This window comes from Ranitomeya variabilis, chromosome 4, assembly GCF_051348905.1.
Source record: "Ranitomeya variabilis isolate aRanVar5 chromosome 4, aRanVar5.hap1, whole genome shotgun sequence".
Lineage (NCBI taxonomy): Eukaryota > Metazoa > Chordata > Amphibia > Anura > Dendrobatidae > Ranitomeya > Ranitomeya variabilis.
Window position 1 is genome coordinate 111841483 of NC_135235.1, and position 60948 is coordinate 111902430.

General features: G+C 43.8%; 1 long non-coding RNA gene across 1 annotated transcript; it reads left to right on the plus strand.

Moving 5' to 3' along the window:
- Window positions 1–23797: 23797 nt before the first annotated feature.
- LOC143769994 (uncharacterized) lies at window positions 23798–60506 on the plus strand. Its single transcript, XR_013214516.1, has 4 exons — window positions 23798–23949; window positions 24127–24163; window positions 58248–58313; window positions 60194–60506. It is a non-coding gene; the product is annotated as an uncharacterized LOC143769994 (long non-coding RNA).
- The last annotated feature ends 442 nt before the right edge of the window (window positions 60507–60948 follow it).

Genomic DNA, 60948 nt, shown 5'->3' on the forward strand with positions numbered 1-60948 from the left:
TTATAAACATTGGGCGTATAGTTTTTCCAATATAAAAATACTGACAAGGACAAAAAACTGCACAACAAACTTACTCTTAGGCCGGCGTCACACTCAGCGTAAGACAATACGGTCCGTTTTTTATGGCCGTAATACGGAGAAATGTTCCCAAAATAGTGATCCGTATGTCATCCGTAGGCAGGGTGTGGCAGCGTATTTTGCGCATGGCATCCTCCGTATGAAATCCGTATGGCATCCGTACTGCGATATTTTCTCGCAGGCTTGCAAAACCGACATCTAATGGATTTATGTGCTCAAATGTTCGTTAAAACATATCTACAGTATGTATATATATATATATATATATATGTCATTGAGACATATATATATATTTGCCAAAAAGAAGAAAAGAAAGAAAATGAGCACCGCTGTAGTGCACGTACCCCTCGTGTGTGGAATTTATCCAAGTAGCTGAGACTCCATCGTCTCATATAGTCGGCTCTTTGAAGGTGCTGCAGTCTGTGAGATCCAACATAATCAAGCCCAAAGAAAAAGAATGTAGCGCACTCCTCAAACCGGACAAAAAAATCGTTTTCTTTATTCTTTAAAAGGACATTTTACAGAGTCAAGCGGGCGGGAGGGAACGTGCTGGAGGAAAAAAGGACTACAGCTGTTTCGCGCGGAAGGCGCTTCTACAGGTCCCGGGACCTGTAGAAGCGCCTTCCGCGCGAAACAGCTGTAGTCCTTTTTTCCTCCAGCACGTTCCCTCCCGCCCGCTTGACTCTGTAAAATGTCCTTTTAAAGAATAAAGAAAACGATTTTTTTGTCCGGTTTGAGGAGTGCGCTACATTCTTTTTCTTTGGACATATATATATATATTCTGTATTTATATTTAATTCAGCGCGAGATATGTGAAAAGCCGGTAATTCAATTGCCGGCTTTTTCTTTCTCCTTCACAAACCCGACAGGATATGAGACATGGTTTACATACAGTAAATCATCTCATATCCCTTTTTTTTTGCATATTCCACACTACTAATGTTAGTAGTGTGTATGTGCAAAATTTGGCCGCTGTAGCTGCTAAAATAAAGGGTTAAATCGCGGAAAAAATTGGCGTGGGCTCCCGCACAATTTTCTCCGCCAGAGTGGTAAAGCCAGTGACTGAGGGCAGATATTAACAGCCTAGAGAGGGTCCATGGTTTTTGACCCCCCCCCCTGGCTACAAACATCTGCCCCCAGCCACCCCAGAAAAGGCACATCTGGAAGATGCGCCTATTCTGGCACTTGGCCACTCTCTTCCCACTCCCGTGTAGCGGTGGGATATGGGGTAATGAAGGGTTAATGTCACCTTGCTATTGTAAGGTGACATTAAGCCAGATTAATAATGGAGAGGCATCAATTATGACACATATCCATTATTAATCCAATAGTACGAAATGGTTAAGAAAACACACACATTATTACAAAGTATTTTAATGAAATAAAGACACATGTTGTTGTAATATTTTATTAGACTCTTAATCCACCTGAAGACCCTTGTCCTGAAACAAAGTTAAAAAAACAAACAACAATATTCCATACCTTCCATCATTATGTCCCACGATGTAAATCCATCTGAAGGGGTTAAATCATTTTACAGCCAGGAGCTGTGCTAATGCAGCCGCCCCTGCCTGTAAAACCCCGGGTCATATGAACTCGAGCCTGGGAAAAATTCCCACGCTCGAGTTCATGAGGACTTCCAGCAGGGGGCGCATCACTGCAACTCAAGGTAACTACAGATCACCCAGCTTTCCATTCAGTACCTGGGGTTATGTAATATTAGTGACATATTTTTCCTCTATACCCTTTAACGCTAACAAAAAATCTCCCGAATCCTTTATGAATGAGGGTATTTTTAACAACAAAGGTTTTAATAACCAATCCAGGAATTGGGACAATGGCTCAGTCTATCCCCAATATTATCGGGCGCCCTGGAGGTTTATCAGCACTTTTATGGATTTTCGGTATACTATACCAATGAGGGATGTTTGGGCATTCAGGTAGCAATTATTCTGCTTTACTTTTTGTCAAGGTTCCCTTTTCTACAGATTTCCTTAATAACGTTCTTAGTTTTTCTTTAAATTTGGCTGTAGGGTTATTATCCAATAATAAATATGTTTCTGGGTCATTGAGTTGTGACATTGCTGCATCAACATAATACATTCTATCTATAATTACCAAATTTTCACCCTTGTCGGCTTTTCTAAAGATTACATCATCCCACCTTTGCATTTCCCCAAGTGCTTTTTGTTCATTGACTGAGAGATTTTTATTAGGTTCTCGGTATAGAATAGCTTCAATATCCTTTATCACTAAATCATTAAATAAATCCACCACATTGCCTGGTGATATTGGTGGCATGAAATTTGAGCGAACCCCTCCTTTAAACGGTGCAGTCACTGGCTTATCCTTATTGTCATTTGGAGATATTTCCATATCACTAGCATTCTCACTTAGATTAGCTAATAGAACGGTATCTTCTATATCTCTTATATCGGTCGGTGGATATATCATGAATCCCAGCATTCCTATGGAAGCCTGACTGTCAGTAGTAAAAATGTTCAGATCAAAAGTGTTCACATCTTTATTTCTAGTACTAGCAAAATGTTTATGCAAATGTAGCTTTCTTATACATTTAAAGAAGTCAATTTTAAAGTCAGTAAGATCGAATTTTTCTGGCAAGCAAAAGTTCAACCCTCGTGATAATACTCCAATTTGATCAGTTGTTAATATTTTCTTGGACAAGTTGACAATCTGCAATGTGTCCTCAGCCGATCTTATTTCATCCAGGAAACTTGCTTGCTTTTTTTCTTTGCACTTCTGTTTTCGGCAGCCACGTCTGGTTTTTCTCTTAAAGGGACGTCTGATCTTATAGAGGTAGAAGCAATTTCTCTAACTTCCAAATGCTCTTCCGTTGCACTGGAATCTGAACGTCTTTATAAGGTTTTCGTTTTCTCATTGTCTTGTTGGCCCGAATTTTATAGAATTTTTTTCTTTTATTACTTTTATTCCAAGAGAAGATCTGGCCGGTTTCAAAATCATTCTTATCTCTGAGAAATTTTTCTTTTTTCTTTTGTTTTATTTCCATTTGTATTAAGATTATTTTTTTCTCAAGTTTTTTTAAAAAGTTTTTATTTTGGATGTCTGTAGTGCTAGAGGACAGTTCTTTCTTGGATTTCTCTAATTGTTCGCATAATATACCATACTCCTCATTTTGCGTTGTAAGCAATTGTAACTAGTTTTGTGAGCATTGTAAATGTATCTGTTCCCATGCTTTTTGGAAGGCTGGATCTTCTTTAAATTGCGATATATTTCTTTAAAAACTCGAAGACCTCTAGGTACCAGATTACAGTCAATGTAAGATTTCAGCAATTTTATGGTCCAAAACAGTCTGATTTCTCTCTCTGCCAGAGAATAAGTTTTAGATTCTAAAGTCTTGGTGCTGATTAGTTCTAATTCATCCTTGTAGTTGCAGTCTTGCCAGAAAATTCGATCTTACTGACTTTATGCTTTCAAATTTATGAATAGGTGGTACCTACAAAGAACGCCAATGGGTACACCAGTGGCATGCGTTTTCACAAACCTGTTTTTAGCAGCGTTTGAGGAAAAATATGTCACTAATATTACAAATCCTTATTTAAAGCATATACGGATGTACCTGCATTTTGCAGATGACATTTTTATTATTTGGGATGGATCACAGCAAGATTTCAATAATTTTGTAACCTACTTAAATGACACTAATGACGAAAAGATGCATTTCACATCATGTTTCGGAAAAGACACTTTGGATTTTCTTGATGTAAAAGTAGACATTCTGGATGGTAGAATTAGTACAAAAGTTCACAGAAAATTTACAGCAACCAACAACTTATTACATTTTAAAAGTGCACATCCTATGCACACTAAAAAGAGTATTCCCTACAGTCAAATGGTGAGACTTAGGAAAATCAATAGTAATGAGGATAACTATAAAGCACAAATAGCGGATCTGAAAACACGGTTTGTAAATCGGGGATATCCAATGCCCATATTAGAGGAGGCTGAGACTTGTGCAGTAAAACTTACACAAACGAATCTCCTTAAAAAAAGTAAAAAAGTAAAAGAGAAAGATATAAGGAATGTCACCTTACCCAGAATAACAATCAAAGATTCACTTTTAGTTTTAAGCACAGTTCAATCGATCAGGAAATTTATACAGCCATTCGAAAAAGTTGGCATGTGCTACAAAGGAATGGGGATTTATCTAAAATAACTACAAATTCTCCGCAGTTCGCATATAAACGAACAAGAAATTTTGGGGACCTATTGGTTCGCAATCGCCTTTTACCAGTGGAAAATTGGCTGAAAAAAGCCTTACCACAGGGCAATTTTAAATACGGGAGTTGTTTTTTTTGTCATCTGCATAAATTAGAATATCCTTTACAGATTGGTTCCATAAAACATAGTCAGAGATTTTATTTCATGTAAGAGTAAGTTTGTTGTGCAGTTTTTTGTCCTTGTCAGTATTTTTATATTGGAAAAACTATACGTCCAATGTTTATAAGATTCCGGGAACATTATAACTCTGTATTGTCAGGCAAAGGATGTTTACGTTTAATTAAACACATGCAAGAGAAACATAGCGCAAATCCCAATTTGTTGCGCTTTGCTGGTCTTGAAATAGTTAATTTCCCCCTCAGGGTGGCAATCACAACAAACTACTCCTAAAGCATGAAGCCAGATGGATAATGAAGGCAAATGCCCAAGGTCCTATTGGTTTAAACGATAAACTAGATATGGCGATATTTTTGTAATCCTGAAATTTTGCAGTCAGCATTTATGATAAAATTGTGTTGTACTTCTTGTAAAAACTATTTTGTACACATTTTAAGTAGAATTCTTTATGTCTGATAGTCGGTGTTCCCTATAAAGGAAATTACATCATTTTAATGTTTCACATGGACCCGCAGAAGCGCTGTGTGCGTGAAACGGCCGTCGTCCTGTTTTCATTCCCCGCACCCTCACTTTTTACCTGCTGCTTCCAAGTAAATGTCTGTAACCTCGATATGGTAAAATAAAAGACATCAACTTCACTGCAAACTGGGTGAGTGCCACATTTCTCTTGTTATTATCTATGGACTATCTTTTGGCTATTACATGTGAAGCACCATTTCCCAGTAGCAAAGAGCAACCGTTTTTTAAGTCCTTAAGGATCAAGTTTTGCATGTCTTGAAGTGCACCATAGCTCCTGGTGCCATTCAGTTCTTTTTTTCTGACAATTTTTGAGTCCAAACCCTTTACCTGAAAAATATATTTGGCCTCCACGGGTACCTAGTAGAGAATAATTCCCTTTTCCATATTAGAAACATGGATGCTCAGCAGTACATGGATGAATTACTGCACTATTATATGTCCTGTTGTGTTAACTATGTGACTCTTCAGATTGTGTTATGCCTGATGAAGAGACCTGAGTAGTCTCCAAAGCTTGATATTTATTACCATATTTTCAGTTCGCCAACTGAACAGGTATCAACTATTGAAGATTCTAAATTTGTAATTTTTTTTTACATTAAAATGGTATATCATATTTCTAGAATAATCCATAACACCTTAATGGAAAAACAGATATCGTGCTAAAGGTAAAGCCCAATGATAAAACAGTTGTTGTGCCATAAACCACACTTAAATATACAGTATGTCTCAATTATACTGCTTGCTGTGGCACAGCAATACAATGATAGCGTTAGATAATAAGACTGTTATTGGTAGGTACTACCAGTCTGGTACAGTATATGTGGGTGATATTTCCACTATATCCTGCTATTATCGCTTTTAATATATTGCAGAAACTAAATGCACTGAGTCACAATGCTAGCGTTGGTGTGTTGTGAGGCTGTTAGCCAGCTATTGTAAAGAAAACCGGGTTCTTACCTAGCTTTGGCTTCCTAGATATCCAGTCATCACAAATCCTCCCAAGAATACAGGTGGTTAGCAGGTGGTAGTACTTCACACTCCGGTGTCTACTGTATGTTTTTCCATTAAATTTTTATATTCTTGACAGAGTTGGCACAGTGCTTGTCTTGATATCAGCGGCTTCAGGGCTCTTTTTAGCGCCAGTGTGTTTCTTATTCTCTTTTAATCCATAACTCCTTGTTTTTTGGGGGGATTCTCTCCAAAGAACCCCTAGATATATCATTAGATGGCCAAGAGCAGGGCCTCCCTGGTTTTTTTTCTCCCTAGCTGTGTAGGGAACTGCAACATTGTCCCATTGACTGGCCTCATCCTTCTGAAAATCTGCAAAGTTCCTTGCAGTTTGAGTGTACAATAGGAAGAAAATACATATTTTAGGCAGTTTGTATTTTTGGCCAGTCATGTCTGCAAATTGTAGAATTGACTGTCTGAGAGTGCCGCTTCGTGTGCCTGTCTGTAGAGGACGAGCACAAGAGCTGCCTTTTTACCAGGGCCTCACAGGCACATAGGGTAACATTGGGTCCGTCCATGTGCTGTCTATTATTCACATACATGTCTCAAGTTATCTTTTTTTACCAAGTCATGTGGCAAGACTCATTATAGGGTGAATATTGGCTTTAAAGATTACTACATCTAATAGGTGGCACTAGAGTTCCGGTTCTCTACCTCACTGAAGAGCCAATTTGCATATTTAAATTCCCAAAGGAGCAATGCATGGCCTTTAAGTCTCCTTAGGGCTTGTTCACACGATCCTTTTTTCAGTGCGGATTTTTCAGGTCCTTTTTTGGGAAAATCCGCAGTGAAAACCCGCGGTGCTTTTCACCGCGGATTTGTGTCCTTTTTCTACTGCGGATTCCACTGCGGGTTTCCAACTGCAGTTTCCTATTGGTGCTGTTGGAAACCCGCAGCGGAATCCGTAGAAAGAATTGACATGGTACTTCTTTTTTTCTGCAGGCAAATCCGCGTGGATTTGCCTGCGAAAAAAAGGATCGTCGGCACAGCGGATTTTGTTTTCCATAGGGTAACATTGTACTGTACCCTGCATGGAAAACTGCTGCGGATCCGCAGCTGCAAATCCGCTGCGGATCCGCAGCAAAAACCGCATCGTGTGAACATAGCCTTATACTAGCTTGGACCTCTCCACAGGAAAAACTTTAGCCTTTAGGCTGCCGTCACACCTTCAGTATTTGGTCAGTATTTTACATCAGCCAAAACCAGGAGTGGAACAATTAGGGCTCTTTTCCATTTGCGAGAAACACGTCCGTGTCTCGCATGTGGAAACCAAGCTGTGGCGCCGGCACTTTGGAGCAGAGCTGTGCAGCTCCATGTGTTCATATGCGGCCGCACGCTCCGCTCTGGAGTGCCGGCGCCACAGCTTGGTTTCCACATGCGAGACACGGACGTGTTTCTCGCATGTGGAAATGAGCCCTTAGAGGAAAAGTATAATAGAAACATATGCACCACTTCTGTATTTATCACCCACTCCTGGTTTTGGCTTACAAATACTGATGTAAAATACTGACCAAATACTGCTAGTGTGACGGCAGCCTTAGATACCATGTCAGAGGCCTCTCATTCAGCCAAATCACACCCAGCTTTGAACTGATGAATGGCTGACACCCTGAAACACATGTCTGATATGACTTCTTATTCTTAGTCATGTGTCAAGTTCCATAAAAAGGGTTGAGATTTTTTTTTTTTATTGCTACATCCAATTCATGGCACTAGAGATCCTGTTCTCTCTCTCTCTAAACAAGCTATTTGCTTATTTAAACCTACCCTTGATATGCCAGTATTTGATATTGTGGAAAATCCCTTATAATGTGCGCTAAACTAAAACAAATCTATTCTTCTCTTTAAGGGGTTTTAGCGACCTTGAAAACTATAAAAGTCTCAGCACATAATTGGTGTTATGAAAAATAACATTATTGGAGGATATTCCTAGTAAATAATCTTAATAATAAAAAAAATTAGTTCCATCTCTTCAGTCTTGAATGTTGCATAACTTCCTCCAGTAAAAGATTTTGCTAGAAAACACTTCTCACATATCAAACCCCCTGGCAAAAATAGTGTCTAGGAAAATGGTTCATTGGCGATTTATGAAATCATGCTTATAGATCAGTGAAGGAAATAACATGTACCTCCCTCTCCAAATCTAGTATTTGCCCCATGTTACATGCCCATAGGCCGGGGATAACACAACAAGCTGAGCTGGAGAGTTGGGGTTGCACACGTATAGCACACAGATGTTCAACTTGAGCCATTGATGATAAAAGGTCTGTGAAAAAAGGCTTAACATTGAATAACTCACGGACATGAGGGAACACAGCAAGTTTTTCCTAAATCAGAAGGTATTCACATTTTTTTATCCATCACAGAGCTCCACAAAAAAGAAAATACGGACATGTAAATTGCTCCTGTCTGCCCCTAGTGGGCAACTTCAAATCCAGATATTATACAAAAATTGGACTGTTGATAACAAACAAAATAAGTCCTGCCCTCTCGCTATTTATTGTGGTGGTAAAATATTGCTGCCATATACAGCCAATATAATCCTACTTTTTAGCACACAAATAAATATATCTTCAAGGAGAGTCCATTATATCCTATAGTTCCTAACAAGTTAATCCAAATAAATTCCCAAATAATACTATTATGTGTCACAAAAATTACTGAATGATTTTAGTTTTTTCTTGGTCAATTGCATATTGTGGCACAGCTTCAAACTAGTCCTGTACACCCAGAACTGCAGAGGTAGAGCCAAAAGACCACCCAAAAAGTACAGAGAATCCATTACAACTGGTGTTCAACTCCAGCAATGGAGACCATGGAAATTGTTGTATTGAGAAAAGAAATGAAAAAAAACCAACAAAAAAAACCAACAAAAAAATAGAATTAGTCTTACCCGTAATTCGGTTTCTAGGAACCTTCCATGACAGCCACTTTGGAGGTTGTCTTCCCCGCTCTAATAGGGGACAGGAACACAAAGAGGTTAAATACCCCTCCCCTTCCTGCAGCCACCAGTGTTTTCCTGGACACACTAGCATGTATAGTTACCACAAAAGTGCAGGAATCATCCAATAAGAGCATCAGATAGGGAGGGAAATTAGTGCTGTCGTGGAAGGTTCCTAGAAACCGAATTACCAGTAAAACTAATTCTATTTTCTCCAGTCACCTTCCACGACAGCCACTTCTGAGTAGTACCAACAGCTAATTTCTCTAGGGAGGGATTCCGTCCTGCAGAATGTTAAATCCCTATTGATATTTAGCCTGTAATGTCTGGTGAACGTGTGAATGGACGACCAGGTGGCGGCTCTGCATATCTGCTCTGACGAAGCATTCCCCCTCTCTGCCATCGCCCGGGTAGAATGTGCCTTCAGTGAAGCAGGTGGATCCAGCTTCTAAGATGAGTAGGCCAGGCAAATAGACTGTCTGATCCAGTTTGCGATCGTGTTCTTCTTGCCTTCTTGCCTTTATTCCGTCCTGAGAACTGGATGAATAGATTTTGGTCAATTCCCCAGGCTTCAGTCTGTTGTAGGTAAAATAGGACCACCTTGCGGACATCGAGGGTGCGGAAGGTCTCTTCCTTAGGGCTGGAAGGGTTTGCGCAGAATGAGGGCAGCTCTATATCCTGATCCCTATGGAAGTTTGAGACCACTTTAGGTAGGAAAGAGTGATCTAATCTCAGGATAATACTATCTGCAGTGAGCACTAGATAAGGTTCCTGTATGGACAGGGCCTGCAACTCTCCTATACCTCTAGCAGTAGTGATTGCGACTAAGAAGAGTTATAAGGGTTAAGTTCTTTATGGTCATGGATTCTAAAGGCTCAAATGGATCCCTGCTTAGGCTGGTAAGCACAATATTGAGATCCCAAGGAGGCACCTGACTACGGAGTTTAGGACGAATCCTGGCTGCCGACGCCATAAAACGTTTGATACAGCGGTGGCTGGTCAAGTCAAGATAAAAAAAGGTGCTAAGGGCCGATACTTGCACTTTTAGTGTGCTAGGAGTGAGGCCCATTTCTAGACCTATTTGTAAAAAGACTTAAGACCTGTGCTATATTGGGGTGGAAAGGATCAGGGTTTTTTGGGGAGCACCAGGACGAAAACCTTTTCCAAACCTTGGCATAAATGGCATTGGTTATCGGCTTTCTGCTTTTCTGGAAGGTTTGGATTACCTCATCCGAGAGACCTTTGGCTCTCAGAATTTCAGCCTCAGTAACCATGCTGCAAGGTTCAGATTGTGTAGGTCCGCGTGTAGTATAGGACCTTGGTGAAGGAGGTTGACTTTTTGAGGTAGAAGACGGGTCTTCTTGTGCCATGTCCAGTAGGGCACTGTAACAGCTCCTCCCGGGCCACAGGGGGGCGACTAGGATTGTGGATACTCGGTCTGTCCGGATTTTTTGTAACGTCTTTGCCAGCATAGGTATGGGTGGAAAGGCAAATGTGAGGTTGAAATTCCACGGTGGTGCAAACGCATCTATTCCCTGCGCCCTGTCCGTGTGGTAGAGGGAGAAGAATGTCTCCGCTTTCGCATTTTGTCTGTTGGCAAATAGGTTCACCTCTGGAGTTCCCCATCTTGAGGTTAGGGACAAGAAAACTGCTTGGTTCAGACACCACTCCCCTGGATGTATATCTTTCCAGCTGAGGAAGTCTGCCTGGGTATTGTCTGACCCTCTCAGATGCACCGCTGTGATTGATAGTAGGTTTTCTCGGTCCAGGAAAAAATCCTGGCTGCTATTACCTTTAGACCGGCTTCGTGCCTCCCTGGTGCCGGAGGTAGGCCACTGTGGTCATGTTATCCGAGTAGACACGGATGTGGTGATTTTGGATCAGCGATGATGATGCTTTTAGGGACTCTTCTAAAGCCTTTAGTTCTTTCAGGTTTGAGGAACTGGTGCTGATGCTTGATGGCCATCGTCTCTGGAAGTAGAATCCCTCTACTACTGCACCCCAACCTCGTTGGCTGGCATCTGAGTGTTTTCAGGGGAAGCTGATCCCAGCTGACCCCCTTCTGAAGGTTTTGGTAGTTTAACCACCACTTCAGTGCCGATTTTACGTGGCCGGGAAGGGAAATCCTTTGGGTTAATGGAATCTGACGTCTCCTGGAATGTTGAAGCACGTGGGCCTGTAGGATTCATGTGTGAGCCTGGGCCCAGGAAACTGCTTGGATACATGCGGTCAGAGATCCTAGAACAGACATTGACTCTCTGAGGGTAGGTGCCCCCTGGTTCCTGAACCTGGTTATTCTGCGGGCAAGGTAGATCTGACTATCCTTGGGTAGAAAGGATGTCCTTTCCTTTGAGTCCAGAAGAACCCGCAGAAATTTTCTCCTTGTGGAGGGGTGGATCTCTGACTTCTCTAGGTTCAGGATCCAGCCCAGGGACCTTAATATCTCCAGGGTCTTTGTTATGTCCATCTTTAGACGGAGAATAGATGGTGCAGTGATGAGAAAGTCGTCCAGATAGGGAAAATGCATTTTCCCTGGCGATGGATGAAAATCACGGCTTCCGCCATAATTTTGGTAAAGACTCGCGGTGCTGATGAGATACCGAAGGGTAGTACGTTGAATTGGAAATGTTTGACTCGCTGTCCCTGAGAGACTGCGAATCTGAGGAATTTCCTGTGCTCTGGGTGGATTGGCACTTGGTAATATGCATCTCTCAGATCCACTGTTGCCATTACCCAATTCTGACCGATGAGCGGGATTACCGATCTGATTGTTTCCATTTTGAATCACCTGTACCGGACTTATTCGTTTAATGGCGTCAGGTTTATGATGATCCTGTTCTTCCCCGATGGTTTTGTTACCAGGAGGAGACGCAAATAATTGCCATGTCCTTGTTCCTGTTTTGGCACCTGTGAGATCACTTTTGACTGGTGCAGATTTTGTAGGTCCTTTAATAAGGCGTCTTGGAGATGTGGGGTTTGTAGGGAGGTCACTCTTAAGCACTGCGGGGGAGGGCTCTCGAATTCTATCTTTAGTCCCTCTCGTATGTTACAGAGGACCCACTGATTTGTGGAGATGGACTGCCACTGGGTGAGGAAGAATGAGCGTCGACCCCCGACCGGGGACCCGCATTGCTTGTCTGGGGTCTGCTGTGGTTGAGTGACAAGGATGTTCCTGCCCTTTCCTCCATTGGGATAGCCCCATCTCCCTGTTTTGCCTTTTCCCCCTATAGTCATGCGAGGGTTGGTCACGGGTTGGGGACGAAAAATCTCTTAGGATTTTTATGTTCGGAGGAGCAATTTTTTCTTGTTCGAAGCCTTGTCCAGGATATCATCTAGGACAGCCCTGAACACATGGTGGCTCTGGAAGGGGATGCTGCACAATTTAGACTTGGAAACAAAGTCGCCCCCCCAAGATTTTAGCCAGAGTGCTCTCCTGGATGAGTGAGAGGACGGCGGCTTTTGCGGTTACTCGGACAGACTCAGCAGAGGTGTCAGCTAGGACCCCCGTTGCTTTCTTTAGTAGGCGTAGGGAGTCTAAAGGTACCGTCACATTAAGCGACGCTGCAGCGATAGCGACAGCGATGCCGATCGCTGCAGCGTCGCTGTTTGGTCGCTGGAGAGCTGTCACACAGACCGCTCTCCAGCGACCAACGATGCCGAGGTCCCCGGGTAACCAGGGTAAGCATCGGGTTGCTAAGCGCAGGGCCGCGCTTAGTAACCCGATGTTTACCCTGGTTACCAGCGTAAAAGTTAAAAAAAACAAACAGTACATACTCACCTGCGCGTCCCCCAGCCTCTGCTTCCTGACACTGACTGAGCTCCGGCCCTAACAGCACAGCGGTGACGTCACCGCTGTGCTTTCACTTTCAGTTTAGGGCCGGCGCTCAGTCAGTGTCAGGAAGCAGAGGCTGGGGGACGCGCTGGTGAGTATGTGCTGTTTGTTTTTTTAACTTTTACGCTGGTAACCAGGGTAAACATCGGGTTACTAAGCGCGGCCCTGCGCTTAGTAACCCGATGTTTACCCTGGTTACCAGTGTAAAATATCGCTGGTATCCTTGCTTTTGCTGTCAAACACGGCGATACACGGCGACCTAGCGACCAAATAAAGTGCAGACCTTCTAGCAGCGACCAGCAATTTCACAGCGGGATCCAGATCGCTGCTGCATGTCAAATACAGCGATATCGCTATCCAGGTCGCTGCAACGTCACGGATCGCTGGCGATATCGCCTAGTGTGACGGTACCTTAAGATCTCCTCTCTTGAGGTGCCCTGTGTGAGATGATCCTCAAGTTTGCGTAACCAGATAAACAGAGATCTGGCCACGCATGTAGAGGCTATGTTGGTTTTCAGTAAATTTGTGGAGGTGTCCCAGGACTTCCTTAACAAGCTCTCTATTTTTCGATCAATTGGATCTTTGAGCTGGGAACAGTCTTCAAAGGGATGGGCTGTTTTTTTTAGTTACCCTGGACACTTGTACATCTACTTTTGGGGTCTCCCATAAAGAGTTATCCCCATCCAAGGGGAAACATTTTTTTAGTTCTGAGGGCATGCTAAGCCCTTTTTCAAGGAGGCCCCATTCATGTAGAATCAGATTCTGTACATTTTTGTGTACCGGAAAACCCTTTTGATCTCTAGACTTCAGACCCCCAAACTTTTCGTCCTGTACTGTGAGTTTAACTTCCTCCTCCTCCACCCCCCATGGAGCCTCTGACTATACTGATCAGCTCACCCATATCTTCGGAACTAAAATAGTATTTTTTGTTCTCTGATTTAGGGGTGTAAGTGGAAGTGGAACCCTCATTCTCCCAAACGTCCTGCGAGCCCGAGGATTGAATCTTGCCCGAATCCGAGTCAGATTCTACCGGAGCCCTTTTTCTCTTTTTAGGAGGTGGTTGGGGCACCGGGATCTGGGAGAGTAGCCATGGAGGTCTGGACCTCTTGTTTAATAAGGGATCTGATGCTATCCAGGAGGGAGGGCTGCTCAGAGCGTAAGACCTCATCTGTACAGGACTGGCAGAGCTTTTCCTCATATGTAGAGGGGAGCCTGGCAGCACACACACTTTACACTTGTGGCTTTTCCTCTTAGGGTCAGAGACCTTTTCTCCCTATAAGCGAGAGAAAAGGTTTTGCTAAGCCAACTGAGGGAATAAATACTGGATAGCCGGGGCCGACACCTGCTACTTACAGTAGGAGGGGGGTACGCTGGGCTCCGCAGACACGGAGAAAGGGGGCTTGTCACCGTCCAAGTCCATCAGTCCACAGTGAGTGTCAGACAGGATGTCTTACCTGGTGAGTCCCCACCCGGATCTTTAAAGGATCGATGGTCCAGTGTCATATGTGCTCCTCCCCCCAAATCCTGGCCCAATGGGGGAAAACCGCTTTGGAATGCCCCTTGTATTGCCGCCAGTTCCGTGAGAGGAAGCGCCAGCCGGCGCGCTCCACCGTGGAACGCATAGAGAGAGGACCGGAAGTGACGTGTTGTCCACCGGAAGTGACACAAACCACAGCATGGAACGCACAGATATGACCCGGAAATGGAGGCGCGCCACCCCCGGCCAACGCGCGGTCCCCGGGACGGCAGCACAGGGGAAGGAGGAAACTGGGGGAGCTGCAGGAGGCCCCCGGCACGCACATCACAACCCCGCTTAACCCCCAGAGGGAGTGCAGGAGAGGCTGGAGGGTACCAAGCCCCGCAAAGCGAGGAGACGGGAGCAGCCACGGGAGGAGGAGAGACCGAAGTCCCCGACCTCAGCTGCCCAGCTTCAAAGGTAATGTGGTGTGCTCTGATCGCCGGCCTTGGCAGCACCTTCAGAGATCCTCTTCATGCCCCATAGGGGACAGGAAAACACTGGTGGTTGCAGGAAGGGGAGGGGGGTATTTAACCTCTTTGTGTTCCTGTCCCCTATTAAGGCGGGGAAGACAACCTCCGAAGGGGCTGTCATTGAAGGTGACTGGAGAAATCCCTGTTACATTTTATGAATATACTGGATTTCTAATCTGGTATTCTGGCCAGCAGTATCTATCCAATTACTGATTGCTAATATTCTGGTGGGGATGTGTAACTTCAGGTCTCCAATTTTTCAAATTTTCATAGCAATTTTTGGAGGTGCACATGTTTTTTTTTCCAGGTGCAACCATGTTCAGTTTCTTTTTTTTATTTTTACTGTTCTGTGCATTGAAAGTGGTTGATCTAATAACCAAATACAGTTAAAGGGGTTGTCCGAATAGGATATATTGATGACCTATCTGAAAAATCATCAAGATCAGATTAGTGATGCCTCCATGTAAGCACATGCACTGCACAGCTCTATTAAACATAGTGGTCACTGATGGGATCTGCAGAACAGAACAGTGTCTATTAAAAAAAAATTAGAGTTGTTCTGCAGTTATATATACATGGTATTATGTTTAATGAGCTCCTAATCCCTAATGTACACTTTACTGAGCAAGGAGTGTGGAATTGTGGCTGCAGAAGGGATGAACTGTTTATTTAGGAACATTGTTTCCCTGGAGATCTACATTTGTTCCAACTTCCAAGACCACAGAAAAGATGGAAAAAAATACACCGCTTAGTGTAATTATTTCCTCTGTCAACCTCTGTACTCACCTGTACAAGTTTGGCATCTTCTCTTCTGGTAGGCAGGTAGCATCTTGTCCCTTGTGGCTAGGGAGCTGCCGAATTTCCCCAGAAGTGCATTGTGATCCGCTTCTACTGATTCCTCATCCCTTTTAAAAATGTCTGAAATGATGTGTTCCTACGTGCCAAGCCAACCAAATAAACACCTAAACATAGACATGATACATATGCCAGTATTTTATTCTATAAACAACAACACAAACAATAAAAAAAAAAGCATGGATAAAATGTGATTCCACACAGAGAACATAGAGAAGAGCCCACCTGCAGATCACAGTACAATCAAAGGAGAGTAAATTGAGTAGTTTTACTGTCATGATCTCTGCAGGCAGAGATCATAGCAAGCCTATAGAGGGACAAGCTCTCGGAAGATGGAACTATACTGACCATGAACTAAGCCTGCCGCGCAACTAGAAATAGCCAGGTAGCATTTCCTATTTATCGCTAGATGCCCAGCTCTGGCCTAAGACCTAAATAGCTAGCAGAGGGAAAAATAAGACCTGGCTACCCTCTAGAGAAATATTCCAAAGAAGACAGTGGCCCCCCACATATAATGACGGTGAGTTCAGATGAAACAACAAACGCAGCAGGAAAATAGTCTTAGCAAATTTGAGGTCCGCTTACTAGATAGCAGAAGACAGATAGTATACTTTCATGGTCAGCAGAAAAACACTAACAAAACACCATCCAGAGATTACCTTAAACTCTGGCATTAACTCATAACGCCAGAGTAGCAATCCCTGATCAACGAGAGCTTTCCAGACACAGTAACAAAACTTCAGCTGTGAACTGGAACAAATAGGCAAAACAAAACATGGACAAAAGTCCAACTTATCTAGTAGTAGTCTAGAAGCAGGAACAAGCACTGAGAGGCATCAGATAACATTGATGACCGGCAAGAAACCACCAGAGAAATGAGCTTAAATAGCGACACCCACTACTGATGGAATCAGGTGAAACAGGAAAGAGGATGACAAGTCCAATTCCACAAGCGGCCACCGGGGGAGCCCAGAATCCAAATTCACAACAGTACCCCCCCCTCAAGGAGGGGGCACCGAACCCTCACCAGATCCACCAGGGCGACCAGGATGAGCCCTATGGAAGGCACGAACAAGATCAGAAGCATGAACATCAGATGCATTGACCCAAGAATTATCCTCCTGGCCGTAACCCTTCCAGTTGACCAGATACTGGAGTTTCCGTCTGGAAACACGAGAGTCCAAAATTTTCTCCACAACGTACTCCAACTCACCCTCAACCAACACCGGAGCAGGAGGCTCAACTGAAGGTACAACAGGTACCTCATACCTGCGCAATAACGACCGATGAAAAACGTTATGAATGGAAAAGGACGCAGGGAGGTCCAAACGGAAAGAAACAGGATTAAGAATCTCCAATATTCTATAAGGGCCGATGAACCGAGGTTTAAACTTAGGAGAAGAGACCCTCATAGGGACAAAACGAGAAGACAACCACACTAAATCTCCAACACAAAGCCGAGAACCAACACGACGATGACGGTTGGCAAAACGCTGAGTCTTCTCCTGGGACAACTTCAAATTGTCCATAACCTGCCCCCAAATGTGATGCAATCTCTCTACCACCGCATCCACTCCAGGACAATCCGAGGATTCCACCTGACCGGAGGAAAATCGAGGGTGAAACCCCGAATTACAGAAAAACGGGGACACCAAGGTGGAAGAACTGGCCCGATTATTGAGGGCGAACTCTGCCAATGGCAAAAAAGCAACCCAATCATCCTGGTCAGCAGAGACAAAACACCTCAGATATGTCTCAAGGGTCTGATTAGTCCGCTCGGTCTGGCCATTAGTCTGAGGGTGAAAAGCAGACGAAAAAGACAAATCTATGCCCATCCTAGCACAGAATGCCCGCCAAAATCTAGACACAAATTGGGTACCTCTGTCAGAAACAATATTCTCAGGAATACCGTGCAATCGGACAACATTCTGAAAAAACAGAGGAACCAACTCAGAAGAAGAAGGCAACTTGGGCAGAGGAACCAAATGGACCATTTTAGAGAAACGGTCACAGACCACCCAGATGACAGACATCTTCTGGGAAACAGGCAGATCTGAAATAAAATCCATCGAGATGTGTGTCCAAGGCCTCTTAGGAATAGGCAAGGGCAACAGCAGTCCGCTAGCCCGAGAACTACAAGACTTGGCCCGAGCACAAACGTCACATGACTGCACAAAGACTCGCACATCTCGTGACAGAGAAGGCCACCAGAAGGATCTTGCCACCAAATCCCTGGTACCAAAAATTCCGGGATGACCTGCCAATGCAGAAGAATGTACCTCAGAGATGACTCTGCTGGTCCAATCATCCGGAACAAACAGTCTATCAGGCGGACAACGATCCGGTCTATCCGCCTGAAACTCTTGCAAGGACCGCCGCAGATCAGGAGAAACGGCCGACAAAATTACTCCCTCCCTAAGGATACCTGTGGGTTCAGAATTACCAGGAGAGTCCGGGTCAAAACTCCTAGAAAGGGCATCTGCCTTAACATTCTTAGAACCCGGTAGGTATGACACCACAAAATTAAAGCGAGAAAAAAACAAAGACCAGCGCGCCTGTCTAGGATTCAGGCGTCTGGCAGTCTCAAGATAAATCAAATTTTTGTGGTCAGTCAATACCACCACCTGATGTCTAGCCCCCTCGAGCCAATGGCGCCACTCCTCAAACGCCCACTTCATGGCCAAAAGCTCCCGATTCCCAACATCATAATTCCGCTCTGCGGGCGAAAACTTGCGAGAAAAGAAGGCACAAGGCCTAATGACGGAGCAGTCGGAACCTTTCTGCGACAACACTGCCCCAGCTCCGATCTCCGAAGCGTCAACCTCAACCTGAAAAGGCAGATTCACATCAGGCTGACGCAACACAGGGGCAGAGGCAAAACGGCGCTTAAGCTCCTGAAAGGCCTCTACAGCATGAGGGGACCAATTAGCAACATCAGCGCCTTGTCTGGTCAAATCAGTCAGTGGTTTAACGACATCCGAAAAACCAGCAATAAATCGGCGGTAAAAGTTGGCAAAGCCCAAAAATCTCTGAAGACCCTTAAGAGAGGAGGGCTGAGTCCAGTCACAAATAGCTTGCACCTTGACGGGATCCATCTCAATGGAAGAGGGAGAAAAAATATACCCCAAAAAGGAAATTTTCTGGACCCCAAAAACGCACTTAGACCCCTTCACACATAAAGAATTAGACCGCAGAACCTGAAAAACTCTCCTGACCTGCTGGACATGAGAGTCCCAGTCATCAGAAAAAATCAGAATATCATCCAGATATATTATCATAAATTTATCCAGAAAATCGCGGAAAATATCATGCATAAAAGACTGGAAAACTGAAGGGGCATTAGAAAGACCAAAAGGCATGACCAAATACTCAAAGTGGCCCTCGGGCGTATTAAATGCGGTCTTCCACTCATCCCCCTGCCTGATCCGCACCAAATTATACGCCCCACGAAGATCAATTTTAGAGAACCACTTAGCACCCTCTATACGAGCAAACAAATCAGTAAGCAATGGCAATGGGTATTGATACTTAACAGTGATCTTATTCAGAAGCCGATAATCAATACATGGTCTCAAAGAGCCGTCTTTTTTTGAGACAAAGAAAAACCCAGCTCCCAAGGGAGAAGAGGATGGACGAATATGTCCCTTTTCCAAAGACTCCTTTATATATTCCCGCATAGCAGCATGTTCCGGCACAGACAAATTAAACAAACGACCCTTTGGATATTTACAACCCGGTATCAAATCTATGGCACAATCGCACTCACGGTGCGGAGGTAACGACCCAAGCTTGGGTTCGTCAAAGACGTCTTGATAATCAGAGAGGAACTCAGGGACTTCAGAGGGAATGGACGACGAAATAGAAACCAAAGGTACGTCCCCATGAATACCCTTACATCCCCAGCTCAACACAGACATTGCTCTCCAGTCCAAGACTGGGTTGTGAGACTGCAACCATGGCAATCCCAGTACCAAATCGTCATGTAAATTATACAGCACCAGGAAACGAATAATCTCCTGGTGATCCGGATTGATACGCATGGTTACTTGTGTCCAGTATTGTGGTTTATTATTAGCCAATGGGGTGGAGTCAATCCCCTTCAGAGGAATAAGAGTCTCCAAAGGCTCTAAATCAAAACCACAACGATTGGCAAAGGACCAATCCATAAGACTCAGAGCGGCGCCAGAGTCAACATAGGCGTCCGTGGCAATGGATGACAAAGAGCAAATCAGGGTTACAGACAAAATAAACTTAGACTGAATGGTGCTAATGGAAACAGACTTATCAAGCTTCTTTGTACGCCTAGAGCATGCTGATATAACATGAGTAGAATCCCCACAATAGAAACACAATCCATTCTTCCGTCTAAAATTCTGTCGCTCGCTCCTGGACAGAATTCTATCACACTGCATACTTTCTGGCGTCTTTTCCATAGACACCGCCAGATGGTGCACCGGTTTGCGCTCCCGCAGACGCCTATCAATCTGAATAGCCATTGTCATGGACTCATTCAGACCTGCAGGCAAAGGGAACCCCACCATAACATCCTTAACGGCATCAGAGAGACCTTCTCTGAAAGTTGCCGCCAAGGCGCACTCATTCCACTGAGTAAGCACAGACCATTTACGGAATTTTTGGCAGAAAACTTCAGCTTCGTCTTGCCCCTGAGATAGTGCCATCAAAGTTTTTTCTGCCTGAAGTTCCAAATGAGGTTCCTCATAAAGCAAGCCCAAGGCCAGAAAAAACGCATCCACATCGCGTAACGCAGGATCCCCTGCTGGCAATGAGAAGGCCCAATCCTAACCTGCTGAGCAGGGTCTCCAGCTGAACGAGACTTCAGGGACAAATAAAGCTTACAATTATTTCGGAAATTCTGGAAGCTAGCTCTATTCCCTGTGAAGAACTCCGGCAAAGGAATTCTCGGCTCAGATACCGGAGCATGTACCACAAAATCTTGTAAATTTTGTACTTTCGTGATGAGATTATTCAAACCCGCAGTTACACTCTGGAGATCCATTATTGTCAGGTGCACACAGAGCATACAGAGATTAGGAGGAGAGAGAGAGAAAAGACTGCAGCAAGGCAGACTGGAGGAAAAAAAAAAAAAATTTCAGCAGACTTCTTATAACTCTCCTTTCTCAACCTGGGTCTTTAACACTTTACTGGCCGGTCAAACTGTCATGATCTCTGCAGGCAGAGATCATAGCAAGCCTATAGAGGGACAAGCTCTCGGAAGATGGAACTATACTGACCATGAACTAAGCCTGCCGCGCAACTAGAAATAGCCAGGTAGCATTTCCTATTTATCGCTAGATGCCCAGCTCTGGCCTAAGACCTAAATAGCTAGCAGAGGGAAAAATAAGACCTGGCTACCCTCTAGAGAAATATTCCAAAGAAGACAGTGGCCCCCCACATATAATGACGGTGAGTTCAGATGAAACAACAAACGCAGCAGGAAAATAGTCTTAGCAAATTTGAGGTCCGCTTACTAGATAGCAGAAGACAGATAGTATACTTTCATGGTCAGCAGAAAAACACTAACAAAACACCATCCAGAGATTACCTTAAACTCTGGCATTAACTCATAACGCCAGAGTAGCAATCCCTGATCAACGAGAGCTTTCCAGACACAGTAACAAAACTTCAGCTGTGAACTGGAACAAATAGGCAAAACAAAACATGGACAAAAGTCCAACTTATCTAGTAGTAGTCTAGAAGCAGGAACAAGCACTGAGAGGCATCAGATAACATTGATGACCGGCAAGAAACCACCAGAGAAATGAGCTTAAATAGCGACACCCACTACTGATGGAATCAGGTGAAACAGGAAAGAGGATGACAAGTCCAATTCCACAAGCGGCCACCGGGGGAGCCCAGAATCCAAATTCACAACATTTTACTCTGTGTTGGACTGGGTTGACAAGGGCAGGGTCAGCGTCAGCACCTGGCACACCAGGGCAAGTGCCAAGGCCTTGAGCAGGCGGCGGGCCCACTAGCCGTCGGGGTCACCAACACACTATGGGGGCCCAGTGCCAGCTCCTTGCTCAGGGTCCCAATTCTTGAAATACTTACCTCTCACCGTTCCTCCACTGTGGCGTCTTCCGCTTCTCCTGACTGGCGTCTCAGCTCAGAGGGCGCGATGATGTTACTGTAGCACACTCTCTGCTCTGAACAGTCTGTGTCGAAAGCCAGAAGATGTCCGCTTTGAGGAGTCCGGAGCAGAGCAGTAGCCAGCGAGGAGAGGTTAGTATTTTATTTTTTTTTAATTAATTTTCATCTTTGGAGCAATATATGGGGCTCATTGTGTATGGAGAATTATATGGAGCCCATCATATACTGAAGCATTTTATGGGGCCCATTATATATGGAGCAGTATATGCGGCCCATCATGTACTGTATGGAGCAGTATACGGGGCTCATTATGTATAAAGCATTATATGGGGCCCATTATACTGTATGGAGAAATATATAGTACTCATTCTGTATGGAGCAACATATGGGGCTTATTATTCTGTATGGAGCAATATATGGAGCTCATTATACTGTATGGAGCAATGTATAGGGTTCATTTTTCTGTATTTAGCAATATATGGAGCTCATTATACCGTTTGGACATTATATGGGTCCATTATTCTGTATGAAGCAATATATGGGGTTCACTATACTGTATGGAGCAATATATAGTGCTCATCATACTGTATGGAGCAATATATGGGGCCCATCATACTACAGTTTGTCCGTAAAGTCACGGTGCACTTTTGAGCAGTCACAGGATCTATTTATAGTTTACATTTTGGCGCCGTTTCTCTGGCCCAATCATATCAGACCTGTTCATGAGGAGAGATAACAAGAACCAATCAAACCACACAATTTCCAGAAGGTGTCATCTTTCAACAGGACGGCGTTCCTCCACACTTCATGAGTTTCTGAATCAAACATTCCCCCAGCGATGGATAGGCAGGGGTTCTGTCAAGCCATGCCCACCATGATCCCTGGTTCGGACGCCCTTAGACTTTTACTTTTGAGGTTATGTAAAGCAACATGTGTACATTGAACGTATCAACGACATTAATCACTTAAAACAGAGAATCACAGACGTTATTCACTCTGTTACATCAGATGTCCTTACCCGTGTGTGGCAAGAACTTCACTATTGTTTGGATGTGTGTAGGGCAACAAATGGAGCCCACATCAAACTGCACTGACTAGGTATGAAACTGGGAGAGTTTTTCTTTTATTTGGAGCAGATTTCACATTTCTATCACTTTTTGTTGCTTTCCAGTGACTGGTCAAAAGTGCACCATGACTTTACGGACACACTGTATATGGAGCACTATGTGATTCCCATAATACTATGTAGAGGACTATACTGCCCAGTTTCTGAGCTATTGCAGAATTTACATAGATATCACTCATGTAGCATAAGTAGTAAGTGAAATCTTTGGCATTGTACTATATCTATATTTCTCTGCCATATTTGTGCATCATGAATTCTCGTATATCTTAAAGGGGCCCACTGAGAGACTCTTTCCCAGGGGCCCATGAAAACCTGGAGCTGGCCCTGGGCAAGGGCCTCCAGTAAAATTGACTTAGGGGGCCACTATTCAGCTACATGCAAATATCACCCTCATTCACAAATGTACCTCTGCATCTATACAATAATAAACCGGGTAGTTTGTTAAAAGAATGAAGTTATACTTTGTGTGCACATAAGGAATCAAGAGCATTATGCCAACTACTGCTCATATAGGAATTGGGCAAAGGAAGGTTACCTGTTCCCCTGTGGGCCAGTCCAATCCTGGCTGTACTGATCAATTTGCTAGCAGTATAGTTGAATATAAGGACCCCAAACACACTAGACTAAAGACATGTGATCCCAACCAAAATTAACGCACAGTCTAATGTGTATGGGGGTCTACTGACCCTGTGCTGATTTTGGGGAACAATAGGATCAGAGACACAGCAGGGAAGCTACTGAGTCTGTGGGTCCACTGATGAAGGTAGAACTACACTCCCGTCACAGGAAACAGCATGAGACCCTGTGTGCAGATGAAAATGTGATGTGTTTGCAATTCACATTTATTACATAAAGTACGCAGTTCTGCAAATGGACTACTTTGCACATGCCCCATCCATACATTACAACTTTTGAAGAACAGAAAGAGGGAGAAACTATGAAAGTTTTGGCCACACCCCAATCCATGCCCATTTACCATTTCTTTATACCCTGGCAGGAGGAGTTGTCAGAGGGGCGGTGGTAGTGACAGAAATTCAGCAGATGCCCACAGCCCAAGACTGCAGGGCGTAGACCCAAATGCAGAAACAAAACACGGAACAATTGGGACTAGAGGTAAGCGGATTGATTCACGGGTCTCTAGTCCAGCATACATGTCAGTTGTACCCTGTGGCGTTCCTGGAGAGGCTTTTGATTAGCAGATTTATTTTTTGATCATTCATTATCGTAGCAGCCAGGACTTTCATCTTTCTGTAGCTTCACTATATGACATTTGTTTTTTGTTTTCTGCAGATGTCCACACCGAACTATGTAATAACAGTCTTCTCCGGTAATTGCATCTTTACTGCATTCTTTATACCCTTTCCCCACTTATTTGATACTTCTTTGGTGCAGATGTGAAGCTGCTTTTTTAAGTGTTTTTTATACTATTGGCAGCACGGTGGCTCAGTGGGTAGCACTGCAGCCTTGCAGCGCTGGGGTCCTGGGTTCGTATCCCACCAAGGACAACATCTGCAAGGAGTTTGCATGTTCTCCCCGTATTTGCGTGGGTTTCCTCCACGTTCTGCAGTTTCCTCCCACATTCCAAAGACATACTGATAAGGAATCTAGATTGCGAGCCCCCAATGGGGACAGTGATAATGTTTGAAAAAAATGTTGCGGAATTAATGGAGCTATATAAGTGAGTAAAATAAAAATAAATACCACAGAAAAGTTTTGATTCTGCTCTTCAAAAAGTAACTACAAGTTTTTACATGTGTTTTCTTAGCCTCCACATACAGGTGCTTCTCATAACATTAGAATATCATCAAATAGTTAATAGAAAAAGTGAAACTCATTTATTATCTAGAGTCATTACAAACAGAGTGATCTATTTCAAATGTTTATTTTTGTTAATGTTGATGATTATGGCTCACAGCCAATGAAAACCCAAAGTCATTATCTCCGTAAATTAGAATAATCAACAAAATACACCTGCATAGGCTTCCTAAAAAGGTCCCTTAGTCTGTTTCAGTAGGCTCCACAATCATAGGGAAGACTGCTGAATTGACAGATGTCCAGAAGGCAGTCATTGACGCACTCCACAAGGAGGGTAAAGGTACCGTCACACTAGGCGATATCGCCAGCGATCCGTGACGTTGCAGCGACCTGGATAGCGATATCGCTGTATTTGACATGCAGCAGCGATCTGGATCCCGCTGTGAAATTGCTGGTCGCTGCTAGAAGGTCTGCACTTTATTTGGTCGCTAGGTCGCCGTGTATCGCCGTGTTTGACAGCAAAAGCAAGGATACCAGCGATATTTTACACTGGTAACCAGGGTAAACATCGGGTTACTAAGCGCAGGGCCGCGCTTAGTAACCCGATGTTTACCCTGGTTACCAGCGTAAAAGTTAAAAAAACAAACAGCACATACTCACCAGCGCGTCCCCCAGCCTCTGCTTCCTGACACTTACTGAGCGCCGGCCCTAAACTGAAAGTGAAAGCACAGCGGTGACGTCACCGCTGTGCTGTTAGGGCCGGAGCTCAGTCAGTGTCAGGAAGCAGAGGCTGGGGGACGCGCAGGTGAGCATGTACTGTTTGTTTTTTTAACTTTTACGCTGGTAACCAGGGTAAACATCGGGTTACTAAGCGCAGCCCTGCGCTTAGCAACCCGATGCTTACCCTGGTTACCCGGGGACCTCGGCATCGTTGGTCGCTGGAGAGCGGTCTGTGTGACAGCTCTCCAGCGACCAAACAGCGACGCTGCAGCGATCGGCATCGCTGTCGCTATCGCTGCAGCGTCGCTTAATGTGACGGTACCTTTAGCCACAAAAGGTCATTGCTAAAGAAGCTGGCTGTTCACAGAGTGCTGTATCCAAACATATTAATGGAAAGTTGAGTGGAAGGAAAAAGTGTGGTAGAAAAAGGTGCACAAGCAACCGGGATAACCGCAGCCTTGAAAGGATTGTTAAGAAAAGGCCGTTCAAAATTTTGGTGGAGATTCACAAGGAGTGGACTGCTGCTGGAGCCATTGCTTCAAGAGCCACCACACACAGACTTATCCAGGACATGGGCTACAAGTGTCACATTCCTTTTGTCAAGCCACTCATGACCAATAGACAATGCTAGAAGCGTCTTACATGAGCCAAGAAGAAAAAGAACAGGACTGTTGCTCAGTGGTCCAAGGTGTTGTTTTCAGATGAAAGTAAATTTTGCATTTCATTTGGAAATCAAGGTCCCAGAGTCTGGAGGAAGAGTGGAGAGGCCACAATCCAAACTGCTTGAGGTCTAGTGTGATGTTTCCACAATCAGTGATGGTTTGGGGAGCCATGTCAGCTGTTGGTGTAGGTCCACTTTGTTTGATCAAGACCAAAGTCAGTGCAGTCGTCTACCAGGAAATGTTAGAGCACTTTATGCTTCCATCTGCCGACAAGCTTTTTGGAATTGGAAATTTCATTCTCCAGTAGGACTTGGCACCTGTCCACACTGCCAAAAGTACCAAAACATGGTTTAAAATCAACCGTATCACTGTGCTTGATTTGCCAGCAAACTCGTCTGACCTTAAACCCAGAGAGAATCTATGGGGTTTTGTCAAGAGGAAGATGAGACACCAGACCCAGCAATGCAGACGAGCTGGAGGCTGCTATCAAAGCAACCTGGGCTTCCATAACACCTCAGCAGTGCCACAGGCTGATCGCCTCCATGCCACGCCGCATTGATGCAGTAATTGCTGCAAAAGGAGCCCCGACCAAGTATTGAGTGCATTCACTGAACATACATTTCAGTAGGCCAACATTTTGGATTTTATATTTAATCTGTTTTTATTGAAAAGAACTTCAAAACAACAAGTAACAAAGGATTCAACAACATAAAAAGTATTGAGTACAAAAAGAAAACTCATTTACAACTGTATATCAAGATCTGTAACCAACAAGTCCTGAAATAGTATAACTTTCAGGTCAAAAGTTTCAATCAAGTCCGACAAAATCTGAAAAGAAAAAGAAAAAAAACATTTTGGATTTTAAAGTAATTTTTCAAGCTGGTGTTATAAAGTATTCCAATTTACTGAGATAATGACTTTTGGGTTTTCATTGGCTGTAAGCCATAATCATCAACAATAACAGAATCAAAAACTTGAAATAGATCGTCCTGTTTGTAATGACTCTATATAATATACGAGTTTTTTATTGAAGAACTGAAATAAATTAACTTTTTGATGATATTTTAATTTTGTGAGAAGCACTTGTATATCACGTATATGAATGTATACCACGAAAACCTCAATTTATCCTAGAAAAATGTTCGGTTGTTTGTGATTCCTCCTGCAAAATAAGCTGTTTGCTGGAGTTCCCCAGAGCTAGATTTTATCTTAAAAGGGCTGTCTGTTGTAAGAAACTACAGCCTCAGCACAGGTGAATAAATAAAATGCAGCAAATAATTGTGTTTTTTTATGGAAAATGCTGAATGTTGTACCGCAGTAAGGCCGGCCTCACACTCAGCGTATGTAAATACGGTCCGTTTTTTACGGCCGTAATACGCAGAAAAGTCCCCAAAATAGTGATCCGTATGTCATCTGTAGGCAGGGTGTGTCAGCATATTTTGCGCATGGCATCCTCCGTATGTAATCCGCATGGCATCCGTACTGCGATATTTTCTCGCAGGCTTGCAAAACCGACATCTAATGGATTTATGTGCTCAAATGTTAGGGAAAACATATATACAATATATATATATATATATACATATATATATATATATATGTCATTGAGATACATATATATATATTCTATATTTATATTTAATTCAGCGCGATATCTGTGAAAAGCCGGTAATTCAATTGCCGGCTTCTCATTTCTCCTTCCCAAACCCGATAGGATACAGTAAACCATCTCATATCCCCTTTGCATATTCCACACTACTAATGTTAGTAGTGTGTATGTGCAAAATTTGGGTGCTGTAGCTGCTAAAATAAAGGGTTAAATGGCGGAAAAAATTGGCGTGGGCTCTCGCGCAATTTTCTCCGCCAGAGTGGTAAAGCCAGTGACTGAGGGCAGATATTAATAGCCAGGAGAGGGTCCATGGTTATTGGCCCCCCAAGGCTACAAACATCTGCCCCCAGCCACCCCAGAAAAGGCACATCTGGAAGATGCGCCTATTCTGGCACTTGGCCACTCTTCCCACTCCCGTGTAGCGGTGGGATATGGGGTAATGAAGGGTTAATGTCACCTTGCTATTGTAAGGTGACATTAAGCCAGATTAATAATGGAGAGGCGTCAATTATGTCACCTATCCATTATTAATCCAATTGTATGAAAGGGTTAAAAAAACACACACACATTATTAAAAAGTATTTTAATTAAATAAACACACAGGTTGTTTTAATATTTTATTGCTCTCTCAATCCACCTGAAGACCCTCGCTCTGAAAAATAATAAACCAACAATATACATACCTTCTGATGATCTGTCACGTCCCACGAAGTAAATCCATCTGAAGGGGTTAAATCATTTTACAGGCAGGAGGTGTGCTAAAGCACTCGCTCGTGCCTGTAAACCCCGGGTACTGAAAGGAAAGCTGGGTGATCTGTACTTACATTGAGTTGCGGTGAGGCGCCCTCTGCTGGATGAACTCATATGAACTCGAGCGTGGGAACTTTTCCAAGGCTCCAGTTCATGAGTTCATCCAGCAGAGGGCCGTACGGAAGCCATACAGATGACACACGGATATATTTGTGCGTAAAAATCGCATCCTCGCATTGAATACGGAACAGTGTTTTGGGTCAATTACTGCGTATTACGTCCGTAAAAAAACGGACCTTTTTACTTACGCCTAGTGTGACGCCGGCCAAAAAAGCAGGTTTCTGTGGTTCTTCTTGTGCTTTTGTGGTGGTTTTGACATGGTAGATTTGTCTCTTGTGCATGCTGATCAAGTCAGGTTTTGGCATAAAAAACGCAACAAATCCTGATACCTGCGTTTTTTGGTGCATTTTTTCACCACCTATTCAAGTCAATGGGTGAAAATTGATGAAAAACCGCTGGAGGAATTGACATGTTAAAAAAAAACAAAAAAAACATGCAAGGCACAAAATAATGATGACAAAAAAAACCAGTGTGCATTAGTTTTCTGAAATCTCATAGGCTTTGCTGGTACTGTAAAACACAGCTGAAAGTTAGCATAAAAAAGCATAAAAAAAACGCAGCAAAAACGTCCAGTGTGAACTTAGCCTTAGTCTATGTTCCCATAGCGAGCGTTTGGTGCTTTTGTGACTCATATATTTATATTACATATTTATGCTGCATCAAAAATGCTGCTTCTAAGGGTATGTGCACACGTATTCCTGGCCACTGCGGATTTTTCCGCAGCAGTTTTGATAAATCTGCAGGGCAAAAATGCTGCGTTTTTGCTGCAGATTTATTGCGGATTTACCGCGGATTTACCATGGTTTTTCTGCGGTTTTCACTGTGGTTTTACAACTGCGGTTTTCCATAGGGGCAGCTGTAAAACCGCTGTGGAATCCACAGAAAGAAGTGACATACTGCGGAATGTAAACCGCTGCGTTTCCGCGCGTTTTTTTCCGCAGCATGTGTACAGCGTTTTTGGTTTCCCATAGCTTTACATTGAACTGTAAACTCATGGGAAACTGCTGCGGACCCGCAGCTGCAGAAACGCTGCAGATCCGCAGCAAAATCCACATCGTGTGCACATAGCCTTACAGTTCCAGCAGAGTGGATGGGATAGAGATCTCTTGCCCACTGGGCTTCTTTTTAACACAGCGTAAACTGACCTGCGGTGCGTGTTTCAATTCCACAGCATGTCAATTTCTCTTGCAGGTACGCTGAATTTTTGGACTGGAATTTCCCCATAGACTTACATTAGGTGTGGAAATTCCACAGATAAAATAACGCATATGCATTTTACATGTTTCGGCAGTGTAATTGCATAAAAAAAAAATCATGTAATCCGCACCTAACTATGTCAATAAAGTTTTGTCAAAGTCAAATACAAGGAAGTATCAGAAACAAAGCAGCTTTGGAATCATAGAATGGTAGCGTTGGAAGGGACCTCCTGGGTCTTCTGGTCCAACCCCCTGCTCAAAGCAGGATTCACGAAATCATCCCAGGCAGATGTCTGTTCAGCCTCTGTTTGAAGACTTCCATTGAAGCAGACCTCACCACCTCTCGTGGCAGCCTGTTCTACTCATTGATCACCCTCACTGTCAAAAAGTTTTTTCTAATATCTAATCTGTCTCCTCCCATTCAGTTTCATCCCATTGCTTCTAGTATTTCCTTGTGCAAATGAGAATAAAGATGATCCTTCTACACTGTGACAGCCCTTGAGATATTTGTAGACAGCTATTAAGTCTCCTCTCAGTCTTCTTTTTTGCAAGCTAAACATTCCCAAATCCTGTAACCGTTCCTCTTAGGACATGGTTTGCAGACCTGTCACCATTCTGGTCGCTCTTCTCTGAACTTTCTCCAGTTTGTTGATGTCTTTTTTTTAAATGTGGTGCCCAAAACAGGACACAGTATTCCAGGTGAGGTCTGACCAAAGAGGAGTAGAGGGCAATAATGACTTCACATGAACTAGACTGTATGCTTCTGGTGATACATCCCAGATTTGCATTTGCCTTTTTTGCTGCTGCATCACACTGTTGACTCATGTGCAGTCTGTGATCTATTAGTATACCCAAGTATTTTTCACATGTGCTGTTGCTTAGCCCTATTCCTCCCATTCTGTATATGCCTTTTCATTTTTATTGCCCAGATGTAGTACTTTGCATTTTTCCGTTAAAAATCAATCTGTTAGTTGCTGCCCACTGCTCCAGTTTATTTATATCTTTTTGAATCCTCTCTCTCTTCTCTAGTATTAGCTATCCCTCCTAGCTTTGTGTCATCAGCAAATTTAGTCAGTGTACCCTCAATTTCTTCATCTAAATCATTGATAAAGATGTTGAACAATACAATCAAATTAATTAAAGCATGACACACAAAAAAGAGACAAAAAAATGCAGCAGTGTTTAAGTTTTTGAAGGGAATATGTCACCAGGTTTTTGCTACCTCATCTGAGAGCAGCATGATGTAGGCACAGAGACCCTAAATTTAATAATGTATCACTTAGATTACTGGGCGCAGCTGTTCTGACACAATCAGATTTTAGATTTAGCAATGCAGCAGAGCTGAGAAATATAACTCTGCCCACACAATGGCTAGCCCCGCCTACACCAGGTTCTGTAAGTACATGGTCTATAGAGCTGCTTATCAGAAGAGGGGGCGAAGTCAGACTGGCATGCAAGAGCTGCTGTAGTGAAAAATGATAATCACCAGGTGATAAAATCTTCAGTTTAAGTAAATTACATCACACTGCCAGAATTGTGACACATCTGTAATGCAGGTGTCTGGATGCAAGCAACAGAGATCATGAGGCGGGAACAGTCAGGAATTGACATGTCTATTTATATACAGCAGTAACAGTCATGGGAGTCACATGTAAGATCTGACCCTAGCTGGGGTCACTTTTTGCCCAATATGCTCAAGTCACTTCCTGACATAGTCTATCAAAGCCCGCTAAGCCTCCCACACACCAACCAGCAACATCCCTACCTGTAATCCTAGTCCCAACCAGCCTCGGTTGGTGATAGCTAGAAGTGACAGCCCTGCTCACTTGCACTGTTCCTCCGCAATTGCAGGCATGCCTTTCCTGTCGCAGTCTCCACATGGCTCTTCTCGGCTTCACCGTCAGCGGAAGTGTCTTAGGCTTGGGGCAGAGAGGACTCGTGTCAGGTGACGACGGTCCTCGTAGGTTTGACCAGGGCAGAGCGCAGATCCTGGCTCTGATCAGCGTAGCCAGTACTTGGAGATCTTCGGGGGATCCGGACGTTGCCAGGTGATGACCAGCACCTGGGTGGCTCAGACTTCCCACTGAGGCCTTTCACGTTGGTCTCAGCAGTGTCTCTGGAGCATGTCTCTCTCTCTTCGCCTTGTGGTTTGGCGCGCAGGGCTTTTATATCAGGGAAGTCCTTCCTGTGGTCACCTGATCCAGTCCAGCACATGAAGTCGCTCCCCATGCAAATCTTCCAGCACACTTTGGTTCCACTTGATTTCAGCTGGCCAGCAGATGGCAGTCTCTCCTCATTAGTTGCACATCCTGCAAGAGTTCTTCAGAGATATCACAGGGTCTTACTACATGTCATTGAAATCTGTGTTTTAACCCCTAACTCATGCTGTCCTCAGATTACATAACAAAAACCTGCTGACATTAACTTTAAACTTGTTCCATTTGACTAAGGCTATGTGCACGTTGCGGATTTTGCTGCGGATCCGCAGCGTATTTCATGCTGCGGATCTGCAGCTGTTTTCCATGCGGTGTACAGTACCATGTAAATGTATGGAAAACAAAATCCGCAGTGCACATGCTGCGGAAAAAACGGGCGGAAACGCAGCGGCGTGTTTTCCGCAGCATTTCAATTCTTTGTGCGGATTCCTCAACAATTTACATCTGTTCTTGTATAGAAATCCGCAGGTGGAACCCGCACAAAAAACACACAAAACTGCGGTAAATCCACGGGTAATCCACAGTGCGGTTTACGTGCGGATTTTGCAAAAACAGTGCGGAAAAATCTGCACACCAATCCGCAACATGTGCACATAGCCTAAATCTGTCTTACTCAGTGATCCTTAGAGAAATATTTAGAATTGAGAGTCCTCAGTAGTTGATACCTTTTAATGGCTAACTGAAAAGATGGTAACAAACTGCAAGCTTTCGAGACTACACAGGTCTCTTCATCAGGCATAGACTAAAAGAAATTCTGGAGAATCACATATTTATGCACAACACATCGCAGAAAAAAAAAATAGAAAACGCAACATGTTGCATTTAGTTACGGTCGGTGCAGCTTCAATACGACACATGTGGAGGCATCCGCATACATCCGCATGGCCTGCGTACCCAATGTTAAAGATAGGTACGCAGGCCGCATGCAGATGTAGGCGGAGCTGAAGAGGCGCGGCAGTGGGCGGGGCTTCACGGAGGAAGAAGGCTTTCATCTGCAGCCCTGCTGAACGCTAGTGTGAAACTAGCCTTAGTTGATTGGTGCGGGTACAGGGAGTCAGACCACTACTCATCTGATATTGGTAGTGCTGAAATGAAATTGAAACATTATTGCTAAATTTTCTCACAGATCCCAATAAATTAATGGTTTTCCAATAAATACTGTGGCCTATTACAATTATGTGATGAATATGTGGACCACAAGAGGACACATACAGGAGAAGACCCCTGTGCAAGAAGAATGAGACCTCATTCACTGCGATGTTACAGCGACACATGGCAAACTCTGGTTGTGTTCACCATGTAACCCCAGCCTAAATAACAACTGACTGCTATGATGATCAGGTGATTGTCCGAGGGTATACAGGGGGTACAATCCCTTTAATATGCACAGAATTATGCACTTCTTATTCTTCTTGTAAATTCTTGATTTATTTTTTTGCCAGAAATGAAGATTTATTATGAAAAAGCTGTAGTAGGAAGCAAGATTCAAATGAATAACTAAACAAGATTCACACAAAAACAAGGTCCTAAATACATTTAGGTTAAATTCACACATTTTACATCCACTCCTGGCTTTGGCATAAAAAATGACATGTAAACATTTTCTCCGGCTTCATTTGCTGTTCTTATTTACTTAATGTCAGCAAATTTACTTGCAGTTAATGTATTTAATTGGCATAATTGATGTATTCCTCCTACTAAGCTAAAATCGGCAGCTTTGTTAATATGGTGGCACATATTCCAGTCTGGTGTGAAGCTGGTGCGGAGGAATGAGCAGATCACATAGGCAGCAGGCTGTTCACAGGAGAATGTATGTGGAGCAGTGGAGGGCAGGCCCGTGGGAGTGTCATGGTGGGCGGTGATGGACATGCTTATGCATGAGCTGAACTGTGTCATGCTGGAACAGAGAGTTCTCAAGTAGTAGGATAACACCAACACTGTGTTCCTGAGCCTCAGACGTCGTACAAGGAGGATAAAAGATGGACAAGTCATGGCAAGGCATCCTCTCCTATTCACGCTACAGGACATGTCGACTAAAAAGGAGAAAGAAAGGAAGACGTGACCCACTGAAGTAGAACAATAAACCCTTAGCTTGCCCTGTACAGCTCAGATTAGATTGAATGGTACATTCACAATATTCGTTCACAATCTTCGCCAATTAGATTTGTACATTCAATATTACGTCTAGTTTAAATTTAGTGTCCGGTCACCTCCGACGCATTTCACCCTTAGGCCGAAGTCACGCTAGCTTACGGCAGCTGATTTTTTTTTTATCTGATTGAGCGAGCCATTAGAATCTTTATTTTTTTCTGATTAATTAGAATCAGTCTGCACTAAATTTTCAGATAATATAATAATCTTTACTTTTATATAGCGCTAACATATTCGGCAGCGCTTTACAGTTTCCACACATTATTACCGCTGTCCCCATTGGGGCTCACAATCTAAATTCCCTATCAGTATGTCTTTGGAATATGGGAGGACCAGGAGGAAACCCACACAAACATGGGGAGAACATACAAACTCCTTGCAGATGTTGTCCTTGGTGGGATTTGAACCTAGGTTTGCAGCGCTGCAAGGCTGCAAGCCACTGAACCACCATGCCCAGAAACATACGGGCACCAATGATGGGCGTCGGGGTCCTCGATCGAGTATCGATCAGTGCCGAGTATCGCGGGGTGCTCGAGTACTCGGGTCACCATAAGAGGTTCATTTGAATCATCTGAGGTATTCCCCTGTTGGGAGCGCAGGGACTCCTCTGTCAGCCGAATGCTGTGAGCTGTAGAACACCATGAACAGAGAGAATCCATCCACCGGAAAATTGCTTGAGTTTCACATTCACTTACTCGAGGGTACGACATGCTTGATTTGAGGACTGAGCACTCGAGCGTTTCAGTGCTCGATCAACACTAATGGGCACCTTTCATATGTCAGGCGTAATCCCTGGAGAGCAGGGTAAGGCCGGCGTCATACTAGTGTATTGCGATATGCTATTGACCCTCGGCTCCTGCTCTGCTGCGAGTGGGAGCCGAGTGTCATGCGTCTGTGCTCCGAGCCTCTCACACAGAGCGGATCGGAGCACAGATGCGGAGGAGGCGGAGAAACTAGTTTCTCCATCGCCTCCATTGCCGGGGTCAGCATTTAACGCACATCACTGGGATGATATCCGAATGATGTGCAATGTCTCACTTGCACCCATAGGCTTATATGGGTGCGAGTGACCCGAGAGTCGGCCGAGTGTCCGTGATAATCGCAGCATGCTGCCAATATCTCGGACCGAGGTAAACGGCCAACAAAAAATCGTCTGCTGGGAGCTGCCCCATAGATTAACATTGGTCCGAGTGCAATGCGATTTTTTATCGCATTGCACTCGTCCGTTTAAGTCGCCAGTGTGACCCCAGCCTTAAATGTAAAATCCATTTAATAAGAGGTGCATTTATTACTATCTGGGCATCTTGAGCAGCCTCTGCTCCATATATAGAATTATGCATTAGGTTTCTGGTAGAACTTGTGCCAATTTCTGGAATAAATTGTAATAAATACTCCAGGCTGTTGTTAGCACCACTTTTGTTAACCCCCTACCTCCTTTTAACAAAAAGGTGACATAAATAGGGCTAAATGTTGTACATTTTTGCACAAAAATATTTTACTATATACAACTTTTGTAGAAAAAGCAAAGAAATTGTGTGAAATTTAAAACATTTTTTGGCTCATTCCAAACATTTTCTGCTCCATATACAGAATCCAGATTGCTATAAAATGGCAGCCAGCAGTTTGCACATTTTCTGGTACTCTGCAAGCTTATTTGGAGCAATTCGGTTAACATATTGTGGAATTGCAATTCATGCAGTTTCCTAATACAGAAATATAGATTTAGCTAAGGCAAAACTATGTGTTAAACATATTATAAGAAGCAATATAAAGCAAGGACTGACTGGGTAACAAATATAAAATATAATAAGAGGTGCCTGTGCAGAACACGTGAGCCTATATGGACTTCTCAGGGGGGAAGAGGAATAGCAGATAAGGCAGTGCTAACAAAAATTAACACCAAACGTCAGGTGGAGGGCCACTGAAGATGGAGTTTAGATGCTCAGTTTCTACAATATTTCTAAAGTATACCTTTTATCAAAGGACATTTCCACTGATAAAAATCACTAGTGATATCAGTTCTTAAAGGGAAATTGTCAGCAGGTTTTTGCTACTTCCTCTGACAGCAGCATGGTGTAGGAAAAGAGACCCTGAATCCTATGATGTATTAGTTAGTTTAGTGGGTGCAGAATTTGTGATACAATCAGATTTCTTAGATGTAGAATGCAGCAGAGCTGAGAAAGCTAACCCTGTCCACACTTGGCTCTATATGTACATTGTCTATTGAGAGTGAGCTGCTTATCACAGGAGGGGGCGTGGTCGGCCAAGTGCCAACGTGCCAGCTAGTCACAATAATGATAATTTCCTGGTGATAAAACTTTCAATGTAAGTAAACAATAGCACACAGCTTGATAAATGACACATCCTTGAACTCTACATTTAACCCCTACTTCATGCTGTTCTCACATGTTCAAACCTGCTGACAGATTCCCTTTTACGTTTATAGTAGATTCTATGTCTGGATAAGCTCTGTAGGAAGTAATGCTTCTAAGTTTGGCCATACACCTTGGATATTTGTTTGTTTAAAGCTTTTTCCCATGTACATTACCCCCTTTACATAGGAGATAACCAGCATTCCCCAGAACGTGTCTCTGAAGCTGTATATTCAATGGACCCCCCTAAAACATGTATGGTCGTTAACAGTTGTGCACCTCTTTTTCCATATTTGCCATGTAGTATGTGGTGAGCTCCATCAAAACATGTTTACGAGTAACATTACTGAGAAGACTTCTCACTGGTCTCATTGTAAGCGAGGAATGATGTTATTTCAGTTCTTTCTTTCATTGTACCGTAAACATGGCAATACTAGCTCCAATGTTCCAGAATTTTACATGTATACAGTTCTCAGAAATAGTCTAAAAACAGCTCTAGTAAATGTACAATAAAATAAAAGGGTTTTCTATTATATTTATATTGATGAGCTAGTGTACTGTATTGATAAGTCATCAATATCAAATCTGTGGAGGGCTGACACACTAATCGACTGTTATATCCTCCTGGCCGGATGTAAACAGTGTACGGAGAAGAATCCCACCACTCTGTCATACTTTTTTTGGCAACCCTGTCTAAATTGCAACAGCCTATAAACTGCAGTAAATTATGGAAATGCTATACTTTATTGCAGGCCAAATAGGAGTATTCCAGTCACATTGTCACAATCCATTTTTGGATTTGTGGCAGCTCTGGTTCCACTTTGTTTAAATGTAGTTTTTTTCCTTTCTGTCCATCGGGGGTTAATGTCAGTCCCCCCCTGGCAATCTGGTGTAACTGCAGTGTTGCTGGGTCAGCTGATGTGGTGGTGACCACTCCCACCATCCTTTAAATGGTCACCTGATGCATCAGCTGACTGTTGGTAATAGATTTTATCTTTGTAGACCATCCTAGCAGGAGCAGCTCTCTGGTGTCAGCCACTTCTGATGTTTGGAGTCCTGTTGCTGCGCTATCTGCGGTGTGGAGTTTGGCAGCGGTGTCTGGAAGCTAAGTGCGGTATTTTTACCTTGTCCCTTTGCTGTTTGTCACTGTCCCCTGTGTTGTATTATATGCAGTGGTGAGACTAGTGCGCCTTGCCGGCCAGTGTACTAGCCAGGGCAGTACTAGGTGACAGAGAGGGACTTAGGTTCCTGACGGCAGGGTGGGGAAGAACCCGCTTAGGGTGTTAGGGGGGTGTAGGGACAGGCTCAGGTTTGAGCTCAGGTGGTGACCATCCCCCATTTTCCTATCTGTAGGGCCATCCTCTCCTCAATACCATCCCGTTGTGTGTGTTGCGCCATCCGCTGACCGACCACCCGTTAGGTCGCAATACATATCGTGACATTATCACCAACCCTCACATTTTTCCGGTGAATCATGGCTCAATTGCAGGCCTTCGTCCAACTGATCCAGACAATCACTAATGAGCTTAAGGAGCTGCGGTCTCAGGTGGTGCAGCAGCTTCAGCAGTTGTCGGGGTTCTGGGTCTCGAGAATCTCTATGTAAGAAAAGGGACCCATAGTTACAGCAAAATGGTTCCATACTAGTCCTACCTTTGTCCCCCAGTTCTGGTTGGATCTCCATCGTAGAGGCACACAGTGGAGAGAACGCCATAGCAAATTGTCATGGTTCTCAATGGCAAGAGAACGTAATTAAGCATACAAAAGGACTAGCTCTTTGAAGATGGGAACTCGAGCTGACCATGAGCTAAACCTACCGCACAACTAACAGTGGCCGGGTAGCGTGCCTACGTTTTATCCCTAGACGCCCAGCGCCAGCCGGAGAACTGACTGACCCTAGCAGAGGAAAATACAGACCTGGCTTACCTCTAGAGAAATTTTCCCCAAAAGGCAGACAGTAGCCCCCACATATATTGGCGGTGATTTTAGAGGAAAATGACATACGAAGTATGAAGATAGGTTTAGCAAATTGAGGTCCGCTTACTAGATAGTAGGAAGACAGAAAAGGGAACTTCACGGTCAGCTGAAAACCCTTTCAAAATACCATCCTGAAATTACTTTAAGACTCTAACATCAACTCATGACACCAGAGTGGCAATTTCAGCTCACAAGAGCTTCCAGCCTCAGAAATATTCAATCACAGAGAACTGGAACAAAAATGCAAAACAAACTTAGGACAACAAGTCCAACTTAGCTGATAGTAGTCTAGGAGCAGGAACATGCAACAGAAAGGCTTCTGGTAACATTGTTGGCCGGCATAGAAATGACTGAGGAGCAAGGCTAAATAGAAAACTCCCACATACTGATGGAAAACAGGTGAACAGAGGAGATGAAGCACACAAGTGCAGTACCACCAGAAACCACCGGGGGAGCCCAGAAACCAAATTCACAACAGTACCCCCCCCTCAAGGAGGGGGCACCGAACCCTCACCAGAACCACCAGGGTGATCAGGATGAGCCCTATGAAAGGCACGGACCAAATCAGAGGCATGAACATCAGAGGCTGTCACCCAAGAGTTATCCTCCTGACCGTAGCCCTTCCACTTGACCAGATACTGAAGTCTCCGTCTGGAAACACGGGAGTCCAAGATCTTCTCGACAACGTACTCCAACTCACCCCCAACCAACACCGGAGCAGGAGGCTCAACGGAAGGCACAACCGGTACCTCATACCTGCGCAACAATGACCGATGGAAGACATTATGAATAGAAAAAGATGCAGGGAGGTCCAAACGAAAGGACACAGGGTTAAGAATCTCCAATATCTTGTACGGGCCGATGAACCGAGGCTTAAACTTAGGAGAAGAAACCTTCATAGGGACAAAACGAGAAGATAACCACACCAAGTCCCCAACACAAAGACGAGGACCAACACGACGACGGCGGTTGGCAAAATGCTGAGTCTTCTCCTGGGACAACTTCAAATTGTCCACCACATGCCCCCAAATCTGATGCAACCTCTCCACCACAGCATCCACTCCAGGACAATCCGAAGACTCTACCTGACCGGAAGAGAAACGAGGATGAAACCCCGAATTACAGAAGAAAGGAGAAACCAAGGTGGCAGAACTAGCCCGATTATTGAGGGCAAACTCCGCCAAGGGCAAAAAGGCAACCCAATCATCCTGATCCGCAGACACAAAACATCTCAAATAAGTCTCCAAGGTCTGATTAGTTCGCTCGGTCTGGCCATTAGTCTGAGGATGGAAAGCAGACGAAAAAGACAAATCAATGCCCATCCTAGCACAGAACGCTCGCCAAAATCTAGACACGAATTGGGTTCCCCTGTCAGAAACGATATTCTCCAGAATACCATGCAAGCGCACCACATTTTGAAAAAACAGAGGAACCAGCTCGGATGAGGAAGGCAATTTGGGCAAGGGAACCAAATGGACCATCTTAGAGAAACGGTCACACACCACCCAGATGACAGACATCTTCTGAGAAACAGGGAGATCAGAAATAAAATCCATGGAGATGTGAGTCCAAGGCCTCTTCGGAATAGGCAAAGATAACAACAATCCACTAGCCCGAGAACAACAAGGCTTGGCCCGAGCACAAACATCACAAGACTGCACAAAACCTCGCACATCTCGCGACAGGGAAGGCCACCAGAAGGACCTAGCCACCAAATCCCTGGTACCAAAGATTCCAGGATGACCTGCTAATGCAGAAGAATGGACCTCCGAGATGACTCTACTGGTCCAATCATCAGGAACAAACATTCTACCAGGCGGGCAACGATCAGGTCTATTCGCCTGAAACTCCTGCAAGACCCGTCGCAAGTCTGGGGAAACAGCAGATAATATCACTCCATCCTTAAGGATACCTGTAGGTTCAGAATTACCAGGGGAATCAGGCTCAAAACTCCTAGAAAGGGCATCCGCCTTCACATTTTTAGAACCTGGTAGGTAAGAAACCACAAAATTAAACCGAGAGAAAAATAACGACCAGCGCGCCTGTCTAGGATTCAGGCGCCTGGCAGACTCAAGATAAATCAAATTTTTGTGGTCAGTCAATACCACCACCTGATGTCTAGCCCCCTCAAGCCAATGACGCCACTCCTCAAAAGCCCACTTCATAGCCAAGAGCTCCCGATTACCAATATCATAATTTCGCTCAGCGGGCGAAAATTTACGAGAAAAGAACGCACAAGGTCTCATCACGGAGCAGTCGGAACTTTTCTGCGACAAAACCGCCCCAGCTCCGATTTCTGAAGCATCAACCTCAACCTGAAAAGGAAGAGTAACATCAGGCTGACGCAATACAGGGGCGGAAGAAAAGCGGCGCTTAAGCTCCCGAAAGGCCTCCACAGCAGCAGGGGACCAATCAGCACCCTTCTTAGTCAAATCAGTCAACGGTTTAGCAACATCAGAAAAACCAGTTATAAATCGACGATAAAAATTAGCAAAGCCCAAAAACTTCTGAAGGCTCTTAAGAGAAGAGGGTTGCGTCCAATCACAAATAGCCTGAACCTTGACAGGGTCCATCTCAATGGAAGAGGGGGAAAAAATGTACCCCAAAAATGAAATCTTTTGAACCCCAAAAACGCACTTAGAACCCTTTACACACAAGGAATTAGAGCGCAAAACCTGAAAAACCCTCCTGACCTGTTGGACATGAGAGTCCCAGTCATCCGAAAAAATCAAAATATCATCAAGATACACAATCAAAAATTTATCCAAATAATCACGGAAAATGTCATGCATAAAGGACTGAAAGACTGAAGGGGCATTTGAAAGACCAAAAGGCATTACTAAATACTCAAAATGGCCCTCAGGCGTATTAAATGCGGTTTTCCACTCATCCCCCTGCTTAATTCGCACCAAATTATACGCCCCACGAAGATCAATCTTAGAGAACCACTTGGCTCCCTTTATTCGAGCAAACAAATCAGTAAGCAGTGGCAAAGGATACTGATATTTAACCGTGATTTTATTCAAAAGCCGATAATCAATACACGGCCTCAAAGAGCCATCTTTTTTAGATACAAAGAAAAAACCGGCTCCTAAGGGAGATGACGAAGGACGAATATGTCCCTTTTCCAAGGACTCCTTAATATATTCCCGCATAGCAGCATGTTCAGGCACAGATAGATTAAATAAACGACCCTTTGGAAACTTACTGCCCGGAATCAGATCTATAGTACAATCGCAATCTCTGTGCGGAGGTAGTGAACCAAGTTTAGGCTCCTCAAAAACGTCACGATAATCAGATAAAAATTCCGGAATCTCAGAGGGAATAGATGACGAAATGGAAACCAAAGGTACGTCCCCATGAGTCCCCTGACATCCCCAGCTTAACACAGACATTGCTTTCCAGTCGAGGACTGGGTTATGAGATTGCAGCCATGGCAATCCAAGCACCAACACATCATGTAGATTATACAACACAAGGAAGCGAATAATCTCCTGGTGATCCGGATTAATACGCATAGTTACTTGTGTCCAGTATTGTGGTTTGTTACTAGCCAATGGCGTGAAGTCAATACCCTTCAGAGGTATAGGAACTTCCAGAGGCTCTAAATCAAACCCACAGCGTTTGGCAAAGGACCAATCCATAAGACTCAAAGCGGCGCCAGAGTCGACATAGGCGTCCGCAGTAATAGACGATAAAGAGCAAATCAGGGTCACAGATAGAATAAACTTAGACTGTAAAGTGCCAATTGAAACAGACTTATTAACTTTCTTAGTACGTTTAGAGCATGCTGATATAACATGAGTTGAATCACCACAATAGAAGCATAACCCATTTTTTCGCCTAAAATTCTGTCGTTCGCTTCTGGACAGAATTCTATCACATTGCATAATCTCTGGCGCCTTCTCAGTAGACACCGCCAAATGGTGCACAGGTTTGCGCTCCCGCAAACGCCGATCAATCTGAATAGCCATTGTCATGGACTCATTCAGACCTGTAGGCACAGGGAACCCCACCATAACATCTTTAATGGCATCAGAGAGACCCTCTCTGAATTTCGCCGCCAGGGCGCACTCATTCCACTGAGTAAGCACAGACCACTTACGAAATTTTTGGCAGTATATTTCAGCCTCATCTTGCCCTTGAGACAGGGCCATTAAGGCTTTTTCAGCCTGAATCTCTAAATGAGGTTCCTCATAAAGCAACCCCAAAGCCAGGAAAAACGCATCCACATTGAGCAACGCAGGATCCCCTGGTGCCAAAGCAAATGCCCAATCCTGAGGGTCGCCCCGGAGCAAGGAAATTACAATCCTGACCTGCTGTGCAGGATCTCCAGCGGAGCGAGATCTCAGAGACAAAAATAATTTACAATTATGTTTGAAATTCTGGAAGCGAGATCTATCCCCAGAGAAAAATTCAGGTAAAGGAATTCTAGGTTCAGATGTAGGAGCATGAATAACGAAATCCTGTAAGCTTTGAACCTTCATAGCGAGATTATTCAAACCTGTAGCTAAACTCTGTGGATCCATATTAATCAGGTGAAATCAGAACCATTCAAGGATTAGAAGGAGAGAGAGACGAAGGCTGCAGTAAGCAGAGATGCTAGTGAATCAACTAATGAGCAAACTCAGGAAAAAAAAAAAAAAAAAAAAAATTCTCTGCAGACTTCTTTTCTCTCCTTTCTTCTGCCAATTATTTTAACCCTTGGCCGGCCAAACTGTCGTGGTTCTCAATGGCAAGAGAACGTAATTAAGCATACAAAAGGACTAGCTCTTTGAAGATGGGAACTCGAGCTGACCATGAGCTAAACCTACCGCACAACTAACAGTGGCCGGGTAGCGTGCCTACGTTTTATCCCTAGACGCCCAGCGCCAGCCGGAGAACTGACTGACCCTAGCAGAGGAAAATACAGACCTGGCTTACCTCTAGAGAAATTTTCCCCAAAAGGCAGACAGTAGCCCCCACATATATTGGCGGTGATTTTAGAGGAAAATGACATACGAAGTATGAAGATAGGTTTAGCAAATTGAGGTCCGCTTACTAGATAGTAGGAAGACAGAAAAGGGAACTTCACGGTCAGCTGAAAACCCTTTCAAAATACCATCCTGAAATTACTTTAAGACTCTAACATCAACTCATGACACCAGAGTGGCAATTTCAGCTCACAAGAGCTTCCAGCCTCAGAAATATTCAATCACAGAGAACTGGAACAAAAATGCAAAACAAACTTAGGACAACAAGTCCAACTTAGCTGATAGTAGTCTAGGAGCAGGAACATGCAACAGAAAGGCTTCTGGTAACATTGTTGGCCGGCATAGAAATGACTGAGGAGCAAGGCTAAATAGAAAACTCCCACATACTGATGGAAAACAGGTGAACAGAGGAGATGAAGCACACAAGTGCAGTACCACCAGAAACCACCGGGGGAGCCCAGAAACCAAATTCACAACAGCAAATATTCAAAATGGCTTCATCATTTGGTGCCAGTTAGTGATGAGTGCAAGTGCTCATTACTTGAGTTTGCCTAGGGTGCTCGATTATGCATCGATTATCACGAGTGCTCGAGTGACATGTTCAAGTTGCCATGGCCACGTTTCGCGACTATTACACAGTCACAAAATATGTGGGGATTGTCCGTGTTTGTCAGGCATTCCCCGCATGTTTTGTGGCTGTCTAACAACCACGAAACAATGTGGCCGTGGGGACTTAAACATGTCACCCGACCACCCTAGGCAAACTCAAGTAACGAGCACTTGCGCTCATCACTAGTGCCAATTTATAGCCCCCAACTCACCTGCAACTGGGTCATAAAATTAGCCTCTTTTACTGAACGAATGGCAGATTGGCATGTGGACCCTTTACTTGCCTGGCACGGTACAGGTGCTGCAGTCAGGACATGACAAAAAACAGCTGCAGTTCCCGGATTAAAGTTACAGTACAGATTACAGACTTGAAATTCCTGCCAGTGCCTCATCTGCATTAAAGTAATATTCCTGCCAAAAACATTGAGCCGCTGTGCACTGATGAAACGGTAAAGGAGCAGCGGTCAAACGTGTATAGCTATTCTAAGTTCAAATTCAAAGTTTATGGGACTGGAAAACAGCTGAGTGCCCATTGTCAGCTCCATAGACTTTGCATTGAGAGATAGCATGCAAGGTCGAACGGCACCCCATAGAAGCTCCTGGTACCTATGCTATGGCCATATTCTAGGGGAAAGTGGGTAATACTGGATACCACTGGATAGGTAATACATGTTTTAGATTGCAATACCCCTTTAACCAAAGACTGGGTCGACGCATCATTGCTGGATGCCAGGATATAAAGAGTGGTAGGGAAAGAGGCAGGTGTCACCACACAAGCACTTTTTTTTTTGCCGATTAGAAAAGTGCTAGAAAATGTGCACAAAATCTGCAAAATTCAATATTTTGTACAATAAATGTGTTGAATGTGTACTTACCTTTAGAAACAAAACAGACAATTTTTGGAGCAATATTGCCTGTTTATTGATAGATAGCTCAAAAAGAAAGACATTTAGGAAGCAAAAAGCCAAAGAGGGACTTGGGTCAGAAGTATGTGTCTTTAAAAGAGGGACACAGCAGAGGTAGGCAGGAACTAGAAACTGATTTTCTTTGAGATGTGGAATAAGTGGTTTATTGGCTCTGATGCAACCAGTCTCTTATGTTTGTTTTGTTATAAAATCATACAATTGTAGGATTTTTCACGTATTCTAATATTTACACATCACAAAAGTTTAACATGCTATATTCAGAATACCAGGCGAGTTCAGGACTCCGGGCTGCTCGCAGTAATGTTCTTAGAATGATCTTAGTAACATCGGACGCCTGCAGGCACTACCCTTTTTTTTGTTTTCATACCTAATATTTTAACTGCCAGTGTTTAGCCATTTTCCAGAATATATTCTATGTCCGATGCAATTTATGAATCTTTGCTTGTATGTCAGGGAATTGTTTTAGTAATTACCTGATGTGTTCGGGTGGAGAGTAGACGCGGCTCTAATGGTCTCCTTGGGCCACATGAAAAGTAAAACATGCTGGTTCATAGAAGGGGACTGAAGTAGGGACCCTCTCTCCATGATATCCATTAGTTCTTTAAAAAAAAAAATCACACATACATAACACTGGCTGCCTGCCACTGCACACTCCTGTTATTGAGTTTACAGAGAGCTCCTATGCACCCCCTAGTGGTGGCTGCTGCAACATAATCTAATTTTTTTTAGTTAATGCAGTCTCATTAGACCACAGTCCAGTGTATATGCTGCGGTTTATCAGTCAAGAGTGTAGTATATACATTGGGGGGGGGAGTCTTTAATCAGCCACCAATTCTGCAAGTTCTCCCACTTAAAAAGATGAGAGAGGCCGGTAATTGACATCATAGACCACAACTATGGGAGTCAAAGTGAGAAAACAAATCCAGAAAATCACCTGGTCTGATTTGGCAAGATTTATTTTTCAAATTATGGTTGAAAATAAGTGGTCACCTAAAAACAAGCAAGATTTCAGGCTCTCACAGATCTGTAACTTCTTCTTTAAGAGGCTCCTCTGTCCTTCACTCATTACCTGTAGTTTTGGCACCTGTTTGAACTTGTTATCAGTATAAAAGACACCTGTGCACACCCTCAAACAGTCTGACTTCAAACTCCACTATGGTGAAGACCAAAGAGCTGTCGAAGGACACCAGAAAAAAAATTGTATCCCTGCACCAGGCTGGGAAGACTGAATCTGCAATAGGCAAGCAGCTTGGTGTGATGAAATCAACTGTGGGAGAAAATGGAAGACATACAAGACCACTGATAATCTCCCTCGATCTGGGGCTCCACGCAAGATCTCACCCCGTGGAGTCAAAATGATCACAAGAATGTTGAGCAAAAAATCACAGAACCACATGGGGACCTAGTGAATGACCTGCATAGAGCTGGGACCACTGTAACAAAGGATACCATCAGTAACACCTACGCCGCCAGGGACTCAGATCCTGCAGTGCCAGACGTGTTCCCCTGCTTAAGCCAGTACATGTCAGGGCCCGTCTGAAGTTTGCTAGAGAGCATTTGGATTATCCAGAAGAGTATTGGGAGAATGTCATATGGTCTGATGAAACCAAAGTAGAACTGTTTGGTAGAAACAAAACTTGTCGTGTTTGGAGGAGACAGAATGCTGAGTTGCACCCAAAGAACACGATACCTACTGTGAAGCATGCGGGTGGCAACATCATGCTTTGGGGCTGCAATGGGACCAGGACGACTGATACGTGTACATGAAAGAATGAATGGGGCCATGTATCGTGTGATTTTGAGTGCAAACCTCCTTCCATCAGCAAAGGCATTGAAGATGAAATGTGGATGGGTCTTTCAACATGATAACGATCCCAAGTACACTGCCAGGGCAACGAAGGAGTGGCTTCGTAAGAAGCATATGAAGGTCCTGGAGTGGCCTAGCCAGTCTCCAGATTTCAACCCCATAGAAAAATTGGAGGGAGTTGAAAGTTCTGGTTGCCCAGTGACATGCCCAAAACATCACTGCTCTAAAGGAGATCTGCATGGACGAATGGGTCAACATACCACCAACAGTGTGTGCCAACCTTGTGAAGACTTACAGAAAACGTTTGACCTTTGTCATTGCCAACAAAGGATATATAACAAAAAATATTGAGATGAAGTTTTGTTAATGGCCAAATACTTATTTTCCACCATAATTTTAAAAATAAATCTTGCCAAATCGGACAAGGTCATTTTCTGGATTTGTTTTCTCAATTTTGACTCTCATAGTTGTGGTCTACCTATGATATCAATTACAGGCCTCATCTTTTTAAGTGAGAGAACTTGCACAATTGACTAAATACTTTTTTCCCCACTGTATGCTGCTGACAGTCCAGTCTAGTACAAACGTTGTAGTTGGTGCAAATGCTATAGTCCTTCAATCCACAGTCTGATGTACATGCTGCAGTCAGTCCACCTTGTAGTGTCAATGGTGCGGACAGTCAGTCAACGATTTAGTGTAAATGCTGCGGTATGTTAATCTGCAGTCTAGTGCTAATGGTGCAATCAGTAGATGCGCAGTTTATTGTACATGCTCCGATCCATGCACAGTATTGTGTAAATGCTTTATTCAGTGCTATCAAGCACAGTGTAGGAAAGTCTAAGTGCAACACGAAGAGATTAAGGGAAGGGAGCCCAACACTAGGGAAGCAGAGAGTGGAGACCCCCTGTCTGCCTTAAACATTCCTATATAGGTTCTGCACCTATCGTCGAGCAGGAACCTAATCCCTGTCTGACTCTGGTGATAAGCCCTGCTTAGGGAATGAAAGGGGTGAGCACTAGTCAATCCCCAATACCACTAAAGATGGGTGGGATAGACGAACAAGGGGAACACTTATCTTGAGGAGACGCAGAGATATAACACAGACATCCTCAAGCAACACCAAAAGAGGAAGATGGCTGACTGCTATAGCTCCAAGCCTCAACAGGGGGAAATGGAAATATCACTGGCAACTCCCAGCAGCAGGATGGGAGTCTATAAACACCCAGGTCCAGTCCAGGTGTGTCAATTAGAGCCAGAGAGAGGTTGCCACTGGGTCAAAGAGTCAGCAGGGTTAAGAAGGTGTCTGCAAAGCCAAATGCAGAGACCTTCTGCAGCCAGATGCAGTGCAACTGTCTGCAGCTTCTGACATACTTGTGACAAGTGCACAGTATAGTGTAAATACTGTGGTCAGTGCACAGTGTAGTGTAAATGCTGCAGTCAGTGCACAGTGTAGTGTAAATACTGCAGTCAGTGCTGTGAGGCAGTGACTGGTGTTACATGTGAGGATCACTGTATGTTCCCCCCAGGATGCGCACGGGGGCTTATTGAGGTCATGAGAGGGCATTGCAGTCACTGGTGTAGCTTGGGTTGCAATTCAGACTAAAGTGAGTATAGGTCTATGACATGCTGGTTGTCCAAGGCAGATTTAGGGAAAACCTGCTCTGGGTTTTTGTGTTTTGAAACTGACCTCAGGATGGTAGTTGTGCAGTCTGTTTCATTCCATGTGGCTGAAGGCCACAGATCCTAGTTAAAAACGCTGCAATATAGGGTTTGGGGGTGTCAGATTCAGAGTCAGTGTCAGCCTGGTGTTGGCAGGAGCACAAAGCAGGAGGCTTTCAAGAACTCCACCTGTGTGAGACAACACAGACCAGCGGAGCCAAACGGCTAAGGCAGCTTAAATGCCTGGCACCCACAGCGTACATAGTACAGTCGCCCACAGCAACTGGTCTCAGGAGGTGGACTAGCATGTTTAGTGACTGTAAACTGGAGGATACGGTTCCTGACTGCGATCTGGAGAATAATAATAATAATTTTATTTATATAGCGCCAACGTATTCCGCAGCACTTTACATTATAGAGGGGACTTGTACAGACAATAGAAATTACAGCATAAAAATAAACACAGATCAAAACAGATACCAAGAAGAATGAGGCCCCTGCTCGCAAGCTTACAAACTATGAGGAAAAAGGGGAGACACAAGAGGTGGATGGTAACAATTGCTTTCGTTGTTCGGACAAGCCATAATGTAAGAATCGGGTGTTCATGTAAAGCTGCATAAACCAGATAACAGCCTAACTATGTAACAGTACAGACACAGAGGCTATTAACTGCATGAAGTGTATGAGAACATGATGTGAGGAACCTGATTATGGTTTAAGTTTTTGGAATGGGCCACACAGGGATAGTTAGGTTAATGCGTTGAGGCGGTAGGCCAGTCTGAACAAATGCGTTATTAGGGCACGCTTAAAACTATGGGGATTGGGGATTAATTTGCATTAACCTGGGTAGTGCTTTCCAAAGAATTGTCGAAGCACGTGAAAAGTCTTGGAGACGGGAGTGAGAGGTATTGAGGATGTTAACCTCAGGTCATTAGCAGAACGGAGAGCACGGGTAGGGTGGTAGGCTGAGACCAGGGAGGAGATGTAGGATGGTGCTGAGCCATGGAGTGCTTTGTGGATGAGGGTAATAAGTTATACTGGATTCTGGAGTGGATGAGTGACCAGTTTAATGACTGGCACAAGGTAGAGGCATTGGTACAACGATTGGTGAGGAATATGATCCTGGCTGCAGCATTCAGGACAGACTGGAGAGGGGAGAGTTTGGTAAGAGGAAGGCCGATTAGTAGAGAGTTACAATAGTCCAGACAAGAATGAATAAGAGAAACAGTAAGAGTTTTTGCAGTCGAAAGTAAGAAAAGGTTGAATTCTAGAAAAGTTTTTGAGGTGCAGATAACAAGAGCGAGCCAGTGATCGCATGTGGGGGGTGAATGAAAGCTCGGAATCAAGTATGACCCCAAGGCAGAGGGCATGTTGCTTGGGAGTAATGGTGGAACCACACACGGAGATGGCAATTTTTGACAGGTTCTGTTTCAGATAGAGGGAGGACATGATGTTAGAGACAGCAGTTAGACAATCACTGGTGATCCTTGAGGAACCCCAACAGTAAGGCTGTGTGCACAAGTAGCAGATTTTTCATGTTTTTTTCGCTATAAAAACGCTATAAAACCGTGAAAAAAACGCTCACATTAAGCATCCTATTTAATAGAATGCAATCCGCATTTTTTGTGCACATGCTGCATTTTTTCCCTGAGCGGAATCACATTCCAGAAAAAAACGCAGCATGTTCATTAAATTTGCGGAATCGCGGGGATTCCGCACACCTAGGAATGCATTGATATGCTTACTTCCCGTATGGGGCTATGCCCACCATGCGGGAAGTATGCAGATCATGTGCGGTTGGTACCCAGTGTGGAGGAGAGGAGACTCTCCTCCACGGACTGGGCACCATATAATTGGTTAAAAAAAAAAGAATTAAAATAAAAAATCGTGAAATACTCACCTTCGATGGCCCCCGGAAGTCTTCCCGCCTCTCAGCGGTGCACGCGGCCGATTCCGTTCCCAGCGATGCTGTGTGTGAAGGACCTGCAATGACGTCGCGGTCACATGACCGCGATGACGTCACGGTCGCGTGACTGCGATGACATCGCGGTCGCGTGACCGCAACGTAATGGAAGGTCCTGCACACAAAGCATCTATAGGAACGGAGGCCGCTGAGGAGATCGGCTGTCTGCGGAAGGTGAGAATAACCTTTTTTTTTTTTATTATTTTTAACATTCTATCTTTTATTATTGATGCTGCATAGGCTGCATCAATAGTAAAAAGTTGGTCACACTTGTCAAGCACTATGTTTGACAAGTGTGACCAACCTGTCAATCAGTTTTCCAAGCGATGCTACAGATCGCTTGGAAAACGCTAGCATTCTGCAAGCTAATTATGCTTGCAAAACGCTAGTTTTTAGCTGGAATATGCATGCCAATTCCGCATGCGATATACCCGCGGCATGAGTTGCAGAATTGCAGCGGAAATTTCCGTGGCAATTCTGCAACGTGTGCACTTAGCCTAAGAGTAAGATGAGAGGAGGAGGAGCCAGCAAAGGATACAGTGAAAGAGCGGTCAGAGAGATAGGAGGAGAACCAGGAGAGAACGGTGTCCTTGAGGCCGATGGAGTGTAGCATAGTGAGGAGGAGCTGATATCGTGTACTGTGCATTGCTTTGATTAAAGAGACATTAACAGGGCAGTGCAGTCGCCCATGGCAACCAGTCAGAGGTGGACTGGCTTGTTTTGCAACTGTAATCCAGAGGATATGTGTCCGGCTGTGAATCAGAGGTGTCCTGTCTTGCTCCCGGCTGCGATTCGGAGGTGGACTGTCCTGTTTCCCGGCTGCGATCTGGAGGATATCATGTGCTGTGTTTTTTGAGTTGAACATTAAAGAGACGTTTTGCTTTGAACTTTGCTGGGTCACTGCCTCATCACTACATAAGTATGCTACCGCTGCAGTACAGTGCACAGTGTAATGTAAATACTACAGTCAGTGCACAGTGTAGTGTAAATACTGCGGTCAGTGCACAGTGTAGTGTAAGTGCTGTGGTCAGTGCATGGTATAGTATAAATACTGCGGTCAGTGCACAGTATAGTGTAAATGCTGCGGTCAGTGCACAGTATAGTGTAAATGCTGCAGTCAGTGCACAGTATAGTGTAAATGCTGCAGTCAGTGCACAGTCTAGTGTAAATACTGCGGTCAGTGCACAGTATAGTGTAAATACTGCGGTCAGTGCACGGTGTAGTGTAAGTGCTGCGGTCAGTGCATGGTATAGTATAAATACTGCGGTCAGTGCACAGTATAGTGTAAATGCTGCGGTCAGTGCACAGTATAGTGTAAATGCCGCAGTCAGTGCACAGTGTAGTGTAAGTGCTGCGGTCAGTGCACAGTATAGTGTAAGTGCTGCGGTCAGTGCACAGTATAGTGTAAATACTGCGGTCAGTGCACAGTGTAGTGTAAGTGCTGCGGTCAGTGCATGGTATAGTATAAATACTGCGGTCAGTGCACAGTATAGTGTAAATGCTGCGGTCAGTGCACAGTATAGTGTAAATGCTGCAGTCAGTGCACAGTCTAGTGTAAATACTGCGGTCAGTGCACAGTATAGTGTAAATACTGCGGTCAGTGCACGGTGTAGTGTAAGTGCTGCGGTCAGTGCATGGTATAGTATAAATACTGCGGTCAGTGCACAGTCTAGTGTAAATACTGCGGTCAGTGCACAGTGTAGTGTAAGTGCTGCGGTCAGTGCACAGTATAGTGTAAATACTGCGGTCAGTGCACAGTATAGTGTAAATACTGCGGTCAGTGCACAGTGTAGTGTAAGTGCTGCGGTCAGTGCACAGTATAGTGTAAATACTGCGGTCAGTGCACAGTATAGTGTAAATACTGCGGTCAGTGCACGGTGTAGTGTAAGTGCTGCGGTCAGTGCATGGTATAGTATAAATACTGCGGTCAGTGCACAGTCTAGTGTAAATACTGCGGTCAGTGCACAGTGTAGTGTAAGTGCTGCGGTCAGTGCACAGTATAGTGTAAATACTGCGGTCAGTGCACAGTATAGTGTAAATACTGCGGTCAGTGCACAGTGTAGTGTAAGTGCTATGGTCAGTGCACAGTATAGTGTAAATACTGCGGTCAGTGCACAGTATAGTGTAAATACTGCGGTCAGTGCACAGTGTAGTGTAAGTGCTGCGGTCAGTGCACAGTATAGTATAAATACTGCGGTCAGTGCACAGTCTAGTGTAAATACTGCGGTCAGTGCACAGTATAGTGTAAATGCTGCAGTCAGTGCACAGTATAGTGTAAATACTGCGGTCAGTGCACAGTCTAGTGTAAATACTGCGGTCAGTGCACAGTGTAGTGTAAGTGCTGCGGTCAGTGCATGGTATAGTGTAAATACTGCGGTCAGTGCACAGTATAGTGTAAATACTGCGGTCAGTGCACAGTGTAGTGTAAGTGCTGCGGTCAGTGCACAGTATAGTGTAAATACTGCGGTCAGTGCACAGTCTAGTGTAAATACTGCGGTCAGTGCACGGTGTAGTGTAAGTGCTGCGGTCAGTGCACAGTGTAGTGTAAATACTGCGGTCAGTGCACAGTATAGTGTAAATACTGCAGTCAGTGCACAGTGTAGTGTAAGTACTGCGGTCAGTGCACAGTGTAGTGTAAGTGCTGCGGTCAGTGCACAGTGTAGTGTAAATACTGCGGTCAGTGCACAGTGTAGTGTAAGTGCTGCGGTCAGTGCACAGTGTAGTGTAAATACTGCGATCAGTGCACAGTATAGTGTAAATACTGCAGTCAGTGCACAGTGTAGTGTAAGTACTGCGGTCAGTGCACAGTGTAGTGTAAGTGCTGCGGTCAGTGCACAGTGTAGTGTAAATACTGCGGTCAGTGCACAGTGTAGTGTAAGTGCTGCGGTCAGTGCATGGTATAGTATAAATACTGCGGTCAGTGCACAGTATAGTGTAAATGCTGCGGTCAGTGCACAGTATAGTGTAAATGCTGCAGTCAGTGCACAGTCTAGTGTAAATACTGCGGTCAGTGCACAGTATAGTGTAAATACTGCAGTCAGTGCACAGTGTAGTGTAAGTGCTGCGGTCAGTGCATGGTATAGTGTAAATGATGATTTTTATTTGGTATGACTTAGGCAATGTTCATTCGGCACACATTTTCTACACTTTTATTAATTCATGTAGATTTTTTTTCTGGTTTATATTATCGGGTTAAAAAATACTGCCATTACCATGGCATATCCTATCAGAATGTAGGGTGGAATCCTCCTTCATGTGTGAGCATGGCCTTTAGAGCCAAAAGTATTCTTTTAAGCTGGAAACTGTAACACTGTGATTAGATTTTTGTCACGGGTTCTGAATGTGAACCATAGTTTTGTGCTAGATTATTCCTACGATGAAAATATTAAAGTGTTATTTAATAGGCCATATGGCGACGTTTAGCTCCAGAGATGTGGACCTTTTTCAAGCCTTTTTTTTAGGGGGGGGGGGGGTTTGTATCGAAAGGACTGGTATGTACCTGGGAGGCTCTGCACCTTACAATTTCTGGTGCTGTTTTTGTCTTTTTTCTTTATTCCTAGGATGGATACAAATGGTAACCGGAGGACCCCAATGACCTATAATTGAACCCATCTGGGGTCTTTTAAAGTGTCTGTTGCTTTCAGGCAAGATGAAGTTTTGTGTTTTGCGCTATTCTTACTCAGAAAGCTGTCAGAGCTCCCAGCAGGGATAAATTATTGTGAACCCAGATTTAGGATTTTAATATTTGAAAGTAGATATTTTCATTTCTAGAATAATCTAATGGATTAGGACAACTGGATACAGAGAAGGGAGAAAAACTCTCATCATACATGAAACTCATCACTATGAGACCAAAATATTCTCTTATGTTCTTTGCGGCTATAAGGCCTCTCCAGTACGTTTGCAGTCGTCATTATGTATAGATCTGCAGTTATGTGTTTACATAGCACCAGTAATGTACACATATGTACTTCATATACAGCCATGGAGCAGCGGAAGTGCACAATGTACCAGTACTGCGCTGATATATTTAGATATTGGAGGAAGGGGATCCTGTCTGGGGCTTACAAAGCGAACAGAGCCTGAGAGTGCTGAAGAATATCTTAACGTAAGTGTTTGTAGCAATTCTATAGTTTGTATAAACAAGGAGACGATTCGCCCAGGCACATATACGTCAATGCATAGCAGCCTAAAAGAATAACAAATCCTAGAAGAATATATGTATAGGTTAATGCTATCTACTCTACCTGAGGAAGTCTCGCATGAGTTTCTGTTTTCAGCCTTTAGTTCTGCATTTGATTAAATTTCGGGGTAAAACGTCTGCACATTGAAGAAGTTTGGGGTCCATATCATATGCGTTTTGTAACAGATTGCATTAAAAGTACCCAGCTGGATAAGAGACCATGTTGTCCTCTATGCACAGTTTTATGGTTGAAATGCACACACTGGTGGACATGAGGTCTGAATTTGATTTACTTCTAAATTGAAATATATATCTTTTATTTATGGATATCGCATACCTTGTGTGAGAGTCTAACAATACTTGTTCTGTCACTAGGAGGCGCTGTTAAAGAATGGATTTGCCCCTGGAAGCATAATCTATTTAGTTTTCTTACTAAATTAATGCTGTAACCCCAGCCGACATTTAGGTCTCCCTAATAGTTTGGACTTTGAAGTAAACAAACTGAGTATGGGAGACTAATGATGGAATCCCTCAGCATAATACTAAGGTATACAGACTGACAAGGTATGTGCTTGACAAAAGAATTGTTCAAACACATGTAACACTGCATGCTTATTGGTTGTGTTTACTTCATAAAGTAGGGCCTCGTATATTATAGATTTACATTTTGTGCAGTATTTTGACCAAAAAACATTGAAGATTACTCCACTTGAGGCCCCCTCTTTGATATTGGAATTAGTCCAAGCTTGGTTTTCCTTTATAAGCGGAGCTTTACTTTGGGCATACTCGATTACTAGGTCACAGATTCAGTGACCATTTAGTACTGTCAGTTTTTATTTAATTTTTGTTGCTGTTATTTTTGTCTTCCCTATTCTGTGTTGGTATTAAGGCACACTATTGCACAGGGGTTTCCCTTCCCCCTTTAATGTTTTGTTTTTGTAAGTTAGTTTTACCAGACCTAATAAAGGTTAAGTTTTAACATATCCAATTGCTACCTATACTCCCTAATAGTTCACCCAATTCTCCATGGGGCCTACTGTAACCTCCATATGACTCCAATTTCATAGCAAGATGTTTTGTGAAGTGTGAATCAGTGGCTAGGTCTAAAGGGTGACCGATTACACATAAGCCTATGTGCACGCGGCATCTTTTGGGGTATGTGCGCATAATCAGTAAGCAATGCGGGTTGGACGCTGCACACTTGTGCCCACTGCGTCTAGATGTTACAGCATGGTGGATGGGATTTCAAGAAATCCCTTGCCTACTATGCGTCCATAGACGCCCGTGAGCCACTGAGACGGACATGCGGCGCATCTCTCCAAACCGCAGCATGTCAATTCCTCTTGCGGACGTGAGTCTCCTCAAGATAGATTTCACCCATTCAATGTATTGGAAGCGGTGAATCCGCACAGTTCAGTGAACACATGCGGATTCACCTATGTTCAATAGGCGGCAGCTCTTTGGACGCAGTGAACATGCACTGTGTCCAAAATGCTGCTAATTCCGAAACGCCTGTACCTATCCTTAGACACCAGCACAGCTACTGAGCTTTCCCAGATGAAGTCGCTTCAGGAAAATGCTGGTGGTCGTTTCCTGAAACGGCTTGGCTTGCAGTTTTGCCATTGTTCTTGTGGTGGCTCCACCGCTGGTGTCTTTTACTCTATGTTGTTAAGTGTAGAGAGTAGGTGGCTTCCCAAGAGAAGCTGCCTGAAGAATGAGCATGCCACTTTTTATAAGCCCGTTAGGGTATCCGAACCCTGGAGTGGTTAAAAGAAGTGACATAAAATAGAATATGTGCACAGCAATGTCATTTTGACATTGCTGTGCACTATTGTCATTTTATGGGATTGCGGAACCTTTTCAAAAGACACTGTGTACACATAGCATAATATAACAACTATTAATAGGATCAATCAATTCAAACCTCAACCACTTACAAGGATTAGTTAACTGGTTGACCTAACGTGACTTTATACCACCCAACTTGGTGGTATAAAGATGGTGGTGCACCATCTTGGGTGTCAGGTCCGAGCATTCCTACATGAACAGTTTCCTGGAAAGTGGATTGGTCATCGTGGGCCAGTTGAATGGCCACCAAGGTCTCCCGATCTGACCCCTTAAACTTTTATCTTTGGGGTCATCTGAAGGCAATTGTCTATGCTTTGAAGATACGAGATGTGCAGCATCTGAAACAACGGATACTGGAAGCCTGTGCTAGCATTTCTTCTGCAGTATTGCTATCAGTGTGTCAAGAGTGGGAGAAGAGGGTTGCATTGACAATCCAACACAATGCACAGCACTTTGAACACATTTTAGAAGTGGTCATAAACTTGTAAATAACTCATCAAAAAATAAAGTGACGTTAAAACCAAGTACATCATTGTTTTTCTTGTGAAATTCTCAATACATTTGATGTGTCACATTACCCTCTTCCCATTAGAAAAAATTAAGCTGGATCTAAAATGGCCGACTTCAAAATGGCCGCCATGGTCACCACCCATCTTGAAAAGTTTTCCCCCTCCCATATGTTAATGTGCCACAAACAGGAAGTTGATATCAACCATTCCCATTTTATTTAGGTGTATCCATATAAATGGCCCATCCTGTAGATTGGAGAGTGTAATCTTCATTTTTTAAATTGTTTTGCTTGTTTTTAGCAGTAAAATGCCACAATCAATAAAAATGTAAAATAGGTACTCATTATAGTATTGATTTTCATTACTCTGTTGTGAATCAGTTTATTTACAGCATGACTGTCTACAAACATTAATCCAACGCTATATCTTTCTACTCGTCCATACACATGAATGCTCTGCTCAGTTATGTTAAAAGTATAAAAACAGAAAATTATTAAAATAAAATGCTAAACATCATAAAAAAAGTAACAAAATATTTTAGTGGCTTAACATGTAATAAAAGCACATTCTGGCCATTTAGATGTTAATATTGTGAAATATGGCAATATTTATCATTTATCGTGCAATTATCACTTTATATGTAATAGATTAGATTCATATTCCAGCATGTTCCGGAATCGTCCTACTAGAAAGGTATGTGTTTACAGATGGGCGGGGAGGGGTTACACTGGGGGAGGGGGAGTTCTCGCTGAATGAAGTTCTTAACCCCAAGCAAATGGGAACAGAGTGTTCAAGAATACTTGAGATCAAAACAGCCATAAATCGAGGCAGCCAGGGCTTTCTAGTAATTTCTAGAGAACTGGCTTCTGCTTGTGTTCAGAGCTATTTACAACCACTGGAGCAGAAACGTGGACAAAGTGATGTTTTTCTCCTTAAGTTTTGTCCTACATAAAAAAAAGTGTTGTAGCTGAAAAGAAAACAGCCCATTTATGCTGCTTATGTCCTTGCTACATTATTGTGACACCATCCAGAAAGGTTACACACAAAAACGGCTTATTATATATACACATGGTATAAATATTATATACTTGTAACATGGTGTAGGGCGGTAGTTGTGGGCGAGAAAATGAAAATGGGGGTCCCAGCTGGGCGTGTGGGCTATGGGGGCACTCCGCCCTTGTAGACTGCATGATGCTTGTGATTCGGTTGGCCAGGACCAGATGTATAGAGTTCAATGAGGGAGGCCACCTCTCAAACATAAACTGTCTTTTACTGAACAATATGGTAGGGAGAGGTATGTACAGAGGATAGTGGGTGCAAAACTTCGTGGATGTTTCTCTTAGAACTTAGGACATTTTCATTCACATTCCATGTCTTTCTGAGCTTACTTCGCTTTTTCTGTCTATTAGCTTTCACACCACCCAGGACAAGAATTCGGAAGGTTCCTTAGTTTCCAACAAGAGCACCACAAACCAGTAAGCGAGAGTCCTATTGTTCAACCCACAGTTCCACATTCTTTAACCCTTAGGGAGCTACTTGTGCCACTATGATTGTTACTTAACTTGCATCTTGCTTGACGACACCTTGGAACTACCGCAATGGGCACTATCTCTTTGTCCTGCTTTCCTTCTCAACACTGTCCTTCCTGCCCCAGATGGTGACCTTGTCTCTGGAGACTAAATCACTCCTTCTAACACTTTTCCTTGTCTCCACTCTGAATCAAGCTATCAATTGCCTTGGTTTCTGCTCACTTTAAGGACACCCAATTTGTGCCGCTTTGATGACTACTCAGACCATAGGTCCAGGGCCGGCCCGAGAGATTACGCGCCCCTACTACTTTTAACATACCTCCCAACTTTTGAAGATGGAAAAGAGGGACAAAGTTTGCGGCGCGCGAAGTGCGCCGCGGCAAATTTTAGGCCACACCTCTGACCACACCCATTCATAACTAGCCACACCCATATCCACGTCCCAACCACACCCATTTAGCACTGCTGATCACACTGTTTCATAAAGAATAATTAGAAACAGAAAAATATGGCCACACAGTGCTCCATACTGTATAATGGCCACACATGATGCTCCATACTGTATAATGGCCACACATGATGCTCCATACTGTATAATGGCCACACATGATGCTCCATACAGTATAATGGACACACATGATGCTCCATACTGTATAATGACCATAAATGATGCTCCATACTGTATATTGGCCGCACATGATACTTCGTACCGTATAATGGCCACACATAGCTACTCCTACACACACGGCTGCACTCCGTACACACGCGCTCCGCTCCATACACCTCGTACACATGCAGCTCCGCTCCGTACACCTCATACACACACGGCTCCGCTCCATACACCTCATACACATTCAGCTCCGCTCCATACACCTTTTGCCTTTTGAAAAGATTTTTTATAATTTTTTTCTATTTTTTCTCTGGCGCCCCCTTAGGGTCGGCGCCCTAGGCGGCCGCCTAGTTCGCCTATACGTTCGGGCCGGCCTTGCATAGGTCTGCTATTGTTGTAAGCTAGGCCTTCCTGACAGGAAACGTCCTCTGTGCCTTCACTTTAGCCCCTCCTACTTTGGGCTAGTCTCAACCATTAACTCTAACTGTCCCTATCAACTACCTGTGGCTAGGCAGAACGCAACTCTATTGCTAATAATGCACATCAACCTGACCACCATGTTCAGCTATCGCTATCGCCCCATATTGCTACCATTCCCTTCCTTGAGCATGTTCACGCTGAACTTTCCTCCCATGTCTCATCTAACTCGCTCATCTAAGCTACAGTCTGGCTTCTGCCCCCACCATTCCACTGAATCTGTCCTGGCCAAAATTACTAATGACTTAAAGCCAAAGTTAAGAGACAATTCTCTATACTCCTCCTTCTAGATCTGTCTTTTGCCTTTGACACAGTTGACCACTGTCTCCTACTACTACTCTCTTCTTTTGGCGTCAATAACCTTGCCCTACCCTGGATCTCATACCTTACCAACTACACATTTAGTGTCTCCCACTCCCACACTACCTCCTCATTCCGCCCTCTCTCTGTGCTATGACCCCTACTCTTCTTCATCTATTCTCTTGGCCTGGGACAACTCACAAAGTCCCATGGCTTCCAGTACCATCTATATGCTGATCTAGCTCTCTGGCCCGGATGTCATCTCTCTGCTCTCCAGAATCCCAGAGTGTCTATCAGCCATATTCTCCTTCTTCTCCTATTGCTTCCTCAAGGTCAATGTGGACAAATCTGAACTAATTATCTTTCTTCCATCTCATGTATATTCCCTAACTGATTTATCTATCACAATAAATGACATCACACTTTACCTTTCTTCCAGTGGCTTGGAGAGAACATGGTCCTGATGATAGGTCACGGGAGGTCTCGTGGGCCTGAAGAAGAGGGTGAAGAAGATGTTTTTATTGATATCATTTTGGGATAGATACAATGTTTTGACCGCCTCTTTTTACATTTTTTTTGTGTTGTTGCAGTGTCCTGAAAAAAAAACCACATTTCTGGCGTTTTTACTTTTTTTCCTATTGCTCCATTTACCGATTGGATTAATTTATTTTACATTTTGATAGATTGGACTTTACGAATGCAGCAATACCAAATATTGTATGTATATGTTTTAAAAATATTTTAGTTCTTAATTTGGGGTGATATGAATTTGTATATTTTTTTTCATGTACTTTTAAAACATATTTTTTTATTGTATTTGTTGGTCTCTGAAGTGAACATAAACCTGTGATCATCTGATCGCTTGTGCTATATGCAGCAATGCCACAGTATTAATGTACTGTATGTATCAAAAATCATGGTCTCCTATGAATGCCAGGCACAGGCAGGCTTTCACAGAAGTACCATCATGACAGGCACAGGCTTACTCAGCAGACCCCTGGCCCCTCTGCGCTACACCCTTGCAGACCACATGTGACTGATGAATGTGGATGGCCAGGATCAGATATTTGATCATTAAAAGAGGGAGACTACCAGTTAAAAATAAACTTTTTACTCAATGATAACTTGGGGAAGATTATATACAGGAGATAGCAGGTACACAACTTGATGAACGTTTCCTTTAAAATACGGAGC